This window comes from Neoarius graeffei, chromosome 1 (assembly GCF_027579695.1).
Source record: "Neoarius graeffei isolate fNeoGra1 chromosome 1, fNeoGra1.pri, whole genome shotgun sequence".
In the NCBI taxonomy this organism is placed as follows: domain Eukaryota; kingdom Metazoa; phylum Chordata; class Actinopteri; order Siluriformes; family Ariidae; genus Neoarius; species Neoarius graeffei.
The window spans coordinates 119,715,515-119,787,603 of NC_083569.1; the positions used below are offsets into that span (position 1 = coordinate 119,715,515).

Here is a 72,089-nt window from a genome sequence, read left to right on the forward strand (position 1 = left end):
CTAATGTGGTAAATGACTATTCTAGCTGCAAATGTCTCGTTTTTGGTGCAATATCTACATAGGTGTATAGAGGCCCATTTCGAGCAACAACCCCGATTCCAAAAAAGTTGGGACAAAGTACAAATTGTAAATAAAAATGGAATGCAATAACATACAAATCTCAAAAACTGATATTGTATTCACAATAGAACATAGACAACATATCAAATGTCGAAAGTGAGACATTTTGAAATTTCATGCCAAATATTGGCTCATTTGAAATTTCATGACAGCAACACATCTCAGAAAAGTTGGGACAGGGGCAATAAGAGGCTGGAAAAGTTAAAGGTACAAAAAAGGAACAGCTGGAGGACCAAATTGCAACTCATTAGGTCAATTGGCAATAGGTCATTAACATAACTGGGTATAAAAAAGCATCTTGAAGTGGCAGCAGCTCTCAGAAGTAAAGATGGGAAGAGGATCACCAATCCCCCTAATGCTGTGCCGACAAATAGTGGAGCAATATCAGAAAGGAGTTCGACAGTGTAAAATTGCAAAGAGTTTGAACATATCATCTACAGTGCATAATATCATCAAAAGATTCAGAGAACCTGGAAGAATCTCTGTGCATAAGGGTCAAGGCCATAAAACCATACTGGGTGCCCGTGATCTTCAGGCCCTTAGACGGCACTGCATCACATACAGGCATGCTTCTGTATTGGAAATCACAAAATGGGCTCAGGAATATTTCCAGAGAACATTATCTGTGAACACAATTCACCATGCCATCCACCGTTGCCAGCTAAAACTCTATAGTTCAAAGAAGAAGCCGTATCTAAACATGATCCAGAAGCACAGACGTCTTCTCTGGGCCAAGGCTCATTTAAAATGGACTGTGGCAAAGTGGAAAACTGTTCTGTGGTCAGACGAATCAAAATTTGAAGTTCTTTATGGAAATCAGGGATGCCGTGTCATTCGGACTAAAGAGGAGAAGGACGACCCAAGTTGTTATCAGCGCTCAGTTCAGAAGCCTGCATCTCTGATGGTATGGGGTTGCATTAGTGCATGTGGCATGGGCAGCTTACACATCTGGAAAGACACCATCAATGCTGAAAGGTATATCCAGGTTCTAGAGCAACATATGCTCCCATCCAGACGACGTCTTTTTCAGGGAAGACCTTGCATTTTCCAACATGACAATGCCAAACCACATACTGCATCAATTACAGCATCATGGCTGTGTAGAAGAAGGGTCCGGGTACTGGACTGGCCAGCCTGCAGTCCAGATCTTTCACCCATAGAAAATATTTGGCACATCATTAAATGGAAGATACAACAAAAAAGACCTAAGACAGTTGAGCAACTAGAATCCTACATTAGACAAGAATGGGTTAACATTCCTATCCCTAAACTTGAGCAACTTGTCTCCTCAGTCCCCAGACGTTTACAGACTGTTGTAAAGAGAAAAGGGGATGGTAAACATGGCCTTGTCCCAACTTTTTTGAGACGTGTTGTTGTCATGAAATTTAAAATCACCTAATTTTTCTCTTTAAATGATACATTTTCTCAGTTTAAACATTTGATATGTCATCTATGTTCTATTCTGAATAAAATATGGAATTTTGAAACTTCCACATCAATGCATTCCATTTTTATTTACAATTTGTACTTTGTCCCAACTTTTTTGGAATCGTGGTTGTATCACTCCAGTGTTCTAATGGTACAATGTGTTTGCTCATTGCCTCAGAAGGCTAATGGATGATTAGAAAACCCTTGTACAATCATGTTAGCACAGCTGAAAACAGTTTAGCTCTTTAGAGAAGCTATAAAACTGACCTTCCTTTGAGCAGATTGAGTTTCTGTAGCATCACATTTGGGGGGGTCGATTAAATGCTCAAAATGGCCAGAAAAATGTCTTGACTATATTTTCTATTCATTTTACAGCTTATGGTGGTAAATAAAACTGACTTTTCATGGAAAACACAAAAGTGTCTGGGTGACCCCAAACTTTTGAACGGTAGTATATGTGTAGAGTGAAATTTGTGGCTGAAAACACAGTTTTAATGAGAAATGTAGAGCATTTTTTTTTAAAGCTGTCTACACTCTGGCTGTGCTGGCCCCCACTCTGGCCCGAACATTCCGACTACGTACACACTCATTATAAAGTCTGAATTTCTCCAGAATTGATCATGGTGATTGATCTGTGACTGATCAAAAAGTATACAACCTAGCAAAAAAGTTGAATGCCACATCCACACAGGAGAATTTTGTCTCTGTTTTAAAGTTTTAATTATGTCTCTAGGTGAAAGCATGCCAGAGCAGCAGATGTTTGAAAAACATTGAAAATGTGCAATTTTTTTTTCACCTTCTCCCATTGAAATGAATGGGAAATTTTGCGTGATTTTTTTCGCGACTATGTCGTGAAAAAATTGTATTTTGATGAACAAAATACCATAGCGAGTCCAATCAAGCCACACGTTTTGGTGTATTATTTGTCTGTGTGCAATGATTGGTTGTTGGGTTATTAATGTACAAAATTTGGTACGGAGAAGGAATACGTTTTATAATAATAACTAGACTGGACAATTCCCCGGGGGAAATTGTGAGAGGATGCAGTGCGCGAAGCAATTCGGTCACGCATGTTTGCTGGCCGTGAATGTGTGACCTGCAATGATGTTTCAATGCAATGATTGTGTGTGCGCTTGAGACAGCAGCCGTCATGAAGAAGAGCTATTCAAGAGTATAACCAAAGTGACTACAGGCGGAAATTAGCATGTACTGCTATAACCTGGGACAGACATCTGTCCTTACCACAAGGATAATGTTTAATTTGTGCACTGTCCCTTTTAAAAATAAAATAAACTCTAAACTCTAAGAAGAGTGTTTGTATGTACGAACAGAAGTGTTCCTAATAAAGTGGGCGGCTAAGGTGAAGTGTCATGCCGACCGAGGCTGGTTTTTTTTTCACAATAAAAAGAAATTCACAAAATTCTTTCACAGTGAGCGCTAGAAGGGTCTCCTGAATAGACTGATGTAATTTTTTGTCTGTAGTGTTAAAAATTAGAGACTTTTCTGTCACTTTTATAATGGGTGTCAATGAGCTAAGACACGCAAGGTCTTGAATTTTGTGCTGTGTTTTACTATGGAACAGGCCTCGAACAATTACAAATAACTCGACTACGGAAGCAGCTATTCACAAAATTCTTTCACAGTGAGCGCTAGAAGGGTCTCCTGAATGAAATGATGTATTTTTTTGTCTGTAGTGTTAAAAATAAGAACACTAGAGCGATTTAAAAATGATTGACTTTTCTGTCACGTTTATAATGGGTGTCAATGAGCTAAGACACACAAGGTCTTGAATTTTGTGCTGTGTTTTATGAAGGACCAGGCCTCGAACAATGACAAATAACTCGACAACGGAAGCAGCTATTCACAAAATTCTTTCACAGTGAGCGCTAGAAGGGTCTCCTGAATAAAATGATGTATTTTTTTGTCTGTAGTCTTAAAAATAACAACACTAGAGCGATTTAAAAACGAGTGACTTTTCTCTCACGTTTATAATGGGTGTCAATGAGCTAAGACACACAAGGGCTGGAGTTTTCTACTGTTTTTTATGAAGGAGCAGGCCTCGAACAATGACAAATAACTCGACAACGGAAGCAGCTATTCACAAAATTCTTTCACAGTGAGCGCTAGAAGGGTCTCCTGAATAAAATGATGTATTTTTTTGTCTGTAGTCTTAAAAATAACGACACTAGAGCGATTTAAAAATGAGTGACTTTTCTCTCACGTTTATAATGGGTGTCAATGAAGCCTGTCAGTTGCCCTGTCCTCAGTTTGACGCTTGTCATTCAAAAACTGCAAATCCTATCGTTTAGGTAGACACATTGTGTGAATCAGGAAAAGTTTTCCTACTACTTTTGAGAAAATCATGTCTGTAGAGTGAAATTTGTGGATGAAAACACAGTTTAAGCGAGAAAGTTTGAGCTTTATTTTCAACCTCTCTCCACTCTAAGTTAACGAGCTTCACTGGTGTGTAACGCAATAGACACCCATTCAAAAGCCGGATTTTCTCCCAGAACCCACATGGCGGTTGAGCCGGGACTGATCCAAAAGTGTAGAACCTAGCAGAAAAGTTGAATGCCAGATCCACAGAGGATAAGTTTTCCTACGTTTTAGAGTTTGAATCACGTCTCTAGGTTAAAGCATGCCAGAGCAGCGGACGTTTGAAAAACGTTGAAAAAGAGCTTTTTTTTCAATTAATTCCATAGAAATGAATGGGTTTTTTTGGGGCGATTTTTTCGCGACTACGTCGCAAAAAAATCGTATTCTGTAGAGAAAAGTAATAGCATAGTGAGTCTGATCGAGCCGCACGTTTTGATGTATTGTTTGTCTGTGTGCGATGTACGGTTATTGAGTTATTCGAAATCAAAATTTGCGTAGGAATAATAAAAATAAGAAGAAGAAGAAGAAGGAGAAACACGTAGAAGAACAATAGTTGCAGTGCTTTGCACTGCAACCTATGGGCTCCCCTAGGGGAGCCCATAGGTTGCTGTGCTGCAGCACTGCATCCTAATAAGAAACGCAGTGAAGAACAATAGTTTGCTGTGCTTAGCACTGCATCGCTAATGAAAGATAAAGCAAAAAGTTCATGTCAGAAGAAAACAAAAGCTGTTCCAATAGTAATAAGTTGTTTTATTTATAAAGTGCATTTTTCAGTAACCCAGTCTTACCCAAATACAAAAATAGATGAGATTCAAAATATAGCATTTTACAATTTCTTTCTCAGACAGATCTCCAGCTGTGATCACAACCAAGCACAAATATTACCTTTAATCAACTAAACAGTGACACCTAGTGAAATGACATGGTATAAACAGACTGATTAGACACTGTAGAGTAAAATCATAACACACAATTATTGCTGTAAATACAACAATTTCCTGAACATGCCTCAGGTGGGACTGTCTGAAGTTCCAGGTTTATCATTGGATTTGGATTAATGTAATCAGTGTTCATTACAGTAATTATTTATAAATATATTTACTATAAATATGCAGGTGATTATAGAAAACCACACGCTGATTGACCGAGAAATTTGGACTGTTTCTCAATGATCACCTTGAACAACTCGGCAAAATGGCATCCAATTGCTTCGGCACCGTAAGTGAGGAAGAATTAAAATTATGAAAGAAAATGCTGTTCCTAAAAGCACTAACAATGCTACAAAGTTTGGTCTAAAACTATTCAAAGGTAAGATGGGATTGTGGTTCATTTTCTCTATTTCAAATCAAAGTATTTTATGTGACTCAGCATAGATAAGTGACAAAAGTCTGCGCAGCAAAGTTATTACACTTACATGCTGCTTTTGAAATTTGAAAGGAATAATTTTTTTGGAATACATTTTTTTTTTTTTTAATAATCACCTGCAGGGGCGTAGCCATCATTTTAGAAGTGAGGGGGACAAATTGTTCAGAGGTCTATTGAGTGATTTATCATCCTCTCACATTCAATTGCACCTCTCCTTAGCAGCTAAAGAACCACATAACCACAAACAGCATAGCACCAGGGAACCGACTTTAGTTCTTTAAAATGATATACTATCAAAATCTAAAGCTGCCAAACTCTGGTTGAGTTGACATCTACAGCCAGATAATTATCCGACTGTATGTACATTTCTTTAGCCAGTTACAATTTCTCCTACAATAATATAGATAGTAAATGTGCAAAGTAAAATGTATAAATAGAATTAAGAATAGTAGTAGTGACATAGCTAGTTATATTCTCTTCTCACCTGTGACCCTGCATAATCATCCCTGTTGGCCTCTGGTCCACTGTCTCCTCTCTCACCCTGCTCTTTCTATTGTGGCAATAAAGATTAAAAAATATGTGGAAAGCAACATTTTGAAATAGAATTAGAAATACAGGAATAATAATCAGCAAATTCATGTACTTTAAACTTTAACTACCACAAAATAAATTAAATCTTTACAAAAATAACAGTCAAAGGAACACAAATACAGGTAGTCGTCGACTTAGGACCTATGCAATTTACGACCGATCGACTTTATTACCGTCTGGTTATGACTGGCAAGTGTTTCCTAGCTGAGCGTATGACAGTTTCTACCCCAGCTCCTGACAACGCCCAGCATCCACCCTCTCGCCGCGTACAACCGTTTCCGCCCCAGCTCCTGGCAGCACCCAGCATCCAGCCTCTCACCGCATACAACAGTTTCCGCCCCCGCTCGTGGCAGTGCCCAGCATCCAGCCTCTTGCCGCGTATGACAGTTTCCGCCCCCGCTCCGGGTTTATGAAACGAGCAAATCCTCGCGCCAGCCCGAGCGCTGCAACAGCTGATGATGACGTAGACAACCCACAGCCAAGCACCAGTGATGCCAGTGGTCACTAAGTTTTGTATTTTGCTATGTTTTACATTTGTATTTTGGTATGTTTCAAACTAAAATGTTTTCTATTTTTACCTCCGCCAAGGAGGTTATGTTTTCGGTAGCATTGGTTTGTTTGTTTGTTGGTTTGTCTGTTAGCAACATTACGGAAAAAGTTATGAACGGATTGCTCTGAAATTTTTTCCAGAGGTGTGACTGGGCACAAGTAACAATCCATTAAATTTTGGCGGTGATCCGGATCACCTTCTGGATCCAGGATTTTTTTAAAGGATTCTTTATCGTTGCGAGATGAGCTGCTTGGCGGAGGTCTGCCAAAAATATTTTTTGTTTTGCACATATTAAACGAATTGTACTGTAGTATGCAATGTTTGACTTAAACCAAATAATGAGCCAAGGTAATGAAATAAAAAAATGTTGATAAAATAAGACTTTAAGATGATTACAATATCATTACACATCACAATTATACTTACGTTCATTTAACATAGGCCGACTTACGACCAGATCGGTTTACGACCGGTCAGTCATAACCAAACGCAGTCGTAAGTCAACGACTACCTGTACATTTATATTCTTATTTTCTACCCAGAAGTGAGTAATCTTAGAGTAGCCAAAATAGTAATGTTACTCAAGTAAGAGTATTGTTACTTTAGAATAATATTACTCAAGTAAAAGTAAAACATATTTTGCAACAAAACAACTCTTAAGAGTACAATTTATCCAAATAGTTACTCAAGTAAATGTAACGGAGTAAATGTAACTAGTTACTACCGCCTCTAAGTTAGCTAGCTAGCTTAACTAACTAAACTGACATCTATTTGTCATCTTTTAGCTAAACATTATCTACATTCAACAGCATTACTCAACTTACATGGTTTGTTTGGAAAAAAAACTGTCTAAAGTCTTTAGCCTCTTGGCTGGTTTGCTGAACATACAGAAGCGCTGCCCAGATCTGAATAACACCAAAGATAATCACACAATATTTTCTAAAGCGTCTCTGATCACCACAGTGGGGTTTGTTTGCCGCCTGAGCTCCGCCTGCTCATGATGCGTTTAGAGGCGGCTCGGAAAAACGCGTTTCCACATGTTAAAAATGAACTGAGTGGTTGTAATGGCTGTAAAAAGTGTGGGGGACAGAGGGCACAAATACGGGAAGTGCCCTCCGCATACCCCGCGTCCGCTACGCCCATGGTCACCTGTGTATTTATACTAAAACAATTATCTGCCTCAGGCTCAGTGAATATCGGTGATAATTATATGGCACAAGCTACACTATCGTTCAAAAGTTTGGGGTCACTTTGAAATGTCCTTATTTTTGAAAGAAAAGCACTGTTCTTTTCAATGAAGATCACTTTAAACTAATCAGAAATCCACTCTATACATTGCTAATGTGGTAAATGACTATTCTAGCTGCAAATGTCTGGGTTTTGGTGCAATATCTCCATAGGTGTATAGAGGCCCATTTCCAGCAACTATCACTCCAGTGTTCTAATGGTGCAATGTGTTTGCTCATTGCCTCAGAAGGCTAATGGATGATTAGAAAACCCTTGTACAATCATGTTAGCACAGCTGAAAACAGTTTAGCTCTTTAGAGAAGCTATAAAACTGACCTTCCTTTGAGCAGATTGAGTTTCTGGAGCATCACATTTGTGGGGTCGATTAAATGCTCAAAATGGCCAGAAAAATGTCTTGACTATATCTTCTATTCATTTTACAACTTATGGTGGTAAATAAAAGTGTGACTTTTCATGGAAAACACAAAATTGTCTGGGTGACCCCAAACTTTTGAACGGTAGTGCACTTCCGGTAAAATCGTGTGCTCTGATTGGTTCCGTGGCGGACGGTATTTTCCCGTAATGCCCATGGGCGATTACAGACTTTCTTTCCAAGGCGCTGGCTTTCAATATTGTAAAAAAAAAAAAGACAAAAAAAGATGAATTAGAAATCAAAATGGAATCAGAAATGGCTGAAACACAAAAGACAAAAAAAAGTCACAGAGTTCTTCAAGAAATGAGCAAAGAAACCCATTCAGAAGCCGCTAACAGAAATTCAGTTTTGAAACCGCTAGCCATTTATTCTGAATTCATGACTCCGGGGTGCCGCTAGGGGGCGAAAGTCAGGATGATTCTAAGGGCCTGGCACTGACAGGGGGGCCTGTGAGGGATATTAATATTATTTTAATAGTATTGCCTTGTGTAAGTTTTTGAAATAAAATATTTCATTTGTTAAAATATGCAAATTATACATGGTTGTTAGGGTTTTGCTGGGATTCGAACCTGGTTCGTTGGTGTGATGATCCAGCAAACCCCCACTAGGCCACCAGGGGAATGACTCAAATGCAGAGGCGTGAGGCAGAAGTAGAAAAAGTAACAAAAGGTTTATTTATACTATGTACACTATATACAATCCAGGGCAAAACAAAAAAAACAAAAACAAAGAGTATAATTCAAAAAGAAAAAGGCAAAAATGCAAAAGCTCAGAAGATCCACAAAACACAGTACAAAGGAAACTGGAGATAAACATAACAGCACAAAAACTCCGTGACAAGAGGACTGAACTCAGGGGTATAAATACACAAACTAATTAAGGACACAGGTGAAGATAATTAGGACTAACAGGCAATTAACAAAAAAAAACACAAAAGACAGGAACAGTGGCGGCCTCTAGAGGCCAAAATAAACATGACACGAAAAGGAAATAACAGCAGCCTCTAGAGGCCAAAACAGTCCAAGTCCTAACACATGGTTATGATTTGCTATAACATTTTTCTTGAATTATTTATGATATTGTCATTTCACCCCTCCACCCTTTTTACTAAAGGTACAGTCTGATTCTGGGAGCGGGACACGTGAAATGTGTAGCTCCATGTATGCACAGCGCTATTAGCGCAGCTCAGATCAGCTGGCAGTTTTTCTACGAGGTGTACATTCTAGAAGTTGCTAAGCAGGAGCAGGTGTGATGGTGAGGAGATAAATTATGAAGTCCGGATATCAAAAACAGAAGGAGAAGCAGCAGAAAGCTGAAAGGGAGAAAAAGGGTTGACAATTGGTGACTCAGTTTTATGCTAGCTAATGATAGACTAGCAGATTTCATTTTAACCGAGTTGGAATATCAAGACAACACTTTTCAATAAGCAGTGCAGTGTCATTTTATTTAAATACTTCACGTTTATTGCGGGGCAGCACGGTGGTGTAGTGGTTAGTGCTGTCGCCTCACAGCAAGAAGGTCCAGGTTCGAGCCCCGTGGCCGGCGAGGGCCTTTCTGTGTGGAGTTTGCATGTTCTCCCTGTGTCCGCGTGGGTTTCCTCCGGGTGCTCTGGTTTCCCCCACAGTCCAAAGACATGCAGGTTAGGTTAACTGGTGACTCTAAATTGACCATAGGTGTGAATGTGAGTGTGAATGGTTGTCTGTGTCTATGTGTCAGCCCTGTGATGACCTGGTGACTTGTCCAGGGTGTACCCCGCCTTTCGCCCGTAGTCAGCTGGGATAGGCTCCAGCTTGCCTGCGACCCTGTAGAAGGATAAAGCGGCTAGAGATGATGAGATGAGACGTTTATTGCCATGGATGATCAGATGAATCTAATGTCAAAGGTCTGCACAGAACTTGTGCAATAAACTAGCCTACTGGGCTAATACGTGAGGTAAAATATTAGGCTAGCCTACATGATACCGGTGTTAATAACTGGTTTCAAAACTAATGAGGTGCCCTCAGCATACACAGATCAGGGCTCGAAATTCATATATTTTTTCACCAGCCAGCCGGACAAGTTGCCTTCCAAAGTAACTCGCCAAACAGAAAATCAACTCGCCAAAACTTGTTCATGTATGAATTTTACTTCTGTCAAAAATAACACAAAAGAGAGTAGTTACCATCGTTCATGACTAATGTGCATTTATTTCAAGACCCGAGTATTTTGATACTGTTTTTTTTTTTGCACACTTTACAAACTGGCATTTGCTGTTCCATGTCCTCCTCGCGATATCCAAAAAAATGCCGGATGACTGACCCCTTACTCGTTCTTTTAGGAACCAATTCATCCGCTTCCATTTTTAATTTGTCGCTGAAATTGACTGAGCTTACACGGTAGCCTATGCAGCACCAGCGATTGCACAAACTGAGTCAGCGCTGTAAACCGAAACCAGTGTTGCCAGATACTGCTGACGTTTTCCAGCCCAAAATATGTTCAAAACCCGCCAAAATGCACTTGAAACCGCCCAAAATGTAAAATGTACTTGATGCCTATCTTGTAAAGTAAAAATATGCAGCTAAAGACCAGTATACTATTTGTAAATCAAACAAATGGCACCATGAGCCCGTCAGTGCTGGAGGTGAAGAATCTGCTGTCTGGTACTCGGCACCATGTGGTTGAATCAGATTATAACTCTGCAATCATCTGCTGTGTTCTGAATCCTACATGCACCAGTAGGTGGCGCACACGCATAATATTATGTAGGCTATGTTGGGCTACGATGCATATCTTACATCTGCATTGCTGAGGTTATTTATTTTCTATTTGTCTTTTTATTTATCTTTTTATTTATCCTGTTTTATTAATTTTATAGGCCTAGTTATTCTGCTTAATTTGTTTTTGTCTACATCCATGCATTTTCTTCATCTGTTATCCTGATTTTTGTGGATTTGTTAGATTGTACCTGTTTTATATACTTCAATTTAAAAAAAAAAAAAAAGTTAGGCTCCAATGCATGGCTGAATGTAACATGAGAAGAGAAAATGGAGAATGGATTGCGTCATTCTTATTTACAAGTTTATGAGTTCAGTTTCTGCACTACATTACACACATTCAGATTAGTCTTACAGTTACATCGACTTTTTTTGTTTAAATAATACTTAATGAGATTAATGTTTATTGTTAATGATTAATTTAGGCCAATGCTCGATTGTGGTTGTTTAAAATACCTAAGGGGTGCTGGGTAAACTAGGTCTATGACTTGCCTCAGTTGACCAAAGAGAGCTGTTTTTCCTGATTTCCTTCGCATATTCAAGAACATCATTCGGCTTAGGTGTTTACATTCTCTCCCATCTCTGCTTTCTAGTGGGAGTGAAACTATATAAACATCTGATAAAAACCCGCCGAACTAACGTCAAACTCGCCCAATTTTTGTCAACCAGCCCAAGCCATTTTTTGCCCGCAAAGTAGAATTCGAAACCGCCCAATCTTGCAACACTGACCGAAACTAGAAAATCTTCCCGCAAGTTCCTTTCAGCACCTAGATGTTGCCCGGGATTGGTTGGCAAGTGTGTGATATTATTGTGTTTTTTTACCCTTTGGCAGCCTCTCACATTCCTGCCTGAGGGACAGGGAGAAAACCACCAGAAAATGTTTTAAAAAAACGCAAGTCGGCAGATGACCATAAAATACTCAATAGTTACGATATAATAATTTTATGTATCTCACACAGAATTTTCGGAGATATGTCGAGTATATTCGGTATATCGCACAGCCCTAGTCTGAATCTTCGCTTCATATATATTTTTTATTTTCAACTAGCCAGCCGGGCTGCCTACTGACAGGAATTACCTGCCAAATGACAAATTAAGTCGCCTCGGGCAACCGGACCACCGTGAATTTCGAGCCCTGCAGATTCAGCCTCAGGAATAGGACCCCAGCCCTCGACCCAAATCCCAGTTGAATGAGAAGGTGAGCAATACAATCCATGAATAAAGGATTTAGGGTTAAAACTATTTTAATTGCTAGGCTACAGTAAGCAGCATAAGACTATTAAGACTTAGATTAAAATGAAAAGACATTTCTTTTATGAGCAACTATTCTTAGGTAACTATTCTTAGTATGGAGTTCATTCAATCAAAATGTTCATGTGTTGAGAGAACTTGCATGCATTACTGCCTCAGTAGTATCTCAGTGGATTTATAACAGATCCTGTATTATGCACATTATGGATAGTTCAGAGCCAGGGCCCTTCTCAGGCCATGATGCAGCAGCCAGAGAGAAGGCCAGAGGTGTTCAAATGCAGGAAGAGGAGAGGGCAAGTAACAGCAGCTCAGGTGATGATGAGGAAGAAGCAGCAGCAGCGAAGAGTAGGAACAGGTTGAGTTGAGGGACGCTGCAGAGACTGAGCAGCATGCAGAATCAGAGGGTCTGCTGATCCAGGGTTGTGGCCAGCTAATTTAAGTGATAGTGACAGGGCAACTATTGTCAGAAAATTAGCTTTTACTGATGAAAAACAAATGCCCAAAGATTCAGAGGGAAAGCCATTTCCAGATTACCTGAAGTACACCGAAGCAGCAAATGGCAGAGAAAAAATGAAAAGGGATTGGCTGATTTACAGTGAGAGTGCAAATGCACTGTACTGCAGTCCTTGCATTCTTTTTTCTTCTGGTATAAAAAGGCCTTCTCAAAGTGCTCTCAGTAATGAACATGGCTACAAAACGTGTGACGTAAAGTGGCGCCGTATGTACGACAAATTTCCAAGCCATGAAAACAGGGCACCCAGGGATTGTTATTGGAGATGGAAAAACCTGCAGTGCTCTGTGGTGGCTGCAAGAATAATAGACCACCATCTGCAAAGGCAAATGCAGTCTGAAATAGAACGAAATGTAGCTCTGAGACTTCGTAAAACAAAAAAGTTAGGTGATGTCCACAATGGGAACTACAGTTAGGTCCATAAATATTTGGACAGAGGCAACATTTTTCTAATTTTGGTTCTGGACATTACCACAATGAATTGTGAACAAAACAATTCAGATGCAGTTGAAGTTCAGACTTTCAGCTTTAATTCAGTGGGTTGAACAAAATGATTGCATAAAAATGTGAGGAACTAAAGCATTTTTTAAACACAATCCCTTCATTTCAGGGGCTCAAAAGTAATTGGACTAATTAAATAATTGTAAATAAAATGTTCATTTCTAATACTTGGTTGAAAACCCTTTGTTGGCAATGACTGCCTGAAGTCTTGAACTCATGGACATCACCAGACGCTGTGTTTCCTCCTTTTTAATGCTCTGCCAGGCCTTTACTGCAGTGGTTTTCAGTTGCTGTTTGTGGGCCTTTCTGGCTGAAGTTTAGTCTTTAACAAGTGAAATGCATGCTCAATTGGGTTGAGATCAGGTGACTGACTTGGCCATTCATGAATATGCCACTTCTTTGCTTTAATAAACTCCTGGGTTGCTTTGGCTTTATGTTTTGGGTCATTGTCCATCTGTATTATGAAACGCCGACCAATCAGTTTGGCTGGATTTGAGCACACAGTATGTCTCTGAATACCTCAGAATTCATCCGGCTGCTTCTGTCCTGTGTCACATCATCAATAAACACTAGTGACCCAGTGCCACTGGCAGCCATGCATGCCCAAGCCATCACACTGCCTCCGCCGTGTTTTACAGATGATGTGGTATGCTTTGGATCATGAGCTGTACCACGCCTTCGCCATACTTTTTTCTTTCCATCATTCTGGTAGAGGTTGATCTTGGTTTCATCTGTCCACAGAATGTTCTTCCAGAACTGTGCTGGCTTTTTTAGATGTTTTTTAGCAAAGTCCAATCTAGCCTTTTTATTCTTGAAGCTTATGAGTGGCTTGCACCGTGCAGTGAACCCTCTGTATTTACTTTCATGCAGTCTTCTCTTTATGGTAGATTTGGATATTGATACGCCTACCTCCTGGAGAGTGTTATTCACTTGGTTGGCTGTTGTGAAGGGGTTTCTCTTCACCATGGAAATTATTCTGCGATTATCCACCACTGTTGTCTTCTGTGAGCGTCCAGGTCTTTTTGCATTGATGAGTTCACCAGTGCTTTCTTTCTTTCTCAGGATGTACCAAACTGTAGATTTTGCCATCCCTAATATTGTAGCAATTTCTCGGATGGGTTTTTTTCTGTTTTCGCAGCTTAAGGATGGCTTGTTTCACCTGCATGGAGAGCTCCTTTGACCGCATGTTTTCTTCACAGCAAAATCTTCCAAATGCAAGCACCACACCTCAAATCAACTCCAGACCTTTTATCTGCTTAATTGAGAATGACATAACGAAGGAATTTCCCACACCTGCCCATGAAATAGCCTTTGAGTCAATTGTCCAATTACTTTTGGTCCCTTTAAAAACAGGGTGGCACATGATAAGGAGCTGAAACTCCTAAACCCTTCATCCAATTTTAATGTGGATACCCTCAAATGAAAGCTGAAAGTCTGGACTTTATGTCCATGTCCATTATTTAACTATAACTTGAATATGTTTCAGTAAACAGGTAAAAAAAAACAAAATTTGTGTCAGTGTCCAAATATATATGGACCTAACTGTATGTTATGATACTGTTGCTAAGTATTTAACTTGAATATTTGAACATTTGCTGTGTTTTCTAATAAATGTGTGATGCCTAAAAGAAACCACAAACACTTAGTGGATTTCTTGCAGTGCACTATGTAACTATCAAAAAACTAGTGTAGTTATTCATCAAGGCATACATTTGATCACATACAATAAGTCAATAAATGGAGGGAACAAAGGAATACATTTTGTAATCCTGATTATTGATGATGTTTGCTGGAGGGCTCTGGAGTATCCATAATGTGCATACAGAATGTTATAAATCCATACTGATACAGTGATGCATGCAATTTCTCTCAACACAAACATTTGGATTGAATGAACTCCATAGGCTACTGAGTGGCCTAATAATAGTTGCTCATAAAAGAAAAAAATATATATATGTCTTCCATATATATCATGGAATTTTCATTTTAAGGCAACAGTCTATTCAGTCTAATTCTGACAGTTCTGCATTTAAAATATTCATATACCAAACAATTGTATCACCTAAACTTGCTAGGAAGCTGATCACATGCATAGTAAAGTAAAAGTGCCAGCCAAACACAGACTTCAAATTCAGTTGCTTGAGCTTGAAAATTTTACTGGGGGGCCCTAAATTGTAATCTTTCATAGGGCCCAAGATTTCTAGCGGCGCCCGTGCGTGACTCAACCACGTTACAAATACGGTATGACGTAGCAGAAAGCAGCATCATGCCTCATTATGACTGTTTATTTTAATCTTAAAAAACCAAAAGCCATATCATAAACTCCTTATTAACTTCACTTGCCCGGTCTTTACGGGAAAATATCAGACTGAGGTATTTTTGTCAAGACCTCATTCTGATATTTTCTCATGAAGACTTTGCGCTCAGTTTATTAATAGTTAATAAGAACCTAGACTTCGTCTCGGTTATTATTCACCGGTATTCACTTCACCTTCGCCGAATAATTGTTAAAACCTGTCATGGGGCAAACTATAAGGTTGTGAATACAAATCAAGTTCACAAAAATGCACTGAATGATTAAAATAGGTTATTGCACATTCTTCAAGTCAAGGTGAAGCTACAGTGGTGCTTGAAAGTTTGTGAACCCTTTAGAATTTTCTATATTTCTGCATAAATATGACCAAAAACATCATCAGATTTTCACATAAGTCCTAAAAGTAGATAAAGAGAATGCAGTTAAACAAATGAGACAAAAATATTATACTTGGTCATTTGTTTATTGAGGAAAATGATACAATATTACATATCTGTCAGTGGCAAAAGTATGTGAACCTTTGCTTTCGGTATCTGGTGTGACCCCCTTGTGCAGCAACAACTGTAACTAAATGTTTGCGGTAACTGTTGATCAGTCCTGCACACCGGCTTGGAGGAATTTTAGCCCGTTCCTCCGTACAGAACAGCTTCAACTCTGGGATGTTGGTGGGTTTCCTCATATGAACTGCTCGCTTCAGGTCCTTCCACAACATTTCGATTGGATTAAGGTCAGGACTTTGACTTGGCCATTCCAAAACATTAACTTTATTCTTCTTTAACCATTCTTTGGTAGAATGACTTGTGTGCTTAGGGTCGTTGTCTTACTGCATGACCCACCTTCTCTTGAGATTCAGTTCATGGACAGATGTCCTGACATTTTCCATTAGAATTCGCTGGTATAATTCAGAATTCATTGTTCCATCAATGATGGCAAGCCGTCCTGGCCCAGATGCAGCAAAACAGGCCCAAACCATGATACTACCACCACCATGTTTCACAGATGGGATAAGGTTCTTATGTTGGAATGCAGTGTTTTCCTTTCTCCAAACATGACGCTTCTCATTTAAACCAAAAAGTTCTATTTTGGTCTCATCCGTCCACAAAACATTTTTCCAATAGCCTTCTGGCTAGTTCACGTGATCTTTCGTAAACTGCAGACGAGCAGCAATGTTCTTTTTGGAGAGCAGTGGCTTTCTCCTTGCAACCCTGCTATGCACACCATTGTTGTTCAGTGTTCTCCTGATGGTGGACTCATGAACATTAACATTAGCCAATGTGAGAGAGGCCTTCAGTTGCTTAGAAGTTACCCTGCGGTCCTTTGTGACCTTGCCGACTATTACACACCTTGATCTTGGAGTGATCTTTGTTGGTCGACCACTCCTGGGGAGGGTAACAATGGTCTTGAATTTCCTCCATTTGTACACAGTCTGTCTGACTGTGGATTGGTGGAGTCCAAACTCTTTAGAGATGGTTTTGTAACCTTTTCCAGCCTGATGAGCATCAGCAACGCTTTTTCTGAGTTCCTCAGAAATCTCCTTTGTTTGTGCCATGATACATTTCCACAAACATGTATTCTGAAGATCAGACTTCGATAGAGCCCTGTTCTTTAAATAAAACAGGGTGCCCACTCAGACCTGATTGTCATCCCATTGATTGAAAACACCTGACTCTAATTTCACCTTCAAATTAACTGCTAATCTTAGAGGTTCACATACTTTTGCCACTCCCAGATATGTAATATTGGATCATTTTCCTCAATAAATAAATGACCAAGTATAATATTTTTGTCTCATTTGTTTAACTGGGTTCTCTTTATCTACTTTTAGGACTTGTGTGAAAATCTGATGATGTTTTCGGTCACGTTTCTGCAGAAATATAGAAAATTCTAAAGGGTTCACAAACTTTCAAGCATCACTGTAAGTTTTTTGCATAGCAGAAATGAAATAACATAAATTAAGTGAATTTCAGAACTATTGTTTAGTTCGACTATCAGTAAGGCAAGGCAAGTTTATTTATATAGCACATTTCATACACAGTGGCAGTTCAATGTGCTTTACAGAAGTAAAAGCAGAACAGTAAACAATAGAGAATAAAATTACATAAAATAATTGGGGAAGAAAAATAATAAGGCATTTGTTTTGATGGGTTTGTTAGCTTTTCAACTGTAGAAAATAGCACACGGGCATTGTTGATATTCCTATTAATAATGTCAACAAAAAAAGACTGTCTTGCTTTCGAAATTTCTAAGTTGTATTTACATAACATCCCTTTGTAGATTTGATAATGAATCTGAAGTTTAGATTTACGCCATTTTCTTTCAGACTTTCTACATTCCCTCTTTAACATTTTAACTGTTGGATTTCGTTTCCAGGGTGCTTTTCCTTTGTCTATGAACAGTACAGATCACCAGAGGTACTACATTTCGACATCCGTGATCATTACAGGGGCTGAATAATGGAAACAGCTTCTCAGTGAAATTCTGATCAGTGAAAGAGTAGATGTGAGATTTTGCATCAACATCATAGAAGGAGATCAGACCCTCCTCATACTCCACAAACACCCCCACCTTCTGAGGAGCCCGTTTCAAGGAGAGGGAGACACGAGGAGAGTCATAAGCTAAATATTTATCATCGCTTCTTTTCCACACACACCAGTATCCATTTTCAGGGCAAGGTTTAATCAGTCCCTTCCTGTTACTCGACTCTCTGGCTACTCCTAAAATCCAATCAGTTTTTCCTTGAACCTGCACTTGATAGTAAAATCTTCCTGAAGAGAATCCCTCGTTTCCCAGCACATAAAGAGATGCATCAAACCTCTTTGGGCTATCGTGGAGATTCTGCTCCATGTCTCTTTTGTGTCTTACTTGTTTCTTATCATCAGACAGGATGAGTTCAGGATGTGCTGTATCAGGATTCAGAGTCACATCCACTGAGAGACAGAGACACAATTTAAAATAGTTGTAGACAGCGTGGAACAATATAGTGAATATGTACAGAACATAGTAATTAATGTGAATATCAGTGACAGCTCACATACCTGCATATTGTGAAAATCGTTGCAGTTCTGTTTGGAAATGATTAATGAGATGAATTTAATTGGATTTGTTTTCAACCACAAGAGGGCAGTAAAACATAAATACAAATACATATTACAATTAATGATGGGGAAATACTGACTAGTCCTTTCAACCTTCTGCATTTCCTCACTGAGAGTTTCCTGAAGCTGAGACAGAGCTCTCCTCAGAGTCTCCTCACTCAGATAAGAGTTAATTGTGACGTCAGTCCAGTCCTGGGTGTGTGGAGGGCTGCACAGTGACGGGTAAATCTACAGTACAGCAGGAGAGAGGAGAAATCCCTCAGCATGGGAACTGCTGTCCTGTCATGTGCTGCATTGCTATTGAGAAACAGAGGGACTCTGACCTGTAGGAGGTGGAGGTGATCCTCAGTGTATGAGAGCTGCTCCAGCTCAGTGTTTCTCCTCTTTAGCTCAGTGATTTCCTGCTCCAGCTCTTTAATGAACTCTTCAGCCTGCATCTCTGCTGCTTTCTGCTTCTCCTCCATCACCTTAAGCAGCTCAGTCTGGCTTCTCTCAATGCAGCGCATCAGAGCCCTGAAGATCTCCACAATGTCTGCTTTCTCCTTCTCTGTGTTTTTCTAACAGGAGACAAATCGAGGTAAATTATTTTATTTCATGTGATTTAGATCATGATTTTCCGAATGTGTTTTTATAAAGGAGCTATTTTGTAGGTGAGTTAAGAGACTCACCTTATTGAGTTCTACAGAGTGTCTGATTTCCTCAATCTTCTTTACTCGCTCCTGGATCATCTGCTGAATTTCCACTTGTGTCATTCCCAACTCAGTCTGAGAAAAATATACATAATGTATGAACTTTTATTTTTAAAGGTATATGTTTCAGGAATTTAATTAATTTGTGGCGGCACGGTGGTGTAGTGGTTAGCGCTGTCGCCTCACAGCAAGAAGGTCCGGGTTTGAGCCCCGGGGCCGGCGAGGGCCTTTCTGTGTGGAGTTTGCATGTTCTCCCCGTGTCCGCGTGGGTTTCCTCCGGGTGCTCCGGTTTCCCCCAAAGACATGCAGGTTAGGTTAACTGGTGACTCTAAATTGACCGTAGGTGTGAATGTGAGTGTGAATGGTTGTCTGTGTCTATGTGTCAGCCCTGTGATGACCTGGCGACTTGTCCAGGGTGTACCCCGCCTTTCGCCCGTAGTCAGCTGGGATAGGCTCCAGCTTGCCTGCGACCCTGTAGAACAGGATAAAGCGGCTACAGATAATGAGATGAGATGAACTTTTCACAACACATCAGTCCCTCACCGTCTTGTCTCTAATTGCCTCCTCTATAGGAACAGTGCTGTGAGTTCTGTGCTCTCCTTCAATACAGAACTGGCACACACATGTCTGGTCGTCTCTACAGAACAGCTCCAGGGGTCTCTCATGTTTCTGGCAGATGTAGTCCTCCAGGTTCTCCACAGGATCCATCAGTTTGTGCTCCTTGAGTTTCGGTGTAGTTTTATGGAGCATCAGATGAGTGTTACAGAAAGAAACTCCACAGTACAGACAGGACTTTAGAGCCTCCAGCTTTTCCTCAGTGCAGGAGTCACACAGAATCTTTTTAGTCTTAGTGGGAACCTGATCTGCAACACTGCTGGATTTCACCTGAACTGCCTTCTTAAATAGAGCAGCAAATTCAGAGATGAACGTATTCACACGTAGGTCTGGACGTTTAGGGAATTCCTCCTTACACATTGGACACTGACAGTGTGAACTCCTGTCCCAGAACTCTTTGAGACAGATCATACAGAAGTTGTGTCCACATGGAGTTGAGACTGGATCAGTGAACACATCCAGACAGATGGAGCACTGGAGCTGATCTTCACTCAGGAGACTGCTGGAGGAAGCCATGACTGACACAGGAGACAGAGATATGAAGAATCTTTCAGTATTTTTCCTGCTCTAATCCTAGTATATGAATTATGAATGACATCCTCAATGTATTCGGTATACTTTGATGAAATTAAACCATTAAAGTCACTTTAATTTACAAGTTTCACCCTTTCTAAAACCACGTTCTTTAACCTGTTCACAGTGTTAAATACGTTCCTCACATGCAACAGCTCTACACACATTGAACATGCTCTTACCTTAAATACAGGAACATTTTAGCTCAACAGCATTCTGAATATTACATAAAAACTGACTGATGACTATGAAGATAATACTGACTCCTATTATAAATACTAATAACAGAATGAAAGTTTTACCTGCAATGGATTTAGTTGATCAAAATAGAAGCAGCTTGAGATTTGACTTTTTGTTGAAAGAAAGTGGACTTCTGGTTTGGAAAATTTCCTCTTTAGACACTAGTTTCAATTCAGCTTTGTAACGTCATAACGCCACTCCCAGGACTTCCTTGAAATGACACATTTATAGATTTCTGCAACCAGGTGGCAGACATTTACTAATGAACTCCAGAGTCTAATTCCTTTTTTCTTTCAAATAAATGAAAAGAAATCACATCATCCACTCAAAACATGCTAAAACCATGACATAATTAGACATTTTGTCCACTGTTCGTTTCCCTCTTTTGTGTCAAACAGTGTGTAGAAATGTTCCGGATGTGGGTGGAGCACAGAAGTATGGCAGGCTGTTATTTGCTTGTGAGTTATTTTTATCTTTGCTTTTCAGCACAACTCTGTCTGTTGGGGACACACTCATACACACAGACTGCAACCACTCACCTTCCCTGATGCCCTCCAGTCACAGACTGACGCTCGGCCACGTCCCCGCTGCCACACAGTGATCTGGTGTGGTCTATAAGATTGGTGCAACCCAGTAGGGGAAAACCCATCTGTAAACTCCATGTCAGGAATCCCCACAGCACAAGGGACATTTTTCAACACATTGTGCATGTGGTCATATGATGACTTCTTGTTTTTCTTTTTTGGTTGAAGTCTTCTTCCCATTTCTACCTCATAGAGGCTGTAGCCACTATGTCATAAGTTATAGTTTTGGAAATCTCGTCAGTGTGCAATATGTTTTTTGGCACGCATGACTGCATGGCTTCCAGCTTGATTCAGCACTTTCAAAGTTTTGTTTTGTTCTGATTGTGTCATGGAAGTCTGTAACTCAAAAGTGGCAAAAAAAAAAATACTTATATGAAAGAAGTTGCCTTAAACTCTTATTGTACCAAACCAATACAAGCATGGGTGAATCAGCTCTATGTTTCTTCCATTACACTGTAAAAAAAGGTACACCATATCTAATCAATAAAAATGAGGCAACCATTTACAGTCAATATTATTAATTAAATTTCACAATGTTTGGTATTGAGTAAATACAAATTAAGACCCTTAAAATGCATCCATTTAATATGAGTAGGGTTAGGGTTAGGGCTAACCCTAACTATACATAATGTTTTAAAAATACTCATGAAAATTAATTAAAAATTCTACCCATAATGTTTAAATACTGCTCATGAAAATTAATTAAATTTTGCCCATAATGTTTAAATACTATTCATACAAATTAATTAAATTCTACCCATCAATGATATATAATTAATAATCAATTATCTACATTAATCTGGGCATTGATTTGAATTCAATTAATGCAATGAATTAAATCCAACTACACTTTTCTTAAGAAAAACTATCCATTGCCACTTACGTCAATCAATGCAATGAATGAAAACTAAATACATTTTTCTAAAGAATACATAAATCTAAATAAATTTTTCTAAACAAAAGTACAGAACACAATTGATGGTCATATTTGTACTTTATTAACCATTAACATAAGATGGACATGTTGCAGCATTGTGACCTTAACCCTCATCCTACCATGCTATTTTACACCTTAATCTTACCATGTGGGGTCCGTTTGGACCCCAATACTTTTCTTTAAAATTAAAGCTTATAAAGACAAAATCACCAGATAAGTTTTGTTCAGAACATCTTGTATTAATAACAGCAATACACTAAAGGGCCCAAGGCATAAAGAACACACTTAACCTTCATCCTACCAGCCAATTTTACATACACAAACTACCAGGCGGGGTCCGTATGGACCCCAGGAGGGAATACCTTGAAATCAATGCAGTAAGAACCAATTCAATGCAGCAAACAAACATAACTTTATTGAAGAACAAAATCCACTATGGCTGAATATCAATGATGTATTATAAATGCAATAACATTGCAATAATATTGCAATAACTAGCATACATGTAGCAAATTATAGTGCCACAAAAAAAATTGGCATTATATACATGATTTTTGCAGCTCATGCAGCTGTAAAACATTCTGGATTACAACTTAGGTCTTTTCTTACAGAATTTAAAACAAAAAAGTAATTGTAAAATAATTTAGGGCTTTTGTTTTGCAGCCTGTGCTTATTGCAGCAGTGGGGTCCACACGGACCCCAAGAAGGAATGCCTTGGTAGTTTCATTATGGAACATAAAAGAAGTTAACTTTCAGTGTGCTATTCAATTATAAAATGAAAGACAGATAAACTTTACTCTGGGGTCCAGTTGGACCCCAGTAACAAATTAATTATACCTTCACAATGCAAAAAGCTGATCTTCCGGTGCTTTAGTGTTTTAATTAAGACATAAATTCCGACAAATTCATAAAACGGTGAGGCAGTATGTCACATATTTTTAAAATGGCAAACAAACATATAGGTGCGGGGTCCAGATGGACCCCACTTGGTAGGATGAAGGTTAATAAAGCTAGCTAGCTATCTATTTAGCATTTACCGTATGGCCTTCTAAGGGTTGTACTACTTAACACTGAGTCTGTGTTTGTCACACAAAATGCCTTTACAATGATAATCATCAAATATACATGAGGTCCTCTAAATGTTTAAACTCGGTGTACTTAGGCTCACCTGATGTTAAAATACCTCCCAACTAATCAATTATAAATTCATGCTAAATAATAATTATGACAAATTCACCATGCTTTCAAAAAAATGTAGCAAGCTAAAACAGTTTGTATGCGTGTCTCTGGTGTGTGTGTCCTTGGTTTATGACTGGAGGTGTGAGACCCATAAAATATTGAAATGGAAAAGCAGTCTTTCTAATCTAGTCAGTAATGGATCAAAGAGATAACTGGTAGCCACAGGGACAGAAATCTTCACACCTTTTGTTGCCTCCAGAGACAGAAAGTCTACGGGAATCCCAATACATTCTGAAGCTGAAATTCACAAGCTAGAGACAAAATTCTCTCACAATTCTAGTCATGTCTCTGCCCCGGACAGCATGGTGGTGCAGTGTCTAACACTATCACCTCATAGTAAGAAGATTCTGGGTTCGAAGCTTTCAGCTGACCAGGGCCTTTCTGTGTGGAGTTTGTATGTTCTCCGGGTTTCCTCCCACAGTCCAAAGGCATGTGGATTAGGTCAACTGGTTACTCTAAATTGCTTGTGAGTATGAATGGTTGTTCACTTCTGTGTTAGCCCTGTGATAGATTAGTGACCTGCCTGAGGTGGACCCCGCCTCTTGCCTGAAATCAGTTGGGATTGGCTCCAGCTTCCCCCATGACCCTGATGGATAAGTGGTATAGATAATTGATGGATGTCTCTTCCCCATCTTGTAACTGGTTTATTTCTCGAGTGTGCCATTATTGTGTTCACCGATTTTCAGTTACCGTCTGATTAGTTTATCTATTTGAGTCCATCTGTTTCTTGTCTTATTGTGTCTATCCTTGTTTCCCTGGTTTCCTAAATCATGTTTGTATTCATAGTTTCCACCTCATACCTGTTTTCTGGTTTAATAATTCTAGATTATTCTAATTTGTCTGTGCCTGCCTTGTGTTTTGACCCATGCCTGGAATAATGGTGACATGAACATATAGACTGCCCTAAACAAAATACACACTGATCTCATGTGATTGCGTCCTGCCTCATCACCTCCACCATGCACATAACAGAGACCAGATTTATTTTTGATGAATACATTTTTAATGATATTTATACAAAGGAATTCTGACATGGATACAGGTTTGTAGTTCTACAGTTCAAATGCATTTGATTTTTGAACAATATACTTATACACAGGGGTGGCACCATGGTGTAGTGGCTAGAGCTGTCACCTCACAGCAAGAAGGTCTGGGTTCGAGCCCCGTGGTCGGCGAGGGCCTTTCTGTGTGGAGTTTGCATGTTCTCCCCGTGTCCGCGTGGGTTTCCTCCGGGTGCTCCGGTTTCCCCCACAGTCCAAAGACATGCAGGTTAGGTTAACTGGTGACTCTAAATTGACCGTAGGTGTGAATGTGAGTGTGAATGGTTGTCTGTGTCTATGTGTCAGCCCTGTGATGACCTGGCGACTTGTCCAGGGTGTACCCCGCCTTTCGCCCGTAGTCAGCTGGGATAGGCTCCAGCTCGCCTGCGACCCTGTAGAACAGGATAAAGCGGCTAGAGATAATGAGATGAGATGAACAAGCTAGAGACATCAGAGGTGAGGAAAAACCTTGAGAGGAAACTTGAGAAGATCCAGACTCCCAAGCCTGTCCTCTTTTGGTTGACACTGAATTGTGGGTTTATAAGTCACTTACTCCTTACAGCCCTTTATTATAGTCATACAGTACTAAATGCAATGGAAGTACCTTCTGTAAGAGTGAGCAAGAGTCCTGGAATAAGTTCAGTAAATCATGACTCTTCTGCAATTGTATACTATGAAGTTGTTAAACTATGTGTATTGAAAGGATGAGCATATCGCAAATATGAGTGTAATAAGCAGATGAAAGATTTTATGCAGATCTTTTCAGTACAAGTCTACAGCATGTAGTTGAGATTATCGACTGAAGGAAGACTTTCGGGAAGTGCAGTACTTTAGGGTATCCATGATGACTATGATTCATGATATGATATGCTTTACCAACTCATTTGTTATGGAGGACAAATCAGGAATCATGATCATGATTCTATGCATTATGCAACTTTTATACAGTATTGAAAACTTAGTTTTGGACTTGAGTCAATGCACAGATGATCAGTGGTGCCGAGTTCTGGTGTCGTTCATTAAGGCAGGGGCTGAAGAATGGATAAAGTTCGTCAGTGAACATCTGGCCAGTGAAAGAATATATGTGACACTTTGCATCAACATCATAGAAGGAGATCAGACCCTCCTCATAATCCACAAACACTCCCACCTTCTGAGGAGCCTGTTTCAAGGAGAGGGGGACAGAGGGAGAATCCAGAGCTACATAGTCAGCCTGATTACGCCAAGACACACACCAAAATCCATTTTCAGGGCAGGCTGTAACATCTCCCTTCCTATTAACAGACTTTCTGGCCACTCCGACATCCCACTCAGTCTTCCCTCTGACCTGCACCTCATAGTAAAATCTCCCTGAGGAGAATCCCTCCTTTCCCAGCACACAGACACAACGATCAAACCTCTCTGGGTTATCAGGGAGATTCTTTAATACATTTTCACATGTGACCTCTTTGCCATCATTAGAAAGGGTAAGAGAAGGATTCACTGTGTCAGGATCCAGAGTCACATCCACTGAGAGACAGAAACACAATCAACACTGTTTTTCCACAGTATTTAAACTTATGGAGTGAAACAGGCAAATAAATCCCACTGACCTGCATATTTCTGGATTACGTTTAGTTCTGTTTGTAAAAGAGAAACAAATAATATTACCTGCTTTTAGAATTTAATTAGGAGAAATTAAATGCCTGATAAGTATAAACTCCAATGGAGAAGTGTTACATTAAAGGATTTCATTATAGATGTGTATAATAATGGTTCTATGTGGGTTTTTAATTGCATACTGACTAATGAGTATATACTTACCAATTTCAACAAATCTGTCCATTTCCTTATTAAGAACTTCTTGTAATATTTTTCTCCTCAGAGTCGCCACACTCAGATGAGGGTAAATTGTGATGTCAGTCCAGTCCTGGGTGTGTGGAGGGCTGCACAGTGACGGGTAAATCTACAGTACAGCAGGAGAGAGGAGAAATCCCTCAGCATGGGGACTGCTGTCCTGTCATGTGCTGCATTGCTATTGAGAAACAGAAGGACTCTGACCTGTAGGAAGTGGAGGTGATCCTCAGTGTGTGAGATCTGCTCCAGCTCAGTGTTTCTCCTCTTTAGCTCAGTGATTTCCTGCTCCAGCTCTTTAACGAACTCTTCAGCCTGCATCTCTGCTGCATTCTGCGTCTCCTCCATCATTTCAAACTGTTCAGCCAGGTTTCTCTCCATGCAGCGCATCAGAGCACTGAAGATCTCCACACCATATGCTTTGTCCTTCTCTATGTTTTTCTACAGGAAACAAGTTTAATTTATTTGCAATCATTCAGACTTTTTTATTTCAAGCAACATTATGTTGGAATTTTACCTTAAAATATCAGCTTCAAAATCATTTTGATGGTATATTGATTGGTAATGGGGGAATGGCTTGTCTTCCATTCCAAGTCTGTGCCCAGTTTGTCATTTATAGCACTATGTAACTCTGGTGGCATGTCCCTGAGACCCAGGGGCGTCAGAAGCATTTTTAATGTGGGGGGGACACACTGGCGGGGGGTGTGGGGGGTCCTCCCCCAGAACATTTATTAATTAATTAGAGGCCATTTCCTGCATTCTGGTGTATTTTTAACAGGTTGTTAAACACCTAATTTTACCTACAAAAGTCACTTAATTCAATGACTCAACAATAAGTCCTCATTCAACTAGTCCATATATTCATCAGCCTGTTTTTAAACCCACTGCTCTGCCTAAGATAATGAGATGAATGTGACACAGTTTATCACCAACAATGACTTTATGGGAGCATTTTACTTTTTATTTTGTGTTTCCTTTTTTATTTAGTTTTAGATGTAACACAACATGCCACTGTGCCAAGCTATAGTGACAATCAACTGTATGTTTAAAAATAAGAATATTCATAACTTCACACAATGAACAGGCATGACATGGCATCATGCAAACTTCATAACACAAAATCACACTGTGTCAAGTAACGGTGACACAAAAAATAACTTCACACAATGAACAGGTGCAATTTTGTTCACCACCAACAGTGACTTTAGTGGGTGCATTTTACTTTTTTCCGATTTAGTGATATAACAAAAATGGCATGGCATCATGCAGTCTTCATAACACAAAATCACACTGTGTCAAGCAACGACACATAAAAGAGAACTTCACACAATGAACAAGTGCAGTTTTGTCAACCTACATGCAATGGTGGTACTACAGTAGCATTTACAGATTAGTATAACAAATAGATTTATAGATATAACTCCTTCTTATATTGGTGCCACCACAATTTCTATCACTTCATAACTTTTATCCCCCTTTCCTTCACAATCCACCTGGAATAACATCCATCTCTCTCCATCGCTTTCCTTTCTACTATTCCTTCCCCATACACTGATTTCCCATCTTACTTTCCAGAAAACTGCCAAAGACCAGACAAAACAAGGAATCAATAAATATCATCAGAGCAGACTTGACCTCATTCTTGGCATTACAGTAAGGCAGGCCTACTGGGTTTGAATTAAATGATAGCTAACGTTAAGCTAGCTGATACATCTCCTAACATTGACTAGCCAGCTAACTGCACTAACATTTCCATTGGGACAAAAGAAACCCTGTCCTGTGGGGAAATTCTGACTGACTTTCCGCTTCTTTGTAAAGAATGTCCTCATGTCCATTGTGTCTGGGGAGGAGCAAATACTGCAAACAATTCATCATCAACCAAGAATACCTTATTAGGCTAAGCTTATTTCACTGTTTAGTTGAATATTAATTTAACGTGTCCTAGGGTTAATTTTGAGGGCAGATAACAAAAGAATAAGGTTTTAGCAAAAGCTAGGCATTGTGAGGTTGCAATGGGGATGACGTCACCTCCTCCACTCTCGAGCAGCTGCACCAACATTTCTGTGCTCGCGCTGAGATTCACTTCCCTCGCGCGCGGTGAGCTGTTGTAGGGAACGCCCAGAAAACCCGGAGTTGATTTTCAGTGGGCTGTGTTTTCTCTTATCGATCAGGTGGAATGGATTCTTTCACGAAGCAATAGAAACGGCGCTGGGTGAACTCATATTTTATGTTAAATGTGGGCGGGTCCGAACGAAGAATTATGAAATGTGATGGGGACACGCCCCCTTCACATTCAATGGTGGCGACGCCCATGCTGAGACCTCTTATGAGAGCTGCATAACGCTTGTGAGAGAATTTTTCTTTAGCTTGGGGTTTTAAGCTTCAGAAGGTGTTGGGATTCCCATAGACTTTGTTTTTGGAGGCACCAAAAGGTGAGAAAATATCTGTCCCTGTGACTATGGTTATCTCTTTGATCCATTGTTGACTATGTAGTGGAGTGGCCGTTTAACGCCCTAAGACCCCGGTCACACCGCCCGAACTTTGCTGGAGCGTTCCTGGAGCGGTGAAAAAATTCATCACCGCTCGTAACCGTTCACCACCGTTAACAAAAGTTGGCCCCCGTTAAAGCAACGCCGTATACGCTCGGCCACCGCTGATGTTTCTCGAGGGGCCCTCCTACCGCTCCGAAAGTTTTGAGCTGCACAAAATATTGCGAGCGGTGAGGAGGGGGCAATTTTCCGCCCCGGCAAAGTTCACCCCCGCTCCACCAATGCCCAGTCAAAGTTTGGCACCGCTAGACGCAAGTTCGTGGACGCTTGGGTCCGCTAGGCCAACGCAGAAATCTTGAACGCTGGACCACCGTTGCTTCGCCAGCGTTGCCCGGGCGGTGATTAAACGTTGCACAAACTTCGGTGGAGCGGTTGTAAGCGTTTTACGAGCGGACACGGGGTTGCTGGAACGGTGTCGGGCGTTGAAGCAGCTATCCATGGCGGCGATGAACTTTGGTTTGGCGTTGGTATAGAGGTGTCGGAGCGGGACCAGAATTTGGCTATAAATACGGGGAGAAATGGACCAGGAGCTCATTTGGAATCGAGCTGCCGTTGAGTTCAGACCTCATCTATATCGAATTTGCTCAAAGTTACAGTAAAACTGTATCACCATGGATGCTGAGAGACTTGCTATGATTGGTGCACTAGTCCAGCAGCACAATCAGAACCTCCTCAGATTGCAACAAGCTGTTGACAGATTTTTTTATTTGATTTGACTTTATTCGATCATAATGTAAAATGAAGTACAAAATACATTAAAATCAGGATTACACAAGAAAGCGCAAGCACTTATTTCCATTGTGGTCCCATTAAAACACGTAAAACAGCAATGGCAACGTTATGATTTGACTTAATATTGACTCACTGTACTATGTAAATGGTGAAAATAATAATAATAATAATAATAATAATAATAATAATAATAATAATAATAATAAATTGACTTAAATTGACTAGACTAGTAGACAATGAAAATGCATTGTATAGACTAGACTGGAATTTGATTATAAAATTTGATTTCAAAAAGTATGACTAGTACCTATGGATAACAATTATAAAGTAAAATGTTGTATATATTAATAGTAAATATTAAATGATGATTAAATAATGATAAAGATAATATAATAGCAAATAATAATAACATTAAGGAAAAGACAGCAAAAACCTAATGAAAATAGAAATAATCTGACTGACAGCAAACAATAAACAAAAAATAAAGTAATATTAATGATAATAAAAAAGTATAAAGTAATATAAATAATAATATTAATAACAAACGTTTTTATAGATAAAAATATGATAATAAGATCAACTAAACAACAGTGAAAAAAGGGGAAAAGCTATACAGACAACAGAACAGTAATAAGAATTTTAACTAGAAAAAAAAAGAAGGAGAAGAGAGAGAAGAAGGAGAGACAGAGTTGTGTGGGTCAGACAGTGGATACTGAGAAGGCCTGAACATGGACTGTATGACAAGCTGATGGTGGAGCTTCTATCAAAAATCTATCAGAACTTGTATCAAAACGATCCGTTCAGCTCCGTAGTCACAAGCGGTATGCCACTAAACCAACTTTATACCCCCACCAAGCCAAAGCCCGCATGCGCAGAACGCCGCTATACCAATGCTCGCGTCACCGCTAAACCAACGCTCGCTACCGCTAAACCAACGCTAAAGCAACGCCGGCTTCAGCGGTGCACCGCTAAGCCAACGCCCGTGTTTTCGATTTTTTTCCCATTTTGTGCGCGGTGACGAGCGTTGTCGAAATTCGGCCCCCCCTCCCTACCGTTCAAGGAACGCTCCAGCAAAGTTCGGGCGGTGTGACCGGGGCCTAAGACTTCCTGATTTCGTCCCTCTGCTTGATTGGCAATTTAGTAATGAGCAGCTGTCAGTCAGGCAGGTATACAGTGGTGCTTGAAAGTTTGTGAACCGTTTAGAATTTTCTATATTTCTGCAAAAAATATGACCTAAAACATCATCAGATTTTCACACAAGTCCTAAAAGCAGATAAAGAGAACCCAGTTAAACAAATGAGACAAAAATATTATACTTGGTCATTTATTTATTGAGGAAAATGATCCAATATTACATATCTGTGAGTGGCAAAAGTATGTGAACCTTTGCTTTCAGTATCTGGTGTGACCCCTTTGTGCAGCAATAACTGCAACTAAATGTTTGCGGTAACTGTTGATCAGTCCTGCACACCGGCTTGGAGGAATTTTAGCCCGTTCCTCTGTACAGAACAGCTTCAACTCTGGGATGTTGGTGGGTTTCCTCACATGAACTGCTCGCTTCAGGTCCTTCCACAACATTTCCATTGGATTAAGGTCAGGACGTTGACTTGGCCATTCCAAAACATTCACTTTATTCTTCTTTAACCATTCTTTGGTAGAACGACTTGTGTGCTTAGGGTCGTTGTCTTGCTGCATGACCCACCTTCTCTTGAGATTCAGTTCATGGACAGATGTCCTGACATTTTCCTTTAGAATTCGCTGGTATAATTCAGAATTCATTGTACCATTAATGATGGCAAGCCATCCTGGCCCAGATGCAGCAAAACAGGCCCAAACCATGATACTACCACCACCATGTCTCACAGACAGGATAAGGTTCTTATGCTGGAATGTAGTGTTTTCCTTTCTCCAAACATAACACTTCTCATTTAAACCAAAAAGTTCTATTTTGGTCTCATCTGTCCACAAAACATTTTTCCAATAGCCTTCTGGCTTGTCCACGTGATCTTTAGCAAACTGCAGATGAGCAGCAATGTTCTTTTTGGAGAGCAGTGGCTTTCTCCTTGAAACTCTGCCATGCACACCATTGTTGTTCAGTGTTCTCCTGATGGTGGACTCCTGAACATTAACATTAGCCAATGTGAGAGAGGCCTTCAGTTGCTTAGAAGTTACCCTGGGGTCCTTTGTGACCTCGCCGACTATTACACGCCTTGCTCTTGGAGTGATCTTTGTTGGTCGACCACTCCTGGGGAGGGTAACAATGGTCTTGAATTTCCTCCATTTGTACACAATCTGTCTGACTGTGGATTGGTGGAGTCCAAACTCTTTAGAGATGGTTTTGTAACCTTTTCCAGCCTGATGAGCATTAACAACGCTTTTTCTGAGGTCTTCAGAAATCTCCTTTATTCGTGCCATGATACACTTCCACAAACATGTGTTGTGAAGATCAAACTTTGATAGATCCCTGTTCTTTAAATAAAACAGGGTGCCCACTCACACCTGATTGTCATCCCACTGATTGAAAATACCTGACTCTAATTTCACCTTCAAATTAACTGCTAATCCTAGAGGTTCACATACTTTTGCCACTCACGGATATATAATATTCTATCATTTTCCTCAATAAATAAATGACCAAGTATAATATTTTTGTCTCATTTGTTTAATTGGGTTCTCTTTATCTACTTTTAGGACTTGTGTGAAAATCTGATGATGTTTTAGGTCATATTTATGCAGAAATATAGAAAATTCTAAACGGTTCACAAACTTTCAAGCACCACTGTAAAAAAGTGCTGGTTGAATGACTGGGATTGACGGCGGTGTTTGTTTGTGCTCCCCTTTTGTTGATGTGGCTTCTGTCTTTATGTAGTAAGTGTACTTTAATCTGCATTTTGGGTTTGTCTTTCAAACAAACCCAAACCTTTTTGCACTGTTTTCGTAGCTTCGTAATTGCAGCGTCTGGTTTTACGGCCTCTATAGCTGCTGTAGGCTCTTCCTGGTTGAGGTATGCCACCTTCATTTTAATATTGATGCCGCTGCTTAATCTCCTCTGCTTCGGTTTTAATACATTTGTGTCTTTATAGAGAGGATTCATGATCTGTCTTTCTTCTACTACTTTGTGCGGTAATTTCCTCCCTGCTCATCTAGGTATGTTCTATTATCTGTTGCATAAATTCTCGTTGCACGTTTATATACACTGATTCTAATAAACTTATAGTTCCCCGTGGGGATTCCTGACTCTGCCGCTACCGTATCCGGAGTGGGTATGTTTGTATTGAGGTTTTTCACCTGATGTCACAGGGTCACGTGACGCCCCGGTGTCCGCCATTTTGAAGGTCAAGCTAGCTAAAGTCAACATCATCATAGCTGGTATGTTACTGTAGCAATGTTTACGTTCAGTCATTTGGATGACTGTTAAAACCTTTCAGTCTCAAGTTTTTCCTTTACTGTATTTACTAGTTTACTGTAATTATGATCCGGCAGCTATTTACACCGGATCCAGTGTAAATAGCTGCTGGAGCGCGCTCCGGCTTGCTCCCCCTCAAATTAAGCAGCGCGCTCCGGCTTGCTCCCGGAGTGCTCCGGCTGAGGTTCCGGAGCGCGCTCCGGCTTGCTCCCCCTCAAATTAAGCAACGCGCTCCGGCTTGCTCCCAGAGTGCTCCATGCCCTACGTCGCTGGATAGTGAAGGTGTTTTCTGCATCTCGCTCCTTTTTCTTTTATGTTTTTCGTTTGTCGCCTTCCTCGCATTCAAACTGATTCGAGCCGTGACGTCCAAAATGGCAGAATCACATGACTTGGTCACGTGGGTGAAAAACCTCAATAGTCCCGCAGGCCTAGAAGTCCATTCTCATAGGCGTTGTTGTTTTGTCTAGGCTGTGATACGGCTCCATTCCAGCCAAACGGACTGACTGCTGTACCGGCCACCGTAGTTCCGCTGAGCTACGTTGGTGTCTGTCTTGCATCGCTTGAGTGGTGTGTGTGTGTGTGTGTGTGTGTGTGTGTTGTTTATTTTAATTTATGTATTCGTGTTAAATTTTGCCTGATTGAATGAATGGGTGATAGTGTGTTAATTATTTGGGATTATTTTTATGCTGTATTTGCTTTTGTTTCTTTTTGTTTCGTGTGTGTTTTGCTTATGCGCTTATTTGTATTGTCTGCATGTCACTGTTTTAATTTATGCCTTGTGCTCTGAATGTATGTTGACTTGTCTAGTGGCGGGTATTGTGGTGCAGTGCTTTGTATGAGTTTTGTTTTGCTTACTGTTCCTTTGTTATTATGTTGTAAGTGTGTCCCTTCTTTGGTGTGTTTTATATCAGGCCATCTTTTATTTATCTTTTCTGGTTCTTTGATTGGCAGGCGTGGCTGGTCCAAAAAAAAAAAAGGAGGCGGTAGTCCCCTGGTGGTGGGTCCGGATTACTGCATGCATGGTGTGCTGTGCTGAGTGTTGTGCTCCTACGGTATGTGTGCGTGTGTGTCATTTCACAGAAATCACTTTACTGCGTGCTTGCACGAGTGGTGTGATTTTGGGGTAGGCCCATGCTGGTGGATAGACTGCCCCCTTCAGGTAAGCCCCACCTAGCCGCATTTATTGGTTTTGTGGAGCCCATTTCCACTGCACATTCCCACTCACCGAGTCTTGTTGATGTTTTTTAATAGTGGATATATATATATATATATATATATATATATATATATATATATATATATATAAAACTAGTTTTGTATTTTGCCTAACTGTGAGCCGTCAGACCTTCCTCTTTGGCAGGCTCCTCCCCTTCCCTTTTCCCTTGTTTTATTATCAATAAATTCATTTAGTTTATGGAATTCACATCTACTGTCTAGTGCATTTGAACTTGTGTGGGTGTTCATTTGGGAGTTCGTTTCTGATGGTCCCTGGGGAGTTGTTCTATAACTGTTCTCTGGGGTGGCGTAGTCGGGCTATATGTTGGGGACTCAATCTCCCCTCCCTTACTGCTTTGCCACAACTAGATTAGAAAGACTGCTCTCCCATTTCAATATTTTATGGGCGTCACACCTCCAGTCACACACTGGAGACATGCGCGCACACACACAAACTGTTTTAGCTTGGTACTTTTTTTTGAGAGCAAGGTGAAATTGTTGTATTATTTAGCATGAATTTATGATTGCTATACTTGGGAATCATTTTAACATCAATCTCCTTAGTAGTAGGCATCTGTCAGTCTCAGGAGACTATGGAATTGCGCTCAGAGATGACATCCTTGAGCAGCGGCAGTTGTGACTATGTAGTCCTATCCTTGAGTGACAGTCCCACCGGCAGCTCATGCAGATAAAAGGCTGTCTGTATTGGTGGTGGTACTTTCCTGCGCTGTCGTTTCTCTTCGTGTTTGTTGGCGATGGTTTCTTCAAGCACCGCAAGGCTCTTCCCCACCTCTTTCCTCCACCTTTCTCTATCTTGCACTAGTTGCTTCCAGGCACTTGCATCGATGTTTAGGGCTTTCAAATCCCACTTACACACATCCTTATATCTCAGGTGCGGTCTTCCAGTGGGATGCTTGCCTGTTGCTAGTTCGCCATACAGCAGGTCCTTCAGTATTCTGCCATCCTCCATGCATTCCACGTGCCCTAGCCACATCATCCTTCACTGTTTTAGCAGGCTGTGCATACTGGACATACCGGTGCATTGTAACACAGCAATGTTTGTGATGCGGTCTCTCCAGGTGATGCCCAGGATGCGACGGAAGCAGCGCATGTGGAAGGTGTGCAGTTTCCTTTTTTGGTGGGCTTTCAGCGTCCAAGACTCACTGCCATATAGGAGAGTGCTGATGATGCATGCTCGGTAGACATGGATCTTGGTTTTCAGGTTTAGCTTGTTGTTGGTCCATACCCTGAAGGACAGCATGGACATCGTTGTGGCAGCATCAATCTCCTTAAGCTGAGCCTAAGTACACTGAGTTTAAATGTTTACAGGACCTCATGTATATGTGATCATCCTTGGGTCCTCCACCACTGATGATCATTGTAAAGGCATTTCGTGTTACAAACACAGAATCATCATAAAGTAGTAAAACCCTTAGAAGGCCATATGGTAAATTCTAAATAGACAGATACTGTGGAACACGGGCGATTGCTCTAAGACAACGAGGGAGGCTCAGCCTCCTCTAAAAATGACGAACATCGTGGAGGATGAATTGCGCTAGGCTTATGTTATAGCCGACCTTATAACATTGCTATTTCAGATCCAGAATCATAGAAATATATGTGCTCAACCCAACTACAGTGCGAAATCATTCCGTTATAACTTTCCCCAGTTCGCCTAATGTGTGCGTGAGTTTTTCCCCCTCATGACAGCATGATGCAGCCCAGCCTCAGTGGACTTCAGTGGCATTTGGGAGCTATGCGCTTTTCAATCTCAAAATGAAAGACGGTTATTGGACAAATACTGCGAAAACGCCCGCCCACGGACTCCCAGCCTCACAGTGGGAGGGACATGGCAGTTTCCGCGAGAAGACTGGTGATTGGTGAAAGCAGCCGGATATTTTCTTTGATTGACAGCTTGTTTCAAATATAGACAGGCAGCGGTGAATCTCAGTTCAGTCCCATGCGGATTCGCAAGTGCTGTGGTGTATTGTAAGAGATCAGCTTACATTTCGATTTCATTCATTACATACGGTTTCTACCAGCTTTTTTAGTTTGTATATATTTTCATTGTAAATAAAGTGTAAATATAGTGTTGTCAAGTTTGCTATCTTAGTTCCAGAAATTTTGTTTATTTGAGTGACTGAACTTGAACTTGAACTTGAGGGGGCTAGTCAGCTAGCAAGAAAGCTGCGCACGGATGCCGAGCATTGTTGATTTAATTTTGGCGAAGCCATTTGCCAGTCTTCCTTTTGAGGAAAAAATTAAAATTAAAGAGCAGGGTAGACCAACGCCTCAAATTGACTTGGTGAAAAAGGTAGGGAATAATACTCATTCCTTTCAACTCTCCTGGTATGAGAAAGTGAATTGGCTAACAGTAAGTGACCCACATCAACAACAGTAAATAGGCTACTTTAGTAATATGTCATGAATGGACCAAAAATATAGAATCTATTTAAAATGTTTATGCTGAGTATATTATATTGGAATATATATTTCTCTGGATATGAATTAAACACAGCTACAATTTGGAAAACATTTTTAAACAAAAACACAGCCGAGAACATTTCACACTACAGACCTGGATTAAAAGTGAAGGGTTATCAAAATTGTCAATAAAACATTTCTCAGTCAAAATAAGTAAAATATAGGGAAAGTGTCATTGAATGAAATGTGTGGCATCCAGCTCTATGTTTGGCTCCCCAAGGTCAGTGCTTGTGCCTATTCCAGAACACTCTGCTGTTACTGCTGAGGTTCCTGACAAAGAGCTGCTTTCAATAATGATCAATTTTTAAACAACATGCCACAATTTTAAAATATAAAATGTTAAAATATACCCCCCCAACACGTACTGTATATTGGACAGTAGGCTAATGGGCCAAAAGAACCTGTTATTTCACAGTTTGTGACCCTGCCAACAATCAGCCAGATCAGAGGCAAGAGTATGGGCAAAATTGATGTGTTTTTTCTTTTAAAACCTGGAAATATCGTAACCACCCAGCCTCTCCTGTTTGAAAGACTACCAGCCGCCACTGCTGTGGAAGGATGGATGGATAGCTTTATTAAACACAAGATCCACTCAGATGATGCTGGTTTCCATTGGAGATGTGTATAAACCTATGGTAATAATCTGTATCTACATTATTAAATTCATAAAATATATAACTAATAGGCGGCACGGTGGTGTAGTGGTTAGCGCTGTCGCCTCACAGCAAGAAGGTCCTGGGTTCGAGCCCTGGGGCCGGCAAGGGCCTTTCTGTGTGGAGTTTGCATGTTCTCCCCGTGTCCGCGTGGGTTTCCTCCAGGTGCTCCGGTTTCCCCCACAGTCCAAAGACTGTGGTTAGGTTAACTGGTGACTCTAAATTGACCATAGGTGTGAATGTGAGTGTGAATGGTTGTCTGTGTCTATGTGTCAGCCCTGTGATGACCTGGCGACTTGTCCAGGGTGTACCCCGCCTTTCGCCCGTAGTCAGCTGGGATAGGCTCCAGCTTGCCTGCGACCCTGTAGAAGGATAAAGCGGCTAGAGATAATGAGATGAGATATAACTAATATAAAATAAGTAACATACAATGACACAATGTGAAACAAACATATATTATGATTAATAATGAATAAAATTTGTATCTACATACCAGAAAAGTGTTTCCAATAGTTAATTCTAAATGTCTTAGTCATTTCAGAGTTTTTAACATTGCTGGGCAGAGAATTATATAACATGGCAGCTGAAAAAGCAAAAGTCCTGTGTCCTGAGTTTGAGTTTATTTTCATGATATGAAGATTGTTCTTCACTCTTATGTTATAATTATGGACATCTGTATTTTTAACAAAAACTCTAGTATGTCTGTTTTCTTTTGAAAATAGTGGGAAAAGTTTTAGCCAATCAGAAGTCTGTGTTTCAAACAAAGAAAGTCCTTTTACAATGATTTTAATAGGAGCCACCATTATGGTTTGGGGCGGTCCCAGGGTGGGTCTCCCAAAAAAGGGACCCAACTTCAAAACTAATGGAAGAAACTTAAAGCTCAGTGTTTACAGGGATTCACTCATGCTTGTATTGTGTCTGTACAGTAAATGCGTTTAAGGCAACTTCTTTCATGGAAGTACATATATTTTTTACTACTTTTGAGTTACAGACTTCAACGACACACTTTACAGCACCTCGGTCAGCTTCCAAAATCAACCAGCAACACTACCCATAAAACTAAGATACGGTAAAATGGTATTCTCAGTACAGGCATCATGGTAGTCAAGGTGAAGAGACCAAAGAAGACACTGTCAGAGGAACTCATGAAGAGAAAAAGAGGATGTGACTGAACAAGAGTAAATCTTGGACTGGATTTTACTCATTGGCGAAAGCTAAGAACAATAAACACCTCCATGACAGACACAGAACTGGGCTTCTTTCTGTTGAACTACTAAGTAACATTAAATTAGCTTCCTTACTATGTGTCATGGTGTTGCACTTGCTTGATGTTTGGCTGTTAGCAAAGTTGTCGACTCACTAGCGTTTGATCATAAGCCAAGTTGGCCAATTTTGACAGAGGTTTAGCCGCAATCTACACCTCAAGGTGATGTTAGGGGTCTTGCAAGATCTCGAATCATTGCAGTCAATTTTGGCAGATGTTTTAGATTTGTATATGTCATGGATATATCATACATAATCAAGCCCCAAGCTTTGGCATGAAAGAGACATTATGAGAGAATATGGAACATGGAGAGAAAACAATCATGATCTTCTGTCTCCTTATGATAGTCTCATCTCATCTCATCTCATCTCATCTCATCTCATTATCTCTTGCCGCTTTATCCTGTTCTACAGGGTCGCAGGCAAGCTGGAGCCTATCCCAGCTGACTACGGGCGAAAGGCGGGGTACACCCTGGACAAGTCGCCAGGTCATCACAGGGCTGACACATAGACATAGACAACCATTCACACTCACATTCACACCTACGGTCAATTTAGAGTCACCAGTTAGCCTAACCTGCATGTCTTTGGACTGTGGGGGAAACCGGAGCACCCGGAGGAAACCCACGCGGACACGGGGAGAACATGCAAACTCCACACAGAAAGGCCCTCGCCGGCCATGGGGCTTGAACCCGGACCTTCTTGCTGTGAGGCGACAGTGCTAACCACTACACCACCGTGCCGCCCCTTATGATAGTCATAAAGGAAAAAAAAAGCATGCTGTGAAATTGGAAACTATTATTACCCAGCTTTCTAACATTAACTCAATGACATTTGGTGTAGTTTCTACATAATATTTATTATATCCACCTTTAGTGTGTGTATCATTGATTCATTTTAGTTGGTGAGATATCAGTACATGGTGAGTCCACACCCAGTTTCAATGTAATAGTCAGATTTCCCTTACATTTGCCAAAATAATGTATGTTTTAATATGAAGACTCACTTTGTTGAGTTCTACAGTCTGTCTCGTTTCCTCAATCTTCTTCAGTCGTTCTTGGATCATCTGCTGAACTACTGCATGTACCATCCATAACTCAACCTATGAGAGAAAAAAAAAAACACAGTAATAACATTTCTGGATTTTTTTAAATCAACTTTGATTATGCTCTGTTTAAATTTCTCTCACTTTATTATCTCGAATCTCCTCCTCGATAGGAACAGTGCTGTGAGTTCTGTGTTCTCCCTCAGTACAGAACTGACACACACGCGTCTGGTCGTCTCTACAGAACAGCTCCAGGGGTCTCTCATGTTTCTGGCAGATGTAGTCCTCCAGGTTCTCCACAGGATCCATCAGTTTGTGCTTCATGAGTTTTGGTGTAGTTTTATGAAGCATTAGATGAGTGTTACAGAAAGAAACTCCACAGTGCAGACAGGACTTTAAAGCCTCCAGCTTTTTCTCATTGCAGAAGTCACAGAGAACCTTCTTAGTCTTGGAGGGACAGTCCCTCTTAAACTGACCAGCCAGTTCAGAGATGAATGTGTTCACATGCAACTCAGGTCTTTGGAGGAAATCCATTTTACACACTGGACACTGACAGTGTGAACTGCTGTCCCAGAACTCTTTGAGACAGATCATACAGAAGTTGTGTCCACAGGAAGTCGAGACTGGATCAGTGAACACATCCAGACAGATGGAGCACTGGAGCTGATCTTCAGATAGGAAACTTCCAGAAGAAGCCATGACTGATACAGGAGGTACAAAGATGGGGAGGAAGATGGAGGTATAATTTAAGATGACTGAAAACAGCCAGTTTTCCCCACAACAAAAAACTGTTTGACATATGGAAGAAATTATTGTCCATAACAGCATCATTTTAATAAAAAAAATGCTGAGAAAAAATGCTATGTGTGTGTATATATACAGTGGGGCAATTAGTCAGTCACCAATTGTGCAAGTTCTCCCACTTAAAAAGATGAGAGAGGCCTGTAATTTTCATCATAGGTATACCTCAACTATGAGAGACAAAATGAGAAAAAAAAAATCCAGAAAATCACATTGTCTGATTTTTAAAGAATTTATTTGGAAATTATGGTGGAAAATAAGTATTTGGTCAATAACAAAAGTTCATCTCAATACTTTGTTATATACCCTTTGTTGGCAATGACAGAGGTCAAACGTTTTCTGTAAGTCTTCACAAGGTTTTCACACACTGTTGTTGGTATTTTGGCCCATTCCTCCATGCAGATCTCCTCTAGAGCAGTGATGTTTTGGGGCTGTCGCTGGGCAACACGGACTTTCAACTCCCTCCAAAGATTTTCTATGGGGTTGAAATCTGGAGACTGGCTAGGCCACTCCAGGACCTTGAAATGCTTCTTACGAAGCCAGTCCTTCATTGCCCGGGCGGTGTGTTTGGGATCATTGTCATGCTGAAAGACCCAGCCACGTTTCATCTTCAATGCCCTTGCTGATGGAAGGAGGTTTTCACTCAAAATCTCATGATACATGGCCCCATTCATTCTTTCCTTTACACGGATCAGTCGTCCTGGTCCCTTTGCAGAAAAACAGCCCCAAAGCATGATGTTTCCACCCCCATGCTTCACAGTAGGTATGGTGTTCTTTGGATGCAGCTCAGCATTCTTTCTCCTCCAAACACGACAAGTTGAGTTTTTACCAAAAAGTTCTATTTTGGTTTCATCTGACCATATGACATTCTCCCAATCCTCTTCTGGATCATCCAAATGCTCTCTAGCAAACTTCAGATGGGCCTGGACATGTACTGGCTTAAGCAGGGGGACACGTCTGGCACTGCAGGATTTGAGTCCCTGGTGGCGTAGTGTGTTACTGATGGTAGCCTTTGTTACTTTGGTCCCAGCTCTCTGCAGGTCGTTCACTAGGTCCCCCCGTGTGGTTCTGGGATTTTTGCTCACTGTTCTTGTGATCATTTTGACCCCATGGGGTGAGATCTTGCATGGAGCCCCAGATCGAGGGAGATTATCAGTGGTCTTGTATGTCTTCCATTTTCTAATAATTGCTCCCACAGTTGATTTCTTCACACCAAGCTGCTTACCTATTGCAGATTCGGTCTTCCCAGCCTGGTGCAGGTCTACAATTTTGTTTCTGGTGTCCTTTGACAGCTCTTTGGTCTTGGCCATAGTGGAGTTTGGAGTGTGACTGAGGTTGTGGACAGGTGTCTTTTATACTGATAACGAGTTCAAACAGGTGCCATTAATACAGGTAACGAGTGGAGGACAGAGGAGCCTCTTAAAGAAGTTGTTACAGGTCTGTGAGAGCCAGAAATCTTGCTTGTTTGTAGGTGACCAAATACTTATTTTACTGAGGAATTTACCAATTAATTCATTAAAAATCCTACAATGTGATTTCCTGGATTCTTTCCCCCCATTCTGTCTGTCATAGTTGAAGTGTACCTATGATGAAAATTACAGGCCTCTCATCATATATATATATATATATATATATATATATATATATATATATATATATATATATATATTAGTGCTGTCAAGCGATTAAAATATTTAATGTCGCAACTGTCATAGTTAACTCACGGTTAATTGCAATTTAATCGCACATTTTTGTCACATGAAAAACCATTGTAATTCTCTTATCAGCATAAAAAAGTGAATGGGCTTGCTTTGTACCAATGTTTTTTTTTTTTTTTATTGCAGAGCATAACACGTCTTGTCACAGCCACTGCAAAGTCGGGCTGGAGCTGCCGATGGGAAAACGAAACCTAAGCCGAGCACCGTGGCTCTTCGCCCCGAGGCGCACGCGCCCTGCCCGCGCTGGTTCTTTGGGGGGAGGGCAGAGGACTCTGGCTGTGCGGGGCGTGGCATTACAGTCTAGCTGCTATCGTTTTTCTAAGCAAAGTCTCTGTTCCAAGTTCCTGGCAGTTTCAAAAGCTTATGAAAAACCTACATCATGTCACAGAGTGTTAATCTCGCGATAAAAAATTTATCGCCGTTAAAATTGAGTCAAGTTAACGCGATAATAATGCGACATTTTTGACAGCACTAATATATATTAGTGCTGTCAAAGTTAACGCGATAATAACACGTTAACGCGATCTCAATTTAACGCGATTAAAAAAAATAGTGCCGTTAACGCAAATCGTAATTTGGCCCTGCGAGTCACCCGTAGTTTCTGTTGAGGCTTGTCACGTGCTGCTTCAATAAGAGTACGCGTGAGTGATGGAGAAAGGCATAGACATATAAACATCCTCGCCACCATATTGGATGGGGCAAAGTGGAGATTCTTCAACCGTCTCTGGTGTAGCGTCTAGACAGTAGCCGAGAATAAAGATGCCTCATTCATGTGCTGCGTTTAACTGTACCAACAGGTTTACCGTCCAAACGAGATCACATGGGATTACCTTTCACAGGTGAGACTGGAAAAATACTTTTCAATACTGTTCCTTCAGTCTTCAGTTTCCCAGCTCATCTCCACCGGGGAGGTGTAGAGTTATAAGCAGTGAGAATTAGATAATACAGTGCCACACTATGCTGAACGTTTTTGAACGTATGATGAATGTTTTTATTTTTGTTATCTGTTTTTTTCTTCTTTTATGGCAAATACTTCTCTTCAAAAGAAACTAATGAAGAGTAAAATTAATTTTTTTATTTTCACAGTGATATGCACTTTATTTTTCATCCCTTGGTTTTCTCATCTAATATGGAAGTGATGGATGTCAGTGGCTGTGACAAGACTTGTTATGCTCTGCAATAAAAAAAAAAAATCATTGGTACAAAGCAAGCCCATTCACTTTTTTATGCTGATAAGAGAATTACAATGGTTTTTCATGTGACAAAAATGTGCGATTAAATTGCGATTAATCGCGAGTTAACTATGACAGTCGCGACATTAATCGTGATTAAATATTTTAATCGCTTGACAGCACTAATATATATATATATATATATATATATATATATATATATATATATATATATATATATATATATATATATATATACACACACACACACAGCCTATTTCCAGAAAAGTTGGGAATATTTTCCAAAATTAAATAAAAACAAAAATCCGTGATTTTGTCAATTCATGTGAACATTTATTTAACTGACAAAAAGTACAAAGAAACCTTTAATGTGACTTACAGTATAATAAGAACTTATTTTTGGTTTTCTCATTGCCTTCAAAATATCCAGATGAAATAAATTCCTGTTGAACATGTGATCTTATGAAATATTCCAAATTTTTCAGAAGGGCGAATGTGTTCAGGTTACAAGACTGAGTGTAAGACTGAGGACACGACTAAAATGTGTATTCTGACTTAAATATTATGGATTCCTTCTGAAAAAAAAATTGATTTCAATCTTAGATGGAATATGGAGTCACACAACCAAGCAAAAAAAAAAAAAAAAGATTTCTGAAGGATTTTAATTATTATATTTTATGGTAAAATGTCCTGTGATGACCTGGCGAAAATTGTACAAGTTATAGGTCACATTAAAGGTGGGAAAAGTTTTCAAATTATTTATCATGGTCTCATTTTTATTTTTTGTTTAATATACATCAGAAAAACCTATCATTTTAATGAGGTGTGTACACTTTTTATATCCACTGTATGGGCCATTCTGCTCCACTTTGAATGTCTTGCATTTCCATCCCCAGGACATTATATGTATATGCATTAAAGTATATTATATGCATGAAAATTACCTGTACTTTTTTTAATTATTAAACAAAGTGTCCTGCACATTGATCTCACTGCAAATTTCTCATCTCATCTCATTATCTCTAGCCGCTTTATCCTTCTACAGGGTCGCAGGCAAGCTGGAGTCTATCCCAGCTGACTACGGGCGAAAGGCGGGGTACACCCTGGACAAGTCGCCAGGTCATCACAGGGCTGACACATAGACACAGACAACCATTCACACTCACATTCACACCTACGGTCAATTTAGAGTCACCAGTTAACCTAACCTGCATGTCTTTGGACTGTGGGGGAAACCGGAGCACCCGGAGGAAACCCATGCGGACACGGGGAGAACATGCAAACTCCACACAGAAAGGCCCTCGCTGGCCACGGGGCTCGAACCCGGACCTTCTTGCTGTGAGGCGACAGCGCTAACCACTACACCACCGTGCCGCCCACTGCAAATTTAAGATATATAATTTTCAACATTAATAAAATCTACCTATAACATTGAAAAACTAGCATTTCTTACTTGTCCGTGCTCTCTAACATAACATTTTACTGTAAAATATAATAATTAAAATCCTTCAGAAATCTTTTTTTTTTGCTTGGTTGTATTCCATCTAAGATTGAAATAAATTTTTTTTCAGAAGAAATCCATAATATTTAAGTCAGAATACACATTTTAGTCATGTCCTCAGGCTTACACTCAGTCTTGTAACCTGAACACATTCACCCTTCTGAAAAATTTGGAATGTTTCATAAGATCACATGTTCAACAGGAATTTATTTCATCTGGATCTTCTGAAGGCAATGAGAAAACCAAAAATAAGTTTTTTTTTCCTTTTTTTTCTGTATATTTAACAGTTATTCCATGAAAGTGAGTCGTACATGAGCCGATAGCCAACGAGACGCGTAGCACCAAGTTGTCTATAATCCATGCACGATGAGATTGAATGGAATAACTGTTTTATTCTATCCACATTGACTGGATTTTGAGAAACAGAGCATTTTTATATTTATATTTTGCAAATTAGATTAAAAAAAACTTTATCCAAAACGTCTGACAAAATCATTTCCTATTAGAATGTAAACAAACCGGCGAAATGACAGGAGCAATTTGTGAAAAATGCGATAATAATAATTCTTGAAAAATAAAAAAAACATACGTTCTTACCATCAAATACTTTATTCCATATTTTGTTGCCTTTTTTGTATTTTTGGGGGCTTTGTTTGTGAGTAGAGTTTTTATTTTGTCCTCGCTTGCTTCAGCAACATGCTCTGCCATTTGTTTTTCTCTACTCACGGTATATGAGCTGATATCGTAGTAGTAGAGTGGCCAATCAGAGCACACGATTGCTCATATCCGGTGAATGTGGATAGAATAATTGATGATATTTTAACTATGAATGAGAAGGTCAATCTCAATGTACTGTCCTGTTACCTAAATTATTTTGTATGTGTTATTTGTTTATTTTCAATTAAGTAATTTTTGGTAAATATCTAGAATGTGCTCAGTGTCCTTCTGCATAGACACCATGTGGCTTCAGTTCATGAATTTGCTAATTCTTGGCTAAAAACTCAGTTCTGCTACAGGACTGAGTAACAGTAACAGGAGTGAGTAGTGTTCTCTGGTTTATTGATGTATTGGTGTGAATATTAGTTGACATAATATGATTCACTTTGTTTTTAAGTTTTACAGTTAAAATGACTGAAGTTGTTGACATTTAAGATAAGTTTTACAATGTGAATACCATACAGGAAGCCAATCCACCACGAAGTGCTGCAGAAAAGCAGCAGTGCTATTGTGCTCAACGTGATTTGACCCAGAGAGGAGAAAGACATATTAAAAGAAGGAATGTGACAAATACAGGAAGGACCTTGAGTCATGCAGGAAGAAATCCATCAATAACCTGAGTGAGAGAGAAAAACGTAGACATCCCAGAAAGAGGAAGGAGACTTGCCATCGGCTCAAAGACAGGAAAAAAGCTCTACAACACCTCATCACCTTTCCACACAGCCCCCAGCCTGTGCAAGCTGTGGATCTACAGTCAAGCACTTCCCAGTCAAGTTTTAGTTTAATGGATCAAGTGCGAAAGAATGCAATTTTGTTGATGTGTAATATCCAAATGTTATAATGCACTTTCAAAGTAGATAATGACAAGAGACATGATCATATTACAGTATAAAATTAACCAAATTCTACTCATCAGGTCACAGAGGTTAAGGCTTCCAGGTGTCTACCTCATGAAGCTGGTTAAGAGAATGCCAGTAGTGTGCAAAGTGTTATCAAGGTAAATGCTGGATACTTTGAAGAATCTACAGTCAAGCCGGAAAGTCTGCACACTAGGGTTGGGCGGTATTACGGTAAGAAGGTATCCCGAGGTATCCAAAAGTACCAACGGTATCGGTCTCATTACCGTCATTTTAAAAAAATATATAATATATAAATAAATATGGAGTACATGAGGTCATAATATAAAATAATAAATTGAAGATCATCCCGAATAACTGTGTGATCGTATTTTCACTAATTCTATCAATTTCCTAAAGAAGTTTTCATCGCGTGCAGGGTTGTTTATGTCGTTACCATGGCAACCCTGCGTGACATTTTGGAGTCTGACAGAAAGCTTCGCAAGAGACTGAGACCGGGGGTGTCATGGCTCAGATGGCTAAGGCACCGTACCATAAATCCGGGGACCCGGGTTCGATTCTGACCCGAGGTTATTTCCCGATCCCGTCTCTCTCTCCCCCGCTCATTTCCTGTCTCTCTATACTGTCCTATCTAAAAAAAAAGAGACTGAGACTGCGGTTGAAAGATGGCAAGTCAAGATAACGAGTTAGTGGCAAAAAAAATACAACATCGGCAGTGTGGCAGTATTTTGGTTTCAAACCAAACGAAAAGGAAGAGCCAGCAATAATGTAAATGACCGTGCAAAATCGAAAAAAATCTAATATGTCCCCTAAGGCACACCATAGCCTGGGGTACTCCACTTCCACGAGATCTCTCCAATGAGTTGTGTTATGAGTAACAACAAGGTAAAATAATATAACGTATGACATTTGGGATGTGGGTAATAAACGTTTGAAATGTCATCTACTGAAGAAACGGAAGAAAACATCGTAGCGTAAACTGTTAGGTTTCTGGTGGGAATTAGCAATGCGCTTGCTATCTTTGTTGGGTGTGTTAAACCCTATGGATTTAAGTGGAATAATTGTAAGGAGTTATGTGATCAAGACAACGTTTTAAGCAAGGTAAGGCCATTTGATTATTAATTTCCCCGCCATGGCATGACGTGGGCCCATATGATTTTGCCTTGTGCAGCTATCACGCATTTGAATTAGGTTCGCCTCATTTGCGCTGAAGAATATGGTTTATCGCGCAGTCTAAACGGACTTGGGTGTTGGTTGATTCTTTTTCTTTTTTTTATTTCCCATGCTTGAAAGGGTATGATCCTGCTCATCGTGTACTTTTTTTTGATGGAGTAGGTGAAATAGTGCTGCAAATGGCGTTTCAACGCAGACGTGTGTAAACGACAGTTGAATGCTATTTTCAAGATGAAGGAAGAGTTGCGTGATGCTTTGAAATATCTCTTAATCCATTCATCAATGCACAAAATTCGCTTTGCTGCTTAATCCATACCACAATGCACACAATTCGCTATGCTGCTTTTAAATAGTACATTTGAGGCATAGGCGCACGTTACACAGTAGGCCGAAACAAAATATTATTTTTTTCTCGGTAATACCGTATACCCCGGGAAAACACAGAGACGGTTTAAAGGTATCAAAATTTGGATACCGCCCAACCCTACTGCACACCCCTTTCACCTTCTCCATGTTTTTTTTTTTGACATTACAGACTTAAGGCCAATTTATGCTGACAACCCAGTCCTCGCAGACAGCGTCGCAGATAACGTCTGCGTAGCCCCCCCACCTTCACAGACGCTCTGCGCGCACCTCCCCAAAATTGTGACCACCGCAGAAGCCTCGCAGACAGCGTCGCAGACAAGAGAGCTCTGATTGGTCCACTCTACATCCGCTGTACACACACTTCCGCTTCCCTACTTTCCCGGTTTGTTTTGTTTTCACGACCGCTATTTTTAAAAACACGAGCAAAGATGGAGCAGCACGAAGAGCGGTTGATCGAGGAAGTGAGGAAGTACGTACATCTATACGACTCCAGTTCTAGTCATTATAAGTAACCGGAGGATAAACACTCCACTAACCACACCCACCAACTACTCCTAGCGATTTCGCAACTTCACGCCCCCTTGCATTTAGAAAGTCTTGTTTGATGTAGTCTGGGTCCCTGCAAATGGATGTAATGTTGAAAAAAAGCTGGGACCCGATGTTAACACTATTCCTGTGTTGATAAGAAACAGAAAACATAGAGCACATTTAACCCTGGGGGTGAACCAATCTAATCTCCTTCCTGTTTTAAAACAGCATCAAAGTGCACAACCAAATATTGCTTCTAGAATTTCTGTAAAGCTAGCTTTTCTGAACATTAGATCACTTTTAAACAAGTCATTTTTAATTAATGATCTTATTTGTAAACACAAACCTGGCTGGATCAAGCAAATAGTGCTACCACCCTTATCGAAGCAGCTCCCCCAAATTTTAATTTTTTGAATGTTACCCGACAAGGGAAAGGTGGAGGGATCGCAAATATATTCAAAGTCTCTTTTCAATGTAAACAATCCTCACTTGGTGATTTTACGTCCTTTGAACACTTATGTGCACTTGTTACATGCTCTCCTAACATATTATTATTAACTATTTATAGGCCTCCGAGACATTCAGCCAAAGTCTTTCTTGAAGAGTTTGGTGAACTGTTATCAGTCATTTGCTTAGAGTTTGATTGTCTTATTATATCTGGGGATTTTAACTTGCATGTAGATAATACTGATAACATTTATGCCAAAGAACTATTTGCAATTATTGATAACTTTAACCTGGTACAACATGTACAGGGACCGACCCACTCTCGTGGTCATACTCTTGACCTCGTCATCACAAAGGGTCTTACTGTTTCTTATACTGTTGTTGACCTGGCCTTATCTGATCATTTCTGTGTTTTCTTTGAAGTTTCTATGTCTCCTCACATTCAGAATAGCTCAACGACTATAGGTAGGAGAGTCATAAACGACAACACGTGTTCTTTTTGAGCAAGCTCTCTCACAGAACTCAACCAAAATGTCAGACTCTGTAGATGATTTACTGGAATTTAATTTAAATATGACCCAAATTATGGATGATATTGCTCCATTCAAAATAAAAAGAGTCAATGATAAGCAGAAAGCACCATGGAAGCAGTACCCGGCTGTTAAACTGCTAAAGAGAGAATGTAGAAAGACTGAAAGAAAATGGCGCAAATCTAAACTTCACATCCATTATCAAATCCATAAAGAGATGCTTTGTAATTATAATTATGAAATTCGTAAAGCAAGACAGTCTTTCTTCTCCAACATCATCAGCAGGAATATGAACAATGCCCGTGTGCTATTTTCAACAGTAGAGAAGCTAACTAATGCCCCACCACAATTAGCACCTGAACTTCTATCAGTTAATAAATGCAATGAGTTTGCATCCTTTTTCAAAGGTAAAATTGATAAAATACGGCAGAATATTTCTCATAATATATCTCAGTTGCAAAAAATTGAAAAACTGCAATCACCAATGACACAGATAGATAACTTTAACACAATGTCAGAATTTTGTTTAATTGATTATGAGACTCTTGAAAAAACTGGACAAAATCTCAGTTCTTCAACATCTGAACTGGACATTCTGCCCACCAACTTTTTTAAGTCTGTTCTTCATCTTATAATTACAGATGTGCTTCAAATTATAAATACATCCTTCCTGTGTCCCTAAAAAAGCTGTTGTAAAGCCCCTTCTTAAAAAAAATAATCTGGATCCTTCAGTGTTAAATAACTACAGGCCAATATCAAATCTACCATTCATCGGGAAAATCCTGGAAAAAATTGTCTTCAATCAATTAACTGCCTTCTTGATATCAAACAGCCGTTTTGATAATTTTCAGTCAGGATTTCGTGCCAATCATAGCACTGAAACAGCGCTGATTAAAGTTATAAATGACATGCGTCTTAATACTGATGCAGGCAAAACATCGGTCCTGGTATTACTGGACCTCAGTGCAGCTTTTGATACTGTTGATCACAACATACTGCTATATCGACTTGAACACTGGGTTGGATTGACTGGTAAAGTTATCAATTGGTTAAAATCATACTTAAAAGATAGAAGCTTCTTTGTTACCCTGGGAAATTGTTCCTCGACGTCAATGCCCTTGACCTGTGGTGTCCCCCAGGGGTCGATTCTTGGACCATTACTTGGGCAAATTATCAATAAAAATTCAATTTTGTATCACTGCTATGCAGATGATACCCAAATTTATTTTGCTCTATCACCTAATGACTATGCCCCCCTTGAATGTCTCTACCAGTGTATCGATCAAATCAATAGCTGGATGTCACAAAATTTTCTTCAGCTGAACACAGATAAAACAGAAGTAATTCTATTTGGAAAAAAAGACGAAAGACTCAGGATTACCACTATTCTTGACACAAAAGGGATTAAAACTAAAGAAATGGTTAAAAATCTTGGTGTTTTCATTGACAGCGAGCTAAACTTTGACAGTCACATGAAAGCAATCACTAAAACGGCATTTTATCACCTAAAAACATTTCCAAACTAAGAGGACTTATGTCAAAAAATGATCTGGAAAAACTTATACATGCCTTCATCTCTAGTAGGGTTGATTACTGCAATGGCCTTTTCACAGGCCTGCCAAAAAAGACCATCAAACGACTTCAGCTGGTTCAAAATGCAGCAGCGAGGGTTCTCACACGAACAAAAAGAACAGAGCACATTACTCCAATTCTAAGGTCCCTTCACTGGCTTCCAGTAAGCTACAGAATTGACTTTAAAGCATTACTGCTGGTGTATAAATCTCTAAATGGTACAGGGCCCAATTACCTCTCTGATATGTTGCAGTGGCCTAACCCAATCAGATCTACCAGATCGCAACAGAAAAATTTGCTATTAAAACCAGTTGTTAAAACAAAGTATGGTGAAGCAGCTTTTAGCTACTATGCAGTACATCTATGGAACCAACTGCCAGAGGACATTAAAAATGCTCCTGCTGTTGGCAGCTTCAAATCTAGGTTAAAGACCAAGCTGTTTTCAGATGCTTTCTGTTAAATAATTAATATTTTTACATTTTTTATAAACTTTACTTTCTCTGCATGTTTTAAATTTACTTTAATTTTATTCTATTTTATTCCGCTGGTTTCTTTTTCTTTTTCTCCTTTTTTCTTTTTGGCATTTTGTTATTTTATTTCTCCTATTGTTTAATTCTTATTATTTTCTTTTAATTCTTTTAATTCTTTTAATTAATTGTTTTAGATTAAAAATAAAATTATTTTATGTAATTTTATTTCTCTATTGTTTATTGTTTTTTGTTTTTGCTTCTGTAAAGCACATTGAACTGCCATTGTGTATGAAATGTGCTATATAAATAAACTTGCCTTGCCTTGCGTTGTGGCGGTGAATAACATCGCACACATCTGTTACTCCCCGCTCAACGATAAATTACAACTGTCTGCAAAAAGCTATCTGCGAAAGCCTTGTCGCAAAAGCATGCAGAGGCCCTTATTCTACAATAGATTGAGTTCATTTTTTTGTCACAAAATTCTACACAAAATAGCCCATAATGACAAAGTGAAAGCACGTTTTTATATGCAATTTTATTTTACTGACAAAAATAGGTTATTTAGGGGTTACATATCTGTACACACCCTTCGCCTAATACTTGGTTGACGCACCTTTGGCAGCAATTACAACTTCAAGGCATCTTGGGAAAGAAGCTACGAGCTTGGCACACTTGTTTCTGGATATTTTTGCCTATTCCTCTTGGCATATCCTTGCAAGCTCCATCAGGTTGGATGGGGAGCATCGGTACACAGCCATTTTCAGCTCCTTCCACAGATGTTCAATTGGATTCAGGTCTGGACTCTGGCTGGGCCACTCAAGGACATTCATAGACTTTCTCTGAAGCCACTCCTTTGTTATCTTGGCTGTGTGCTTCGGGTCGTTGTCATGTTGGAAGGTAAATCTTCGCCCCAGTCTGAGGTCCAGAGCGCTCTGGAGCAGGTTTTCTTCAAGGATCTCTGTGTAATTAGCTGCATTCATCTTCCCCTCTATCAGGACTAGTCAACCCATTCTTGCTGCTGAAAAACATCCCCACATCATGATGCTGCCACCACCATGCTTCACTGTAGGGATGGCATTAGCCAGGTGATGAGCAGTGCCTGCTTTCCTCCGGATGTGACACTTGCCATTCAGGCCAAAAAGTTCAATTTTGGTTTCATCAGAAAAGAGAACCTTGGTTCTCATGGTTTGAGAGTCCTCTAGGTGCTTTTTGGCAAACTCCAAGTGGGCCGTCATGTGCCTTTTACTAAGGAGTGGCTTCCGTCTGGCCACTCTACCATAAAGGCCTGATTTGTGGAGTACTGCCTGGATGGTTGATCTTCTGAAAGGTTTTCCCATCTCCACAAGGATATGCTGGAGCTCTGTCAGAGTGACCCTCGAGTTCCTGCTCACCTCCCTGGCCAAGGCCTGTCTTCCCTGATTGCTCAGTTTGGCCGGGCAGCCAGGTCTAGGAAGATTCTTGGTGGTTCCAAACTTCTTCCATTTATGAATGATGGTGGCCAATGTGCTCTTTGGGACCTGCAAAGCTGCAGCAATTTTTCTGTACCCTTCTCCAGATCTATACCTTGACACAATCCTGTTTCTGAGGTCTGCAGATAATTCCTTTGACCCCATGGCTCGGCATTTGCTCTGACATGCACTGTCAACTGTGGGACCTTATATAGCAGGTGTTTGCAAACCCCAATCATGTCCAATCAATTGAATTTACCACAGGTGGACTCCAATTAAGTTGTAGAAACATCTCAAGCAGCATCAGTGGAAACAAAATGCACCTCAGCTCACTTTTGGGTGTCATATCAAAGGGTGTGCACCCTTGTGTACATATGATATTTTACATTTTGATTTTTAATAAATTAGCACAAATGCCTAAAAACCTGCTTTCACTTTGTCATTATGGGCTATTTTGTGTAGAATTTGTGATAAAAAATGAACTCAATCTATTGTAGAATGAGTCTGTAATGTAATAAAATGTGGAGAAGGTGAAAGAGGTGTGCAGACTTTCCAGCTTGACTGTAAAATATCAAACATATTTTGTTTTTCTTCCCCACTTTTTTGTTGACCACATACACTACCATTCAAAAGTTTGGGGTCACTTTGAAATGTCCTTATTTTTGAAAGAAAAGCACTGTTCTTTTCAATGAAGATCACTTTAAACTAATCAGAAATGCACTCTATACATTGCTAATGTGCTAAATGACTATTCTAGCTGCAAATGTGTGGTTTTTGGTGCAATATCTCCATAGGTGTATAGAGGCCCATTTCCAGCAACTATCACTCCAGTGTTCTAATGGTACAATGTGTTTGCTCATTGCCTCAGAAGGCTAATGGATGATTAGAAAACCCTTGTACAATCATGTTAGCACAGCTGAAAACAGTTTAGCTCTTTAGAGAAGCTATAAAACTGACCTTCCTTTGAGCAGATTGAGTTTCTGGAGCATCACATTTGTGGGGTCGATTAAATGCTCAAAATGGCCAGAAAAATGTCTTGACTATATTTTCTATTCATTTTACAACTTATGGTGGTAAACTACGTTCCCTCTAAGCTGCGTGCCTGCGCAATCACGCAGTGCTCCCACGGTCTCCGCGCAGAGCAACCCTATGCCAGCGCAGAGAATTCTGAATGGGTTAGCTTGTTAGCTTTACCTGCTTTCCTGGCACTCCTAATTTTTTTTTTAGAGTCAATATTAAAAAACTGATGGCCAGACACAATTATAGACAATAATACACAAAAATATTTTTCATTATTTTGTGTGTTATTACTATTAGTAAAATAAAATGTTTATGTGACATTGTAGCTTACATATGGCACGTCCACCGGAACTGTTACGTGCCATCATGTTATGATTCTGTTGCTAGTGCTTGCCGTTTGAGTTCGGAGTGTGAAGCTGAGGTAAATGCAGCAATGGCGAAACGACCGGGTACGTCCACGCATCAAGCGAGAATAAAAAAGAAATGTGAAGCTTTTAAACTGGAATGGCTGTCGGAGTATGTGCGCACGGATGGACAGGATGTAAAACTTGGGGACATTTTTTCGTTTTCGAGTGAGAAAGGGCTGCTCTGCAAGACGTGCTGCGAAGCCAAAGTAACAAGCGAGTTTTCGGAGGGAAAAGTATGGACTGAATGGAAGTTGGACTATCTCAAGCGCCACATTCAGCAGAAAAGTCATTTGAATGCTGTTGGGATTGTACGGAGGCTACGGATGGGAATGGGAATTGGTGCACTACTGCAGGAGAGCGCGAAAGATCGAGAGAGGAGGAATGAACAGTCACTGAAGAAGAAGTCCGACCGTGAGCAAGTCAAAATTCTTATCGACAACATTCTTCTCGCCATTAAAATGAATGCGTCAATGTTGGCAACTCAACAAATCCATGATCACATGGCGAAGTATGTGAGTATCCCAGAAAGCTGGCGAAGCAAAAATTATGCATTTGAATTTGACACTTTATAGGAAGGTATTATTGCTATTGGAGTGATATTTGCCTCAACACACAAAAGCGATGGGTAATGGGTTTGCTGTATGGTACTGTACAGATATGGTATGGTAAGATTATTATACAGTTGGCCCACGTGTATGTCTGAAGTTGCTCACAATGGTACAAGGCAGGTGCTCAGGGACTTGGCACATATGCTCAGGCACATGAAAAATTAGAGGGAACATTGGTGGTAAATAAGGCCATGTACACACATAGCCGGGTATTTTTAAAACCGAACATTTTCCCTCCCTCCGTTTATAAAAAAATGTTTTATCCACACCACCTCGTCTTCGAAAAAAATCCCTTCCACACATAACCGAACATCTGCATTTTCAATCACATTCATAAGCATTCCAAACCTGTAGATGGCATTATTTCCCCAAATCCTACCCCCTAATCACATCAGAATAGCCCTCTGTTGGCGTCACTTCCGCCTAAACATAAAACATGGCGCCAAGCTCGTTCGTCTGGACAGACTCGGAGACAGAATTGCTTCTAAACACAATTTTGGAGTATAAACTTCAAAAGACGCAAGAAAACGTTGATTGGGAATCTTGTCAGTAGTCGGGCTTCTAAAATTAAACATGTAAATAGCACCTGCACAATAATTAACGCTTTCAAGGCACTACTCCGATCCATTACTCTTTGTCCATGCTTAATCTGGCTTCTGCAGTAAACAAAGGTCGCACGTTTGACGTCAGGGCAGATTTGTTGTCATTTTTTTGGCGCAGATTGTGACGTTCTAAAACGCAAAACTCCGGTTATCTCTGTCTACACGAAAAGGCATACACGGAGTTTTCAAAAATCTTCACTTTGCCCGGAGTTTTTTTAAATATTCGTTTTTTATGTGTTTTCATGTGGATGACAGGCCAAAACGTAGAAAAATATCTTCGATTTAGCAGATACCCGGCTACGTGTGGATGGGGTCTGAAAGTGTGACTTTTCATGGAAAACACAAAATTGTCTGGGTGACCCCAAACTTTTGAACGGTAGTGTAATTCTATACATTATTTCACAGTTTTGATGTCTTCACTATTATTCTACAATTTAGAAAATACAAAATACAGAAAAACCTATGATTAAGTGTGTAAGCACGCAAAGTACTCCAACCTTGAGTACATGAAGTCAACGTAGCATAAAAGTCATTTCAGAAAGCATGAACAAACATGTCTTGATTTGCTGCATTTTATCTCTCCCTAAATCGGTTTCAGGAATGTGCTCACAGCTCTGCTCTTAGAAAAAAATAAATAATGCTAAACTTTTGATCTATAGCACTTTCACAAGATATTACACAATACACAAAAAGTAAATGCTGAATTATAAAGAACACAAAGTTACCTGTGCTGACTTTTAAAAGAAAGTCTGAAAAATCTTTCAACTGAAGATTGTCCTGCTGAAAGGAAAACAATTCTGATGAGGAAATGACTTTGCACTTCACTTTCATTTCACCACAGTGACATCATGAGGCCACTCCCAGAATGTGGCTTGTCATGGTACATTTCTCATGTACAGGCTTGCCATCAGATGGCAGACATTCGCCCATCATTTACTTCTTCCTCATACAGTAAATACTCTGTTTTACTCTTACAGGATTAACAGGTGATTTTAGTGATATTTAGATCCTCTATACCAGGGGTGGGCAATTATTTTTTCCATGGGGCCACATGAGAAACAGAAAATTTTGTGGAGGGCCGGACCAAAAGGCTGAACTAAATTCTGCATAATATTAATTGTATTTCTTTATATAAAGCAGTAAATAACATTGTTTTTACAAGCTGCTAAGACTGGTAAGAGTATGGAAAAAACGAGGTTGCCTTACAAAAAATGTCATTTATTCAATCAAATTTCCCAAAACAATGGTTAACAAAATGTGAACGTTTGTACCATTTTTTTCCAGTCACATTCACCCCAAAACACAATAAAGACATCACAATATTGTCTTTCTACTCCAAATATGAAGCAAGATACATCATATTATAATAATGATGCCATGTCGATTCGGTGTAGGTATCAGATCGGCTCGGGCTCCGGCGCTTGCTGGTGACGTCACACTATGTGATTGGCTGGACCATTTGAAGGATGACGTACAAGTTTGTGGTTGGTCTGGACAAATTACGGAAGTAGTTATCGCGGAATTAGGTTTCGTGGGATTTCATGTCATGTTCATGTCGCGCGCATTGCATTTTTGTTGAGCACAACTTCAAAATAAAAGCAAAGCACATTCAGTCCATGCATGAGGTAAAATTAGAAAATATGTTTATTTTGTAATTTCTAATTAACCTTACGCGGGCCGGTCAGAATGAACCAAAGGGCCGGATGCGGCCCACGGGCCGTAAAATGCCCAGGTCTGCTCTAAACAGTGGATATAAAAAGTGTACACACCCCATTAAAATGATAGGATTTTCTGATGTAAAAAACTGACACCACGATAAATAATTTCAAAACTTTTCCCACCTTTAATGTGACCTGTACAATTCAATTGAAAAACAAACAGATATGTTAGGAGGAAAAACTAATACTTCGTTGACGCACCTTTTGATTTAATTACAGCATTCAGGTTTTTTTTTTTTTTTTTGGTTCACACCTGCCATCAATTAAAATGACTCTGATTAACCCCAAATAAAGTTCAGAAATGTACTCAGTTGCATCCTCCAGCAAAAGCCAGGGTTCACACAGAGCTTACAAAGCATCAAAGGTATCAGTCAGGAGAAGGGTATAAAAACATTTCCACGGCATTAGATATACCATGGAGCACAGTGAAGACTGTCATCAAGAAGTGGAGAAAATATGGGACAACAGTGACATTACTGAGAACTGGACGTCCCTCCAAAATTGATGAAAAGACAAGATGAAAACCAGCCAGGGAGGCTGCCACGAGGCCTACAGCGACACTGAAGGAGATGCAGGAATTTCTGGCAAGTGCTGATTGTGTACTACATGTGACAACAATCTCCCGTATTCTCCATATGTCTGGACTGTGGGGTAGGGTCAAAGAAAAACATCCAGGCCTGGCTAAATTTTGCAAAAAAAATACATCAACTCTCCCAAAAGCATGTGGGAAAATGTGTTCTGGTCTGATCACGGGCGATTGCTCTAAGACAACGAGGGAGGCTCAGCCTCCTCTAAAAATGACGAACATATAACATTGCTATTTCAGATCCAGAATCATAGAAATATATGTGCTCAACCCAACTACAGTGTGAAATCATTCCGTTATAACTTTCCCCAGTTCGCCTAATGTGTGCGTGAGTTTTCCCCCCTCGTGACAGCGCGATGCAGCCAATGTTGCCAGATACTGCTAACGTTTTCCAGCCCAAAATATGTTTAAAACCCGCCAAAATGCACTTAAAACCGCCCAATCTGGCAACACTGGATGCAGCCCAGCCTCAGTGCACTTCAATGGCATTTGGGAGCTCTGCGCTTTCAATCTCAAAATCCAAGACAATTATTGGACAAATACTGCGAAAACGCCCATCCACGGAGTCCCACGGACTCCCAGCCTCAGTGGACTTCAACGGCATTTGGGAGCTCTGCGCTTGTCAATCTCAAAATGCAAGACGGTTATTGGACAAATACTGTGAAAATGCCCGCCTACGGACTCCGAGCCTCACATGGGAGGGACATGGCAGTTTCCGCGAGGAGACTGGTGATTGGTGAAAGCGGCCGGATATTTTCTTTGATTGACAGCTCGTTTCAAATATAGACAGGCAGCGGTGAATCTCAGTTCAGTCCCATGCGGATTCGCAAGTGCTGTGGTGTATTGTAAGAGATCAGCTTACATTTCGATTTCATTCATTACATACGGTTTCTACCAGCTTTTTAGTTTGTATATATTTTCATTGTAAATAAAGTGTAAATATAGTGTTGTCAACTTTGCTATCTTAGTTCCAGAAATTTTGTTTATTTGAGTGACTGAACTTGAACTTGAGGGGGCTAGTCAGCTAGCAAGAAAGCTGCGCACGGATGCCAAGCATTGCTGATTTAATTTTGGTGAAGCCATTTGCCAGTCTTCCTTTCGAGGAAAAAATTAAAATTAAAGAGCAGGGTAGACCAACGCCTCAAATTGACTTGGTGAAAAAGGTAGGGAATAATACTCGTTCCTTTCAGCTCTCCTGGTACGAGAAAGTGAATTGGCTAACAGCAAGTGACCCACATCAACAACAGTAAATAGGCTACTTTAGTAATATGTCATGGATGGACCAAAAATATAGAATCTATTTAAAATGTTTATGCTGAGTATATTATATTGGAATATATATTTTTCTGGATATGAATTAAAACACAGCTACAATTTGGAAAACATTTTTAAACAAAAACAGAGCCGAGAACATTTCACACTACAGACCTGGATTAAAAGTGAAGGGTTATCAAAATTGTCAATAAAACATTTCTCAGTCAAAATAAGTAAAATATAGGGAAAGTGTCATTGAATGAAATGTGTGGCACCCAATAATGATCAATTTTTAAACAACATGCCACAATTTTAAAATATAAAATGTTAAAATATACCCCCCCAACACCACCATCATGTATATTGGACAGTAGGCTAATGGGCCAAAAGAACCTGTTATTTCACAGTTTGTGACCCTGCCAACAATCAGCCAGATCAGAGGCAAGAGTATGCGCAAAATTGATGTGTTTTTTCTTTTTTCTTTTAAAATCTGGAAATATCGTAAGCGACCAGCCTCCCCTGTTTGAAAGACGACCAGCCGCCACTGGGTCTGATGAAACCAAGGTTGAACATTTTGGCCACAATTCCAAAAGGTATGTTTGGCACAAAAACACCACTGCGCATCACCAAAAGAACCCCATACCCACGGTGAAGCGTGGTGGTGGCGGCATCATGTTTTGGGCTTGTTTTTCTTCAGCTGGAACAGGGGCTTTAGTCAAGGTGGAGGGAATTATGAACAGTTCTAAATACCAGTCAATTTTAGCCCCAAACCTTCAGGTGTCTGTTAGAAAGCTGAACTTGAAGAGGAATTTCATCTTTCAGCATGACAATGACCTCAAAAAAAGTTCTGGAATGGCGCAGCCAGAGCCCAGACCTAAATCCAATTGAAAATCTGTGGGGTGACCTGAAGAGGGCTGTGCACAAGAGACGCCCTCACAATCTGACATATTTGGAGCGTTTTTGCAAGGAAGAGTGGGCAAATATTGTCAAGTCTGGATGTGGCAGGCTGATAGACTCCGACCCAAAAAGACTGAATGCTGTAATTAAATTAAAAGGTGCTTCAACAAAGCATTAGTTTAAGGGTGTGCACACTTATGCAACCAACTTATTGTACTTTTTTTTTTTTATCTTTTTCACCCTAACAGATTTGTTTGTTTTTCAGTTGAATTGTACAGGTTATAGGTCACATTAAAGGTGGGAAAAGTTTTGAAATTATTTATCGTGGTCTCATTTTTTTACATCAGAAAAACCCGATCATTTTAACAGGGTGTGTACACTTTTTATATCCACTGTATAGTGTCAAAACAATGATTCCAACATATGGCTATTTTATTTGTAGGAACTGAATCTGAACATGCTGCAGTTTCATTTTCCTCTTTATTCTCAAGATATCAGTTGTTGCGCCTTTCGCCCGTAGTCAGCTGGGATAGGCTCCAGCTTGCCTGCGACCCTGTAGAAGGATAAAGCGGCTAGAGATAATGAGATGAGATGAGATGAGATGAGATCAGTTGTTGCCAGGCTTTTTTAACCACAACTAGCTTGAATGGAAATATTTTACTGCAATGACTTGCTTTTGGGGGCGGCACGGTGGTGTAGTGGTTAGCGCTGTCGCCTCACAGCAAGAAGGTCCTGGGTTCGAGCCCCGGGGCCGGCGAGGGCCTTTCTGTGCGGAGTTTGCATGTTCTCCCCGTGTCCGCGTGGGTTTCCTCCGGGTGCTCCGGTTTCCCCCACAGTCCAAAGACATGCAGGTTAGGTTAACTGGTGACTCTAAATTGACCGTAGGTGTGAATGTGAGTGTGAATGGTTGTCTGTGTCTATGTGTCAGCCCTGTGATGACCTGGCGACTTGTCCAGGGTGTACCCCGCCTTTCGCCCGTAGTCAGCTGGGATAGGCTCCAGCTTGCCTGCGACCCTGTAGAACAGGATAAAGCGGCAAGAGATAATGAGATGAGATGAGACTTGCTTTTGATTGTATTAAGTTGTTGTCTTATTATTGTGTATAATTTACTGTGTTTCGAATTAATGAAATCAGCTGGCATGGCTGGGACATTCTTGTTTTGCAGAGAAAACTTTCAAATATGTGATCTGTTTTGTTTATTTTGAGCAAGCCAACTCATGAACAGGCTTGAGTTTACAGAAGAACAGGAAAAACAGGATAATATCAAAAGTGTTTGAAACACATTCATCATTCAGATCTGCTTTTACACCAGTGGAGACTGTCAAAGGATCTGGATAACCATTGAAGAACAAATATTTTTGCTTTTTTTTTTTACATGAAATATGGTCAGAAGAATGATAAAGTTAACAAAACACTAACATCCATGGCATGGATGCTAACAGAGATTTAAATCCAACAAATATTATCAGACTAATTAACAGGGCAGATGATCAGTGGTGCTGAATTTTCGCCTCCATCATTGAGACCGGGGCTGAATAATGGATAAAGTTTCTCAGTGAAAGTCTGACCAGTGAAAGAGTAGATATGAGATTTTGCATCAGTGTCATAAAAGGAGATCAGACCCTCTTCATAATCCACAAACACCCCCACCTTCTGAGGAGCCTGTTTCAAGGAGAGGGAGACACGAGGAGAGTCCAGAGCCTCATATTCAGTCTCATTCCTCAGACGCACACTCCAGTATCCATCTTCAGGACTGGCTGTAATCTCCCCTTTCCTGTTAATGGACTCTCTGGTCACTCCTAAATCCCACTTAGTCTTCCCTCTGACCTGCACCTCATAGTAAAATCTCCCTGAGGAGAATCCCTCCTTTCCCAGCACAGAGACACAAATATCAAACCTCTCTGGGTTATCAGGGAGATCCTGTTCTGTGTCTCCACATGTAACTTGTTTCCCATCATCAGACAGGATGAGAACAGGACACGCTGTATCAGGATCCAGAGTCACATCCACTGAGAGACAGAAACACAGTTTATATTTACTGTAACAGTACACATTGTGTAATAGTGAATATTTATTAATGGGATAGGTTAAAGCTCACACACCTGCATATTGCTGAAGTCCTTTTAGTTCTGTTTGGAAGAGAATAGTGGATAATATTATTTGCGAGTAGAATTTAATGTGTCGTATTAAATGCCTAAAATTACGATGGGGCACTGACAGGTAAAGTGAATTACACTACCGTTCAAAAGTTTGGGGTCACTTTGAAATGTCCTTATTTTTGAAAGAAAAGCACTGTTCTTTTCAATGAAGATCACTTTAAACTAATCAGAAATCCACTCTATACATTGCTAATGTGGTAAATGACTATTCTAGCTGCAAATGTCTGGTTTTTGGTGCAATATCTCCATAGGTGTATAGAGGCCCATTTCCAGCAACTCTCACTCCAGTGTTCTAATGGTACAATGTGTTTGCTCATTGCCTCAGAAGGCTAATGGATGATTAGGAAACCCTTGTACAATCATGTTAGCACAGCTGAAAACAGTTTAGCTCTTTAGAGAAGCTATAAAACTGACCTTCCTTTGAGCAGATTGAGTTTCTGGAGCATCACATTTGTGGGGTCAATTAAATGCTCAAAATGGCCAGAAAAATGTCTTGACTATATTTTCTATTCATTTTACAACTTATGGTGGTAAATAAAAGTGTGACTTTTCATGGAAAACACAAAATTGTCTGGATGACCCCAAACTTTTGAACGGTAGTGTACACTGATTATGTTAAAACAATGGCACCTGTGAAAGGGTGGGATATATTAGGCAGCAAGAGAACAGTTAGTTCTTGAAGTTGATATGTTGAAAGCAGGAAATATAGGCAAGTGTAAAGATCTGAGCAACTTTGACAAGGGTTAAATTGTGATGGCTGGATGACTGGGTCTGAGCATCTCCAAAATCACACATCTGGTGGGGGTGTTCCCAGTATGCAGTGGTTAGTACCTACCAAAAGTGGTCCAAGGAAGGACAACCAGTGAACCGGCTACAGGGTCATGGGTGTCGAAGGCTCACTGATTCGCATGGGGCACAAAGGCTAGCCCATATGGTCCAATCCCACAGAAGAGCAACTGCAGCACAAACTGCTGAAAAAAAATTAATGCTGACACCTTTCTGTTTGGGGCGGCATGGTGGTGTAGTGGTTAGCGCTGTCGCCTCACAGCAAGAAGGTCCTGGGTTCGAGCCCCGGGGCCGGCGAGGGCCCTTCTGTGTGGAGTTTGCATGTTCTCCCCGTGTCCGCGTGGGTTTCCTCCGGGTGCTCCGGTTTCCCCCACAGTCCAAAGACATGCAGGTTAGGTTAACTGGTGACTCTAAATTGACCGTAGGTATGAATGTGAGTGTGAATGGTTGTCTATGTGTCAGCCCTGTGATGACCTGGCGACTTGTCCAGGGTGTACCCCGCCTTTCGCCCATAGTCAGCTGGGATAGGCTCCAGCTTGCCTGCGACCCTGTAGAAGGATAAAGCGGCTAGAGATAATGAGATGAGATGAGATGAGATGAGACCTTTCTGTTTGAGCATTCACCTTTTTCAGCAGTTGTTTCAATATGGCACCAAGAGACTTTCCTGACTTGTGTAAATCAATGATCCTCTTTCTCAGATCTGCAGTGAACTCCTTGGACTTTCCCACTGTACTGTGTTGGTCAATCCAATGAGTATCATTGTTGTGCACAGAGAAGCTATCAGCTGTCATGAATCTTGATCACTAACAGCAAGTTAAGAGGGCTTTCTCAAGTTTAGACATTTCAGCACCACTGAATTAATAACCTAGTTGTGCATGTAAATTTTTTACCCTGTATGTGTAATTTGTGCAATGACTCTGTCTGGATTTCAGAAAACCCAAAATAAATTAAATCTTGCGGACCAAATTCCTGTTTTGTTTTCTCTTAAAGATGTGTTGTGTACAATCATTCTGTCACATAAACAGAATATTTCAGAGATATGACTGAAACCCCAATATTGCCATGACATTCATGCCCTTGTACAGTTGTGGTCAGAAGTTATCATACAGTGACCTGAATGTCATCTTGGATATGAATGTCATGGCAATATTTGGGCTTTCAGTAATTTCTCTGAACTGTTCTTTTTCTGTGGTAGAATTATTGTACAGCATACAGCTTTAATAAAAAAAAAAAAAAAAAGAGAATTTGGTGCACAAGTTTAATTTTCTTTGGGTTTTCTGAAATCAACACAGGGTCAAAATTATACATACATGGTCAAAAATTTACATACGCTCACTTAGATTATTAATTCAGAGGTGCTGAAACTTCCAAAATGTCTCTTATCTTGCCAAGGCCAAGGTCTCTTAACTTCCTGTTAGTGATCATGATGGACTACAGCTGGTAGCTTTTCTGTGCCTTCATAAAAAGGGTTTGTTTACAGCACTCATTCTCATTAGATTGACCAACACACAATACAGTGGGAAAGTCCAAGGAGCTCAGTGCAAATCTGAGAAAGAGGATTGCAGATTTACACAACTCCGGAATGTCTCTTGGAGCCATTTCTAAACAACTGCAAATTCCAAGATCAGTTCAAGCAATTGTATCCAAGTTATTGTGAGGTGTAGTCACTTTGCCAAGCCACTTTGCTTCAAGAAAACCCAAACTGTCACCCTCAGCTGAAAGGAAATTGGTTTGAATGGTCAGGAACAACCCAGGAACCACCATGGCACAGCCCTGCCATGAACTGGAAGCTGATGGATTACTGTCTACAGTTCAGATCACCATGGACTAAGAGGCTGCTATCCAAGAAATAACCCCCTGCTCCAAAATTGACACCTTCAAGCTTAACTAAAGTTTGAAGCTGACCACACGAACAAAGAAAAAGCCTTCTGGAGGATAGCTGTATGGTCAGATGAGACAAAGATTGAGTTGTTTGGCCACAATGACCACCATGTACAGAGGGACAGTGTACTAGCTGGTGGTGGTGGTAGGATTATCATGCTCTGGGGCTGTTTTACAGCCAGTGAAACTGGTTCATTGCACAAAGTGGATGGAATAATGAAGAAGGAGGACTACCTCAGAATTCTTCAGCATAAACCATCAGAAACTTGAACACAACTTGGGACTTGGGAGTTACAACAGGACAATGAATCCAAACACGCATCAGAGCTGGTTGTAGAAGATAAAGCAGGCTAACATTTGCCACAGTCTGGTCCAGTCCATCCATGCCTGAGTTTGTGGGACTTCCATGCTGGCTCCAGGCCGGATCCGGGACAGGAATTCAGTCCTGCCCTGCTGGAGGCCATCTTCCCTGTGGAGCACTTGCATGTGATGTCACAGCCGATCCAGATTGTGACAGAAATCATCTTGTCAGTCAAACGCCATATTTCCGCCTTCTACTTCTGCTTCTACTGTACTTCTACCTTTTCTTCTGGAAAACCCTACTATATACAATTCTACTACAACGGCTGCGGCTACAAGCTCTCCCTACCTGTGCACGTTTTTTATGTTTTTTGTGTGTATTTTTGCGTGTTGTTTGTCTGTACCGGACTTCAATATCCACTACAACCATATGGACTTACTGGACATTGGTTTCCAGCAGAAAATGACTGTTTGTAGCGATTTCCATCGCATGCACAACATTCCGGACGAGATAGCGAGACCAGCGGGGTCTCCGTGGATTGTTATCGGAAGCAAAGCGAAGGAGGCGGCGCCGGGAGAGGAAGCAAAACCGAGGCTGCAGAGCCGGCCTGTTGACTAAGCTCAGAAAACAGCCACTCAAATCTCCACTGCTAAGCCGCTCCCTCTCCAACGCCAGATCCATGGTAAACAAAACGGACGATTTGGAATTACAGCTGGAATTACCTTATTCTATTCTATTCTATAATCGGCTGGTCAGTGCTATACTCAATACTTAAGTGACTTACCCGTCCAATGAGGATTGTTTTTTTCTTGTTTACAAGATGCCACATCTGAGGGGGGGCTGAGTCACTGACAAATCCTGAATGTCTGTAAAGATAACTGTCCAGAGATTTATAAGCACGCAGTGCTTCACCACTGAACAGCGAGGCAAAGTTAATGAGGTAATTATACGCGTCTGGGTATTCCACCTCTGGCAGTTCAGTATTCACTGACACGGTCGTGAAAACTACGTCCGGTAAGCGATAAGGGTCACTAATCTGTAGGTCGTTTATTTTAGACATATATCTAGTTATCTGTTCATTAGAAAAATGAGCCGTGTAGTCCGTCGGTTGTTTATAAGTCGAGTCCATGCCAAGAAAAAATAATAATTAAATTCTACCATGAAGAGTTGTGAAATATCCAACCAAAATTCTGCCAGAAGCTTGTTCATGGTAAACAAAAATGTTTGGTCAAGGTGAATCTTGCAAAGAAACATTTTACCCAAATATTAGGTGTGTTGTACGTATATTTTTGACCATGTATGTATAATTTTGACCCTGTGTTGATTTCAGAAAACCCAAAGAAAATTAAAACGTGTGCACCAAATTCTAGTGTTTTTTTTTAATTAAAGCTGTATGCTGTACAATCATTCTGCCACAGAAAAAGAACAGTTCAGAGAAATTACTGAAAGCCCAAATATTCCCATGACATTCATATCCAAGATGACATTTATGTCACTGTATGTAAACTTCTGACCACAAATGTATGTAAACTAATGACTGCAGCTGGACTATGACCTCCCTGATATGGTGTTGGAACTCTGGCTTGTCACAAACACATGAATCTACAAGACCTATGAAGTTGTGCTGTGGTATCCGACATCAAAATATTTGCAGCAGATCTTTGAAGTTGAGAGAGTTGCAAGGTGGAGACACTGTGGATCCAGCACATCCCACAGAGGCTTGATTGTATTGAGATCTTTAGAATTTGGAGGCCAGGGCAACACTTTGAACACTCTGTCATGTTTCTCAAACCATTCTTGAAAGATATGTGCAGTGTGGCAGGGTGCTACAAGAGGCCACTGCCATTAGGGAATACCAGTACCATGATGGGGTGCACTTGGTCTGAAAAAACATTTAGGTTGTTGGTACATATCACAGGTATACAGCGCACATACAGTGCCTTGAAAAAAGTATTCATACCCCTTGAACTTTTTCACATTTTTCCACCTTACAACCACGAACTTAAAAGTTTTTTATTGAGATTTTATGTGATAGACCAACACAGAGTAGCACAGAATTGTGAAGTGAAACGAAAATGATAAATGGTCTTCAAAATTTTAAACAAATAAAAATCTGAAAAATGTGGTGTGCATTAGTATTCAGCCCCCGTCCTCTGATACCTCTAAATACAATCCAGTGCAATCAATTGCCTTCAGAAGTCATCTAATTAGTTAATAGAGTCCTACTGTGTATAATTTACTCTCAGCATAAATACACTTGTTCTGTGAAGGCCTCAGTGGTTTGTTAGAGAACACTGAAGAACAAACAGCATCATGAAGACCAAAGAACTCACCAGACAGGTCAGGGATAAAGTTCTGGAGAAGTTTAAAGCAGGGTTAGGTTATAAAAAAAAAAAAAATCCCAAGCTCTGAACATCTCAAGAAGCACTGTTCAATCCATCATTCAAAAATGGAAAAAGTATGGCACAACTGCAAATCTACCAAGACATGGCTGTCCACCTAAACTGCCAGAGCGAGCAAGGAGAGCACTGGTCAGAGAAGCAGCCGAGAGGCCCATGATCACTCTGGAGGAGCTGCAGCAATCCACAGCTCAGGTGGGAGAATCTGTGCACAGGACAACTATAGACCCTTCCCACGTGACGTCACTACAAACGCGGCCACCATTTTGGACATGAACTACCAGTAGTCTACCACAGCCAACAACGAGGAACGACGGCGAAGCATCGAAAGGAATATAACCATCAAAGAAAGTTTTTACTTTCAGCAAGACTTCCATCATGCCATTATATTGTTGTGCACCTGGATGTAGTAACCATCAACACACAAGGCAAGATTTATCATTTTATCGGATCCCGACAGATGCTGACCGATGGAGAAGATGGATGGTCTCTAAAATATTGGCAAAATGACGTTTATTGACATAGCAATCGTGTGTAACGGGAAGCATTTGCATATCCGAAGTGTTGTGTTTACATCAAAGATAAAATAAACCGATATGACAACGACTGCTGCTGCCAGGTTGGGGACACAAACTAGTAGAAAGGAAGTGTGCCAATAGTGCCAACAGACTTCCTTTGTGGTCGATTCTGCTTTAAGGTAAGATGCATTTAATTATTCGTCTGCTGTGGGTTTGGAATCGGTAGCCTGACTGATTCGTTCATGTTTGTGGTGCCATTTGTTTGTTGACGCGTGTTGAAATGGAAGATTGGTTGTTGACATGATTTCCAGTGATGCTTTGGTACTGCTGTGGATCAGATGTGTTGAGTAGCCTGACTGTTTTTTTTTTTTTCTTGCGTGTGGTATCATTGTTGACGCGAGGTTGTTTTTTGAACATGCCAATGCGGACATGATTTCCCCTGATGAGTTATGACTTCAGATGCGATGCGTGTGTGGAGGTGTGGAGTCCGTGTGATATGTGCGTAAGATAGGCTTCTCATATGTTTGGAGATCCGCGCTCTGAGACAAGCACAAGCGCACCCCCCCTCCCCCCCCCAAGGGAAAAAAAGGGACCCCCTGAAAATATCGGCATAGTTCGAACACTGGGTTGGAGACAGTAATGGCAAATAGTGAGTGCACAAACCATAGAAGGTAAACTGTACACAGCGCCAGGGCAGTGTGATGGTATGTCTACTTTTAGATTGTGTTAGCTTATCAATGAACACACTCGTCACTCGACGAGTTTCACGTCTTTATGATGGATACTTAAATGTGTGTTAGGTATTATTGTTGCAGTCTAAGCAGTCATTGTAGCAGCTAGATGAGCGAGAACCGAAAGGGTCTGTGCCATAAACCATTATTTCTTCATGTCCAAAATGATGGTCGCGTTTACGAAGGTCACGTGAGTGAAAAGGGTCTATAAGTCGTACACTCCACAAATCTGGCCTTTTTGGAAGAGTGGCAAGAAGAAAGCCATTGTTGAAAGACAGGCGTAAGAAGTCCCATTTGCAGTTTGCCAGAAGCCATGTAGGGGACACAGCAAACATGTGGAAGAAGGTGCTTTGGTCAGATGAGACCAAAGTTGAACATTTTGGCCTAAATGCAAAGCGCTATCTGTGGCGGAAAACTAACACTGCTCATCACCCTGCACACACCATCCCCACTGTGAAACATGGTGGTGGCAGCATCATGCTATGGGGATGCTTTTCTTCAGCAGGGACAGGTAAGCTGGCCAGAGTTGATGGGAAGTTGGATGGAGCTAAATACAGAATACAGGGCAATCCTGGAAGAAAACCTGTTGGAGGCTGCAAAAGACTTGAGACTGGGAAGGAGATTCACCTTCCAGCAAGACAATGACCCTAAACCAGTGGCGGCTCCTGAATTTTTTTTCAGGGGGGGCAATTTTCCCCCGTTATGTCTACACGGACCATAAATGTCCACAGGACTGAAGTAAATTGACCTAGGTAGCAAATCAATTGGCCGAACTTGTTTTTGCCTGGTAAATTCAGATATCAATATAGACAATATCTTTTCTCTCCACTAGGTGACAACACTAAACAAGTTAAAGGTGGCAAACTAAGGTAGCCTAGCTTGCCAGGCTAAAACTAAGGAAGATTCATTGTGAAGCCTTCAAAGCAAAACATTTGGCATCACAATCAATTAATATTACATTACTCATTTATTTTCTCATATTTTTCCAGTATTCTATAATAAGGACACAAATTCTTAATTATAAACATATTCTAATTTCTTCATTCTAAAGAATGCAATTAAGTGGCAGGATATAAATCCAAAACAAGTGTTTATTTAAGTTTTGAAAAAGATGAAGAAAAGCATAACCATCAAACAAACATGTGCAGCTTAATTTTGTGTGTTTTTTTTTATATGGAATTGCACCATTTTAACAACAACAAATAATAATTCTAAATAAATTCTGCAGTTTTTTTCCCCAAGAATTCCTCCAGAAAGACATGCCTTAAAAAGAAATTTAAAGTATTACAAGCATGTCAATGAACACAAAAGGCTTTAGTTATTTAGCTATATACACACAAGGTTACACAAGGTTTTGTAGTCAGTGCAACTTGTCTTAACAAGTTGGAAAAAAGGTAAGGTGCTGCTGGCTCCAATGAACACACATACTGTACAATATATAAAAACTGAAAATAATTTACACCAAGTCAGAGAGAACTTGAGGCTACTGAAATATTCCAAGCATGGCAATGTTAAACTGCCATTGGTAACACACACACACACACACACACACACACACACACACAAAAAAAAAAAAAAACCTTTTGCCTAGTAAATTCAAATATCAGATATCACTGTACCGTCTGCTGTGCTACTTCCAGGGTGGAAGAGAACGCAAGGGGAGCAAAAAAGAGCACTGACTACATCACAGCCAGCTAGCCAAGTTTTCCAGTGGTACCAGTTCTTGTTAAAACCTCTTGAGTGGGTCTTCTCCCCCTTCGTAGACACTTGCTTGATGTTTAAATTCGGTCTAGGAGGTCCTAGCTGTTTGATTGCCGTTTTCTCCTCACTGGTACGACGACTAAAGGGAACTTCTTTCAGAGACACTATCGTATTGTTGCACTCAACACTCGCCATCTTCTTCATAGAATGTTCACACATTTCCCGCGCAAGTTGCGTTTTCCAGCCCAAAATTATGTTCAAAACCCGCTAAAATGCACTTAAAACCGCCCAATCTGGCAACACTTGCACGGCGCAACAGGCGTATGACATAAACACGCTGCTCGTGCGAGCACATAAAACCTAATAGAAAATGCATTGGGAGCATGATTTTCGAAAAAAATGTAAGTACCATTACTGTCAATGGGAGATTTTGGGGCAAATCTGAACCTGACAGAAATCGCACCAAAAGGGCGTGGCTACACCAGGCGCGACCTTAGCCTGATTGGACAATGACATTACTGTTGCCGTGGTAGTAGGAGTAGATAAAAAAAAAATCTCCCTCCCTGTTTGGGAGTGCGTCGCCCAAATTGCCGCTATTAACGAGCCGCCAGTGCCCTAAACATACAGCCAGAGCTACAATGGAATGGTTTAAATCAAAGAAGATTCATGTGTTAGAATGGCCCAGTCAAAATCTAGACCTACGTAAATCCCATTGAGCATCTGTGGTAAGACTTGAAAATTGCTGTTCACAGACATTCTCCATCCAATCTGGCTGATCTTGAGCTATTTTGCAAAGAAGAATGGGCAAAAATTTCAGTGTCTAGATGTGCAAAGCTGGTAGAGACATACCACAAAAGACTTGCAGCTGTAATTGCAGCAAAAGGTGGTTCTACAAAGTATTGACGCAGGGGGGCTGAATACTAATGCACACCACATTTTTCAGATTTTTATTTGTTTAAAATTTTGAAGACCATTTATCATTTTCATTTCACTTCACAATTATGTGCTACTCTGTGTTGGTCTATCACATAAAATCTCAATAAAAAACTTTTAAGTTCGTGGTTGTAAGGTGGAAAAATGTGAAAAAGTTCAAGGGGTATGAATACTTTTTCAAGGCATTGTATAATCGGCCATCTATCTGATGAAAGAAAATGGGACTCATTGGACCAAGTGACCTTCAAGAGCCATATCCAATGATTGCATGTGCCCATTATACCATGCTTTCAATGGTATGGGGTTAACATGGGCACTCTGAATGGTCTGCAGCTATGCAGCCCCATACAAAGCAGGATGCAATGCATTGTGTGTTGCAACACATTCCTCCTGTAACCATCATTAAAATTCTGTGACTTGCACCATAGTAGCCTTTCTGTCAGTTTAGACCAGACAAATTAGCCTTCACTGCCTTCAAGCATCAATAAGCCTTGGGCACCTATCACCCTGGCAGTAGGTACTCACCACTGCTGACCAGGAACACCTCACAAGTCTTGCCATTTCGGAGATGGGGCTCCAACCTATCCATAACAATTTGGCCTTTCTCAAAGTCTCCTGCATCCATCACATCAACTATGGGAATTGACTCTTCACT

At 40.3% G+C, this 72,089-nt stretch overlaps 3 protein-coding genes across 3 annotated transcripts in view; all 3 read right to left on the reverse strand.

The window, feature by feature from the left end:
• Positions 1-17,426: 17,426 nt before the first annotated feature.
• LOC132882678 (E3 ubiquitin-protein ligase TRIM39-like) lies at positions 17,427-20,784 on the reverse strand. Its single transcript, XM_060915763.1, has 7 exons — positions 20,695-20,784; positions 19,748-20,337; positions 19,184-19,279; positions 18,839-19,072; positions 18,596-18,743; positions 18,456-18,482; positions 17,427-18,347 (listed from the first exon to the last, which is right to left on the reverse strand). Exons 2-7 carry the CDS (start codon positions 20,333-20,335, stop codon positions 17,767-17,769), a joined length of 1,674 nt encoding a protein of 557 aa, XP_060771746.1. The 5' UTR covers positions 20,336-20,337; positions 20,695-20,784; the 3' UTR covers positions 17,427-17,766.
• A 3,939-nt stretch (positions 20,785-24,723) lies between these two features.
• On the reverse strand, positions 24,724-56,378 carry LOC132882730 (E3 ubiquitin-protein ligase TRIM39-like). The gene is made up of 7 exons (XM_060915831.1): positions 56,296-56,378; positions 39,757-40,313; positions 39,574-39,669; positions 26,473-26,706; positions 26,236-26,377; positions 26,025-26,051; positions 24,724-25,941 (listed from the first exon to the last, which is right to left on the reverse strand). Exons 2-7 carry the CDS (start codon positions 40,309-40,311, stop codon positions 25,391-25,393), a joined length of 1,605 nt encoding a protein of 534 aa, XP_060771814.1. The 5' UTR covers positions 40,312-40,313; positions 56,296-56,378; the 3' UTR covers positions 24,724-25,390.
• A 4,826-nt stretch (positions 56,379-61,204) lies between these two features.
• LOC132889631 (E3 ubiquitin-protein ligase TRIM39-like) overlaps positions 61,205-72,089 on the reverse strand; it is an 18,394-nt gene continuing 7,509 nt past the window's right edge. The window contains exons 6-7 of the mRNA XM_060926331.1: positions 62,128-62,154; positions 61,205-62,034 (exon numbers count right to left, since the gene is read on the reverse strand). Of these exons, the coding sequence (XP_060782314.1) occupies positions 61,496-62,034; positions 62,128-62,154 (566 nt within the window). The 3' untranslated portion in view covers positions 61,205-61,495. The remainder of the gene's footprint in view (positions 62,035-62,127; positions 62,155-72,089) is intronic.

Excerpts from the sequence above, each read along its gene's own strand:
- LOC132882730 (XM_060915831.1), bottom strand. The coding sequence starts at position 40,311 with ATGGCTTCTTCTGGAAGTTTCCTATCTGAAGATCAGCTCCAGTGCTCC. Across the intron at positions 26,707-39,573 it reads AGACTGTAGAACTCAACAAA|AAAAACATAGAGAAGGACAA; the intron begins GTGAGTCTTCAT and ends TGTTTCCTGTAG. Across the intron at positions 26,052-26,235 it reads GGACAGATTTGTTGAAATTG|AACTAAACGTAATCCAGAAA; the intron begins GTAAGTATATAC and ends TTTTACAAACAG.
- LOC132882678 (XM_060915763.1), bottom strand. The coding sequence starts at position 20,335 with ATGGCTTCCTCCAGCAGTCTCCTGAGTGAAGATCAGCTCCAGTGCTCC. Across the intron at positions 18,744-18,838 it reads ATCACCTCCACCTCCTACAG|ATTTACCCGTCACTGTGCAG; the intron begins GTCAGAGTCCCT and ends GCTGTACTGTAG. Across the intron at positions 18,483-18,595 it reads GCAGAAGGTTGAAAGGACTA|AACTGCAACGATTTTCACAA; the intron begins GTCAGTATTTCC and ends ATTTCCAAACAG.